Raw genomic sequence first — 72,089 nt, forward strand, 5'->3', positions numbered from 1 at the left:
GACTCTACTCTGAGCTGTGCTACACTGGGGGACATTCATCACTGACCTACATTTTGCAACAATATAAGGGGGTTGGGGGGACCTTTAGGAACAAGCTGCTTGCTCCTCAAATAGAAAACACACATATTTTCTCACCACCAACAGGGCTGTTGCCAGGAAATCACACAGACCCAAAATAAAAAACAGTCCAAAGGAAAACAAACAGACAAGACTCTCAGTCAGTCTCTTGTCCATGGGGCACTGGAGTCAGGGCAGAGCCCTCCCTAGGTGGTCACGGGGTCCAGATAAAACCCTACCCAGAGCCCCTGAAATATGTTTATGCAGGTGAATTGGAAGGCAGGGGACCTGGGAAGATGATGGTTACTGAGTGCCTGTTCTGTGCCAGGCATTGTGCTTGATCCTTCACAGTTCTTGTTTCCTTTCTCTCTATGAAATTGGTATTATTATCATTTCTATTTCACAAACGAAGAAACAGGCTGTGAGGTTAAATAACTTGCAGAGACACGTAGGAAGTGGCAGCACAAATATGAAAAGCTAGATCTGTAGAATATGAAACCGTTTCTCTTCTCGGCAACATATTGCCTGTCCCAAGAAGGTAAGTACACTCCCTGGGAGCTCCTGGTGCCTGGAAATGAAGCTCCTACAAGGGCCACTCCCACAAAGGAAATAACTTGGTGACAGTACAGGTGTAGTGTGATGAAGTATGTATACATGCAGATGCCTCTCTATTTTTTTGTCTGTTTTCTTTTTTTAGAGCTACCTAACAGAGAATGCCCCTTAGTCTCCATAGTCCATCTCAGATCATGGGTTCTCCTAGCAAGTTGAAAAACTCTTAGAGGTCTTAAGCCAGGAGGTATTTTCCTGCTTTGTTCCATTTGAGGCTTGGTTCTGGACAGCAGATGCATGAGGACCTCCTACAGAACCAGTCAACTTAAATACAACCTCTGCAAGACCCAGGACATGTCCTCCTAAACACATCACCCTTCCAGATGGGGCAGCTTATGTGCCCTGAACATAAGGAGGGCACATACGTAAGTCCTACTTAGCACTTGTTCATCTGGCCATGTGGAGCAGGAAACTGGATTTTTTTCCTTCCTTTGGACGAGGCATAGCACACTGATTAATGATGTGAGGGAGAGTGGACCAAGGAGGGCAGTTCTACACATGTTTCTTTTAGGAGCGCCATAGCAGGCATGGGGAAAGAAAGGTGTGCATTGTAAGAAGGAGGCAGCAGGCAGTATTGGACTAATTAGAATTTGCTTAATGCTGGTGAGTGTCGAACATTCCTGCTAATGGCTGTTACTAATGGGAGAAATGGGATCATTTGTTAATTTTACTTACGAAAGTGAGTGTTGAAGGCAGGATGGAGGGAAAAAGGTGAACATGGATCATTTCGGATAAGCCTAATAAAATGTGGAAAAAATTCCTCATGCTTTACTTAAAAAGAGCAAGACACTGATTTGACACTGTCATCAAGCTTCCTGGCCCTCATGAGAAAGGGGCCACCAATCTCCATTTAGCCTGCCTGCTTTTCCAGCCCTTTGGACATATTCCAATTAACCTGTTTCCTTGTTCACCATGCAGATTTTGGGAGGTATGTGTTATTAAAAACAACATGTGAATTTCCTATGTGCTTTTACTTGCATGACCACATTGAAGTTTTACAACACAATCGTTAAGATGTTTATATGTGTTTAATTCCTAATTTACAAATGAGAAGATTGAAGTTAAGAGCCCTAATCTACACAGCATGTAAGTGACAATGTTATATTTCAAGGCTTTCTATTTTATGGAGCATCTTTACATTTGAGACTCCTTCCTCAGGATAATGTTTTTAAATTCTTTTCTAAAGTACAAGTGTTTTACATTTTTTAAAATTCTTTCCCACTCCATCAGAGACATTCTATCCCAGTGTTGGGAGGCCATTCTCTGTTCCCTCTGACTCCATGGCAACCCCTGAATCATGTGGATAATAAGATGAACTGAGTCAAGAGCTATGAGCTTCAAAGAAAACATTCTTCAATGGTTAATTCTGAGTGGCATGCTCTCCTCTCTGGATAACCTTCCCAGAACTTGTACTTTGCATCCTTGACCTACATAGGCAGAATGTTGATGTAAATGGCATCTGGGAAGAGCCTGATACATACATGTGGACCTCTAGTCAATATTTTGGACAAGAGATTTCCACATAACAGTTTTCGGCAAGAGTATTATGCATACACATCATGAATGAAGTCAGTATGAGAAGCTGCTCCTTAAAATCATGCTCTGAGACTTGCAGAGACATGGTTTCATTAGATGGAGCTCATATTTAGAAACTATAAAGACTTAACTGATCCAATTGTTTAGACTGTCCAATTAACAGTGTAGGATTCCTGACTGATCACTGTTAAGATGAGTTTAGAAGACTGGGCCACTGGAGAAGAGGAAGTATGATTAAACAAATAAACTACTGTAAATTTTAGAGGATGCAGCATTGAATTAGGTATTAATTTGCCAAACTTTAAACTATACTACAAGGCTGTGGTTCTTAAAACTGCCTGGTATTGGCACAAGTGCAGAGACACAGACCAGTGGAACAGAACAGAAAATCCAAATATAAAACCATCCTCATATAGCAATCTAATCTTTGACAAAGCAGACAAAAACATACTCTGGGGAAAAGATTCCTTATTTAATAAATGGTGCTGGGAAAACTGGATAGCCACATGTAGAAGACTAAAACAGGAGACACAGCTTTCACCTCTCACAAAAATCAAATCACGGTGGATAACAGACTTAAATTTTAGGTTGGAAACTTAGAATTCTAGAAGAAAATGTAGGAAAGACTCTTACAGACATTGGCCTAGGCAAAGAATTTATGAAGAAGACCCCTAAGGCAATCACAGCAACAAAAATAAATAAATGGGACCTGATCAAATTAAAAAGCTTCTGCACAGCCAAAGAAACAGTCACGAGAGTAAACAGACAACCTACAGAATGGGAAAAAATTTCAGCATACTACACATCAGATAAAGGACTGATAACAAGAATCTATTTAGAACTCAGGAAAAGCAGTAAGAAAAAATCGAACAACCCTATCAAAAAGTGGGCAAAGGACATGAATAGAAATTTTTCAAAAGAAGATGTAAAAATGGCTAACAAACATATGAAAAAGTGTTCAACATCTCTAATCATCAGGGAAATGCAAATCAAAACCACAATGAGATATCACTTAACTCCAGTGAGAATGGCCTTTATCAAAAAGTCTCAAAACAATACATGTTGGCGTGGATGTGGAGAGACAGGAACACTCATACACTGCTGGTGGGACTGTAAACTAGTGCAACCCCTGTGGAAAGCAATGTGGAGATACCTTAAACAGATTCAAGTAGACCTACCATTCGATCCAGCAATCCCATTATTGGGCATCTACCCAGAAGAACAAAAGTCATTCTATAAAAAAGACACCTGCACCCGAATGTTTATAGCAGCACAATTCACAATTGCAAAGATGTGGAAACAACCCAAATGCCCATCAATTCATGAATGGATTAGCAAAATGTGGTATATGTATACCATGGAATATTACTCAGCTATTAGAAATAATGGCGATATGGCATCTCTTTGGTTCTCCTGGAGAGAGTTGGAACCCATTCTATTAAGTGAAGTATCCCAAGAATGGAAAAATAAGCACCACATGTACTCACCAGCAAACTGGTTTCCCTGAGTGCACATTTGGGAATAACACCAATTGGGTATCGGACAGAGGTGGGGGTTGGGGGGAAGGGATGGGTGTATACCTACTTGATGAGTGCCATGTGCACTGCCAGGAGAATGGACACGCTTGAAGTTCTGACTGGGAGGGATGGGGGTGGGGGGAGGGGATGGGTGCATACCTACATGATGAGTGTGATGTGCACTGTCTAGGGAATGGACACACTTGAAGCTCAGACTTGGGGGGATGGGGAGGCATGGGCAATATATATAACCTGAACTTTTGTACCCCCATAAGAAGCTGAAAAAAATATATATATATAAAAAAAACTGTCTTCAAAAAATAAATATATTTAAAAACCACAAAAAAAAAAAAAAGAATCTTGACTCCACCAGTTATCATTTTCTAACTTTGGACAAGGTGTTTTGCTCTACACTGCTTGGTGACTTAAAAAAGTAGCAAATAGGCCGGGTGCAGTGGCTCACGCCTGTAATCCTAGCACCCTGGGAAGACCAGGCAGGAGGATCATTTGAGCTCAGGAGTTTGAAACCAGCCTGAGCAAGAGCGAGACCCCATCTCTACTAAAAAATAAAAAGAAATTAGCTGGACAACTAAAAATATATATAGAAAAAAATTAGCTGGGCATGGTAGTACATGCCTGTAGTCCCAGTTACTTGGGAGGCTGAGGCAGTAGGATTACTTGAGCCCAGGAGTTTGAGGTTGCTGTGAGCTAGGCTGATGCCACAGCACTCTAGCCTGGGCAATAGAGTGAGATTCTGTCTCAAAAATATTAAAAAGTAGCAAAAATTATAAAATATGTAACATGTCTAGCATATGTTCAAACATATTAGTTCTTATTGTCCATATTTTCTCAGCCATGAAGATTTCAAGCCATCCCCATGGCAGCAGCGTTCCAAATAGATAAAGTCAGTCGCTGTAAGCCTTCGAAGCCCTGGACTCTAGAACTCACACAATGTTATTTCCCCAGCAGTATATTGGTTAAAACAAATCACAAGGCAGGCCAGGATTCAAAGAGTGGAAAACAGACTGCATGCAGTTCCTGATGGGAACAGCTGCAAACTATCATGCATGATTCAGACCACCACAGACCCTTACCGTGAACCAGTACTTCGGGCCAAGCTCATTACATGTGCTACCCATGTATTTCTTCCTAAAACCCTCCTATGAGGGTATCATAACTAACCCATTATATAGACACACACACACACACACCCCTCAAAAAACAATAAAAACAAGATTCAGAGATGTTAAGGAACTTGCCTAATATTAAACAAGTGTTTAATAGCAGGGCTAGATTTTAAACTCAGATTTATTTAACTCCCAAACCAACAATGTTATCACAGATGCATTTTTTTAGAGGCCAACCATGAGAGATACTTGTATTTCTACAGATAGGAACTACGAGGGATATATTACTTTATCCTTATATTTAATTTTAGGACTATTCCAAAGACAATATCTTGAATGTGTAAACTCTCTTTTAGGTGTCAAGGTGCTTTTAGTTCCATTCCATGCCCACCTCGACAATCATAGACCTCAGAAAAGTACAGGGGAAATTATACTACTCCTCAAAAGATATCCAAACACATGAATCCCAGAGACTTAGCAACAGGGTCAGACACTTCCCCACATATAACTTTTCCTAGTCTATACTCTTAAAAAACAAAACATGTCTACAAGTGCCCAGACTAGCCCAGTCAGCCCACATTCACTGAAATAGATAGTGCTGGTCACTGATTTGCTAGCCTGGATTTTATTCATTTAGTTTCCTATTTTGAAAGCTCACCCAGACAAAGTCAATTAAATGAGTGTGGTAGACAAAATTCTAAGATGGCCCCTCCAAAGACCCTCATTTCTTTATAATTCCCTACCCTGGAAATACAATGGAGCATCATTTCCATGATTATGTTTTTATTGATATACATATATATAACTTTGAAGGATTGGCCTTTTTTACTCAGCATATTTCTCTGGAGAGTCACCCAGATTATTGTGAGTATCAGCAGTTTGGGTTTTTAGCACTGCAGAATAGTATTCCATGGTAGGATATGTCACAGTTAGTTTAACCATTAGCCTGTTGCAATTTCACTTTAACAAGCTCTCCAGGTAATTCAGATGCACTCTCAAGTTTGAGAATCACTGATCTCTAGACAAAGAGCTTAAACAGACAAGGAAGAAATGCAGCACTTTTTTAGTTTTTCTTCCCACTCACTGACCTAATGGGCCTTCTCAAAGGCATGGGGAAATGACGTTTTTTTTTTTCATCTCCACCACTACTGTTAACATAGTACTCTGTATCCTGCTTAACACTGCTAAGCAAATGCATTTCTTAAGGGATTAATGTATTCATTCAACAAATATTTATGGAGGTAATGCCTAGTAACTATTCTAGGCAACAGGAAAATAGCAGTGGAAAAGATATCCAGCTTCCTGCTCACAAGTAGTTTTTTCACTTGTGAGACAAAGTAGCAAATGTAAGAAGCCATATTTGCTCATTTCTGCCTGCCAGCATAATTTCACAAAGCCCCTGACTCTGTGACAGCATGCAGCTCTTTGGAAGGATGCTTAGAAGACAAAGCAGGATAGAACACATGGCCCCCAATGTCTCTTGCCTGAGTCACTATATGCCTTAAAAGATAAATGACAGGGGGCAAAGGCAATATACGTAACCTAAACTTTTGTGCCCCCATAATATGCTGAAATAAAAAAAAAAAAAAAGACAAATGACCCTATTCCTTGCCTTTTCCTACACATAAGATAATGTCTGATAGGGTTAGTGATTATGCCTCTGCAATCTATAACTAGATGTACCCTTTGATGTGATTTTGCACATGCTGAATCTCCATAACCTGTACGTAAACAGTGAGCTGAAACACTATGTCAGAACAGTCTGACAGAACCTCTTGAAAGACTCCTCCTGGGCTGTAGTCCTCAGTCTATAGTTCTCAGTAAGTCTTCTGAATAAAACTATCTTTAATTCTTAAAAACGTGAATTTATTCTTGAGTCAACACACTCCAGTGGGGCCAGGGGAGGCAACAAAGTCTTATCAAATAAATTCAGGTATAAATAAATGCTATGAATAAAAATAAAGCTGGGTAAGGGTTAAACATGAAGGAAATGAGGGTACCACTTTTGATGGCCCTCAGAGAAGGCATCTCTGAGGAGACGGCATGAGTGCAGAGAGTTAACTGAAGTGAGCAACTAAGCCATGCAAATATGTGGAGCACTGCGGCAGATGGAGCAGCAAGTTTAAAAGTCCTGAGAGGAGAACATGCTTAGCCCGTATACCTGGAGATGCTGAGCAAAGGAGAGAGCTGTTGGAGATGAGATCAGAAAGACACCATAGAAATGATTCTGGATTTCATTTACCTTTGCGTATGTACATTTGGAGATATTAAAGGGTTTTGAGTATGATCAATGCCCATTTATAAAAGATTGCTTTTGTTGTTGTCTCTGTATCTGTCTCTGTAAACATGTACATGGGCAATCAGTTAGCCAGTTACTGCAGCTGTCCAAGTGACAGCTGACAATGATTAGGACAAGGTTAGTACCAGCGTTTACGATGATCAGTGGCTGAATTTTGTATAGAGATAGAGCAAACGTAATCTCTGAACGACTGAATGGAGGGCATGCAAAAAAGAAGAGTTTAACATGACTCTAAAATGTATGTCCTAGAAAATGGGCAAATGAGCTACCATTTATTGAAATCACAAACACTGAGTGGAAAGCAGATTGAAGGGTTGGCATCAGAAGTGCTGATTTGGATATGCCAAGTTAAAGATGCCACTAATCATCCAACTACTTGTTTGAAAATACTAATCATTGTGGAAAGAAAGACTTTTTTACTAAAGAACTTGTACTTTAGCTAAAGAAGAGAGATACTCAGGAAATATTATGTATAATAGCAAAAACTTGAAGATACCCAAACTATTCAATAGTAAGAAAATGCTTGTGCAAATTGTCATGTACATACTCTTTAATAATATGGAGTCATTAAAAATTATGATTACTCAAAGCAAGTAATAACATGGAAAATATTTACATTTAATATTGCACAGGAAAAATCAGGATATTGAATTGTATATACTATATAATTCTAACAATATTTTACAAAGGAAAAAGAGGTTAAACTTGAGACAAATACCTGGAAAAGATTTTGGAAGATTATAATCCTAATAATGACTGTGTTAGGATAGTGAGTTCACAGATGCCTTCTTTTTTCTAACTCTCTAATTTTTACTTAATGACATTATCCTTGAACCTACCTATCTACATATCCATAAACACTTTAAAATAGTGACAAATGTTATTGATGTTCTGACATGTAACTTTTATATCTTTAGACTCAGGAAAGAAAAACTATGAAGGCAATAGAGCCACTTTCTATATTTACTTCTATCTGGTGGCACGGTGAAGAAAAAGATTCTTTGGAGTTTTCTCAGGGTACTAGTGCCTAGTTGTATTACTCAATCTGTGTCCTATATTTTGAAAAGCTCCTGGCTAAAGAGGAGTCAACTAGTGTCTCCAGAAATTTTTAATAATATCACAACTCCCCAAGAAAATAAGAACTAGTGGAAGTATGGCCAAATGGAAGCCAGATCTCAGAAATCACTCTGCCATAACCTTTTTAGCACTGTGAAAGAAATGGGTATGTACCTCTCAGGAACCCCAGCAAGAATCAAAAAGGATTTGCCAAAAATAGATGGAGAATGCCTACTTACACTTGTCCATGGTTGTGGTTCCCTAAAATGTCTGTTAAGTCATTTTATGGAGCTCTTTTTAAAAGTTTTATCAACAACTAGAACTGATGATGATAATTCTATTGAGAGAGATCTGGAAGGCCATTTGACAGCATCATAATAAGGTAGCATATTGGCTTTATTACCAAGGTTAGACTCATGGAGAGAGGAATCCAAGGCAAACTAACGATATAATGCCTATATGGATGTGTAGTTTTCATGCTCAATAACAAGTTAAGAATTAGAAGATAATAAAGGAAAACAATTTAGGAAATCTGAAAAAAATAATTTATTAAATTTCATCTTCAGCTCTCAAAACAATATAGTTCTATATACATCAATTCATAAAATAATTCAAAACACTCATTAGGCTCCTATTCTTCCCTAGTCTTTGTACTATGGGAGAAGACAAATAATTAAAGAATATATTGAATATATGAATGCTGAATTACATGGAGGAGTCATAAAAGGAACTAGAAGCAAAAGCTGATCTTAGGTGTATGCTGGATGGACCAGTCAGAAACCACAGGCTATTTCAATACTTCATACCTGTGAAATCTTCCTTCTGTGTTTCATAGAACACAAGCCATAGCTCTCCTGCTTTTGTTCCAAACTGCCTCTCCAATGCCAGCCCCTTCTCAGCCTGCTCTCCTTGATCTGTCTGTACCACTAAGGCCAGAGTTTAGGAGATAGGAAGAATCATCAACCTGACATTTGATTGTTTACAGATACATATGAACAATAAGTATTTTAAAACTTCTGTCCCTAGAACTAGATTGCAATGGCATTATAATATTTAAAATTTTTCTATTTGAGCACTGTAGTAGAGCTATAGCAAAAATTATAAATAAAAATAATAGCTAATGTTTATGAATCACTTATGAATGCCAGTCTTAAGTACTTCACAATATTTCCACCATCACAGCAACCTTTTGATGTTTATACCATTTTTGTCTCCATTTTATAAAGGAGGAAATTGAGATTTAGAGAAATTAAACAATTTGCCCAGGATCACAGATAGATATGGGGGTTGGGAAACAGAGAGGTAGTCAAACCTAGAGCCTACATGTTAAAGAATATACCACGGAATACTACTCAGCCGTAGAAAAATGGGGAACTAATACCTCTTGTATTATCCTGGATGAAGCTGGAGCCCATTCTTCTAAGTGACATATTACAAGAATGGAAAAACAAACAATACATGTACTCATCATTAAATTGGTACTAATCGATCAAAACTTATGTGCACATGTGGAAGTAACAACATTCATTGGGGATTGAGCAGCTGGGAGGGTAGAGAAGGGGATGGGTAAATTTACCTCCAATTGGGTGAGGTGCATGCTGTCTGGGGGATGGGCAGGCTTATAGCTTTGACTGGTAGGGGTGGGGTGCAAAGGCAATTTATGTGACCAAAGCATTTGCACTCCTGTAATTTCTGAAATAAGTAAGATAAAATAAAATAAAAGTTGATCCTCCAAATACAAAAAAAAAGACAAAAAAAAACAAAGACTCATTGGATAACTGGTTAAAACCACCAAAAACTTCTCTTGATATTCGATCTTTGTTATCGACTCCCAAGAAGAAAGGCCAGAAATCTGCCTCAGTGCTTGACCTGCAATGTTTCACCTGCTCAGGTTGGCATGGCACATGTCTCTCACCTAAAGCTTGGGTGAAGACAAAATCAAAATGGTAAAATGCAGAATATGTTGGACTCTGTAAACCAGAGTTGGGGGCTGCCTTTTATATATTCTTCTCTCTGTGTACATGGGAGGTACAAATGGATGCTAAAAGGGTTATGGATAAGACAAATGCCAGGAAAGTCAGCACAAGTAACATTCTACCAGCCACAGGGAAGAAGCTTTGACAGTGTCTTTCTCAATTGGCTTTGCCATTGTGAAAGAAACACCACTACTGAAGCTAAACTCAAGTCTAAACTACAAGTCTAGAACAAAATCTCAGCTGTCAAAAATAGTCTCCAGATTTGCAGACAGCCCTCCAAAATCTGGTTGGATGTGCAATGATAAATGATTGAGTCCACAAATGAGTTTGGCATTCATTCTGGCAGTACCAGACATAAAGCCACAAATGAGATTGATATGATGAGTGACAGAGTGATGCCTAAAAAGATTTAAAAAGAAGAAAGTAGTAATATTGATATTGCCATATATTAAATATTTGAACAATGTTTAGACATCAATTCCTAAAAACACATACAATGGTTATGAGAGGATATACTCAAATATGAAGAAATATTATTACTTTATTTTATTTAAAGAAAGCATAGTCAGATATTTACAGAGGCAGTTTGTTACTATGGCACCACATATGATGTCATAAATTTGACATTCTAAATGCAAAGCTAGACCAAGCAAGGGAAGGAACAGGAAATGGAGCTGGGGAGACAAAAACCTGCATAACAACAAAAGAATTTCAAGAGTTAAAGAAATGAGTCAAACATCTCTGAAACAGAAAAAGAAGGTGAGTGAATTGAGTGTCCTAGAATCTTGCCACACAGCTTAGGAAATGTAAATATCAGCCCATCATCTACCTCTCTGAAGGCTCTGCAACAACCAAATAATTTCAGATAGTGGCAACATGAAAAGGAAAAGGGAAGGAGGGGAAGTCAAGGAAATGAAGAGAGTGGAAAACAAGGAGATTAAAGAATACAGAATAAGTTAATCTAGTCAGTCGGTATTCATTGAGCATATGCTCATGTGTTAGTGGTAAGAGGTAAAAACACAGTTGCTGTCTCTAAAGGACCTACAGACTACTAGGATGTAATACACAAACAAATGACAAATCAGACTAATATTGGTGACACTTACATCCACAGAAAACTAGAGCTATAGATAATTAGAAAAAAAAAGTTTTCAATTCTATATGCAAAAGAAAAATTTCCATAAGTAACAATCTTCACAGTAATGAGGGATAAAAACTTGCTCTGTGTAAGCAACTTCACATTTAAACCCAAGTCCTGCTGAGCCCTGAAAAATTCTCCCATAGCATTTCCCATAGTATCATTTTTTTAAATGATAAATGCTTTATATCTCAAATCTATGAACCAACATATTTCTATATTAAAAATTGTTCACATAATTCTTGTTTATAAAATATGTGCTATTTTTACTCATGCTCAGAATGGGGAAAAATAATACCTAAAGTTTATATATTTTTTTATATTGGCAAAGAGACGAATTCTATGTTTTATTTATATTTATCTTTTTATTCCCAAACCCAAGATTTCTAATGCCCCTGACATTAAAAATTAATAAACATTCTTTGTTTCCATATTAAGAATGAGACCGGAACGAGGAACTCAAAAGAGAGTCTTGATGGAGAAAAAAGAAAGGATTCTGACAAACCGGGAGTTCGTCTGAACACTCAGGTGAGCTGATCTCTCTAGCGGTGGTGAGAACATTAAAGAGCATAATGGAAAATATTAAGGGACAGGGAATTCTGGGAGAGAAGACTGAGCTGTTGAGATTTGTATTAAGGGATACCTAATGTCTTCACGAGGAGATTAAGGAAAAACTAGGAGAAGCTGGGCCCTGCCTTCCCCTCCAGTCCACACCCACCATGTTCCCGGAGAATATATGGCACAACAGCAGGCTCCTCTGCTCAGCCTATGGGAGGAGAGTGGTCTTTGTTCAAATCAGGGAGGGAAGGGGAGTCTGGCCATTGCATTGACCATTTTCTGCACAATCTTTCAGATGAAGCGTGCAGTCAATCCGAATCACTCGCTGAGATGTTGCCCCGTGCGGGGTCACTCGTCGTGTAGACACTGCCTTTGTGCAGCTTTGGGAACAGTCCTTGGCCCCTGCCGCACATTACATATTTACATTCACATGTGCCTGTTGTGGGAGCAGGGCCAGCAGATCACCACGATCAGGGTGAGCAGAGATCATACTACTGATTTTGGAGGGGAGTCGCAGGCAATCTGGGTGCGGGGAAGGATCTGGGGAATAGAAACACTTTCACTTGCCTCAGGGTAGTTTCCATTCTTCCTTCTTGAAGGAACGCTTAAAGGCCCCATTCACTTACATGCAGCTACCCTAAGCCCCAAGATAAGCCACCAGCTGCGCTCACTTTTACTGTCATAAAAATGGTGCATTTGTCTTTTTAGCATCTGTTAACAGGTTCATCCTTGAGGGAAGAAGTGGGGAAAAGGGAGGAAAAATGGTCAACTCTAGTAAGTTCCATAGAACAGGAGTCACAGGTGAAGAAGTATGAGCTACTCAATATGCTTCTTGGTTTTGGATGTTCTTCCAGGGGGATCCCCACATTTTGATCCAAACAGAAGTTAGGATTGGGCCAGAATTAGAATAGTACGGAGGGCTCAGGTTGAATTGAGAGTCATAGAGACCAGGGATCTCATTGGGTGCTGCTATTTTTAGCCTGACATGGCTCTTCTGTAGGCACATGCATAGAAAGTGTGGGTGGTAGGTTACTACATCCCTGGGTTTCTTCTCTCCTTGACAGGGATCACAAGAATTACTGACAAAGACTGACTCTCGGGGGTACACTGTGCGAAATCAATGGTCCAGAACATCCCGAACCCCATCCATCAAGGCTGCATCAGAAGAGCCAAGAAGCAAGAGCAACAGTGTTAAGGTGGATACAGAGATGAAAGGGAGGAGTAGATGACAGAATAACAATAATAATTGTTAACATTTACTGATGGTTTCTATGTGCCAGGTTCTATTTGTGTACTTTGCATGTTTTAGTTAATTTAGCTTTCGTGAGAACCCCCTTTACCCCATTTTACCACTGAGAAAATGGAAGCACAGAGTAGCTTGCCTAAGGTAGGATTAACACCAGGGGCTCTAGGTCTACAGGCTGCACACTTCCTCCTTCCTTCCTTCATTCAACAAATATTTGTTGACTACCTATGACTCTCAGAAGAGAGGATGGAAAGGTAACCACAAGAGAAAAATTAAAGAGTGTTATATTGTGCGGTGCTTTGGGCTCTTAACTAAGCCTGACCGCATAAGTAAAAAATAAAAAAGAAAAGAAAAAAGAAAAAAAAAAAAGTTAGTTTTGAAATTAAGTTTTTGGATGCAGAGAGAATGATACAGACCCAGCCATTGGGAAAACATGTATTTCTACCCAATTCATCCATCTCTGTCAGGTTTGGCTCAATAATCTAACCAAGAATATCCCTTTTGAGTCACATATGAAACAAACATAAAAACTGAAATAATATATATATGCTTAATAACTTCTTGCCCACTTTGGTAAAGGGGTCCTTTCTCTAGAATGGACCCTTCCGATTCAGGAAGATGACTCTCTGTAATCGTGTTCCCACTGGCACGGGAAGCTCTGAAGGTGATGGGGAGACGCTGAAGTTTCCCCATCTCCTATGGACCTTCTCAGCCACCATTCACTGCATTGTACAGATGGTGAATTGGGAGGCAGACGCTCCCAAGGTGCTATGTGGAGTGTTCTGGTGGGAATGTGGGGCCCACTTTGCTCATCAAGTTAATGGAGGGCACACACGGAGGCAATGGCCAAGGTCCATTACTCAGGCCCTCTGTCCTACCTGGAGGCCTCTGACTGAACAGGTATATATATGGCAAGGAAGGAACAAAACTATGTGCCAGCTGCCTAAGGGTGAGGCGGAGGACCTGTGTCCTATCTATTCAAAACAAACACAACAAAAAAATGTGAGGTGCTGAGGGAAGCTGGGGAAAAATGAAAGCAGACGACAGTCTCTGTGTCTGTTCAACAGAAATACTGAATAGCTGGGGCCTAGAAATGCCACAGTCCCTTTATCCCTATGTAAAGGAGCTGAGATGAAGCAGGATCCATCTAAGGTCTAGCCATGGAACAGGCAGGAGGGGAGAGCTCGTAGGCGGGAACTGGGCAGAGACTGGGGTGCGGGGAGTGAGAACTCCGGCTGGCCTGGAAACGCAGATGCCCCTCTTCTTGCCGCAGCTCCCCAACAGCTCCACGACCTCCCGGACTCCATCCACCTCCCCCAGCCAGCATGACTCTCCGCCGCCGACCGCGCCGCCCTCGGCCCGACAGTCCAAGCCGAACCAGCAGTCCCTGCCGTTCGACTCACGGCCTCCCACGCCCCCGGAGCCCGAGCCCAGCACCCGGCGGCCCAGCACCAAGCCTCAGGAGAATCCCGAGTCCCGGACGCAGAGCATCATGCGGACCTCACAGACGCGGGATTATACGCTTACAGCCCCCATAGAGTGGAAGTCCTACTCCCAGCGCAGGATGTTCTACTCCTCCTCCCCCCAGCTGGAAGCCGACTGTATGTCCCAGCAGCAGCAGGAGGTGGAAACGGAGGAAGAGAAAGACGATGAGGAAGCCTACTGGGAGTCCTTGAAGAAGTTCTACGAGAAGGTCCCGAGCTGCTCGCGCCCCCGGCCGGTGAGGGACCCTGGACGCAGTCCTGGCAGCCCCACAGCCCAGCCTCTCCCAGCCTAGCTCCCATCCGCCGCGTAGGGAAGTCCGTGCCAGCCTCTGCTTCTCCTGCCCCAACCTAGCGCAGTCAATCCCAGCCTCGGCTGACCCAGCATCCCAGTTTTCCAAGCAGCGGCCTGGCCATTTTCTTTCCACCCTACCCTGAGTGAGCCCCACCCCGATTCCTTCTTGTCTGCGTGACTGTCTTCCCATGCGCGCTCCTCTCCGCAGCCCAAACCCAAGCACGCCATCACCATCGCGGTCTCGTCCCGCGCGCTCTTCAACATGGTGGATGCCAGGAAAGTCTACGAGGAAGAGGGCCTGGAGAAGTACATGGAGTATCAGCTCAACAACGAGAACGTCATCCTGACCCCAGGCCCCGCATTCCGCTTCGTCAAGGTACTCTGCAAGCTGTCTTTGGCCCGCCAGGACCCTGGATGGTGAGGGAAGGACCCGGGCCTACCCTGGGAGCTTGTCCAGATTCTCTGATAAGTCCTAGTCCACCGTAGCCATTCTTGCCTCTTTCCAGTTGACCCAGGTTTATGCTTTCACAAAAGTTTCCAGACTGTTGAGGAAGGGACTCCAGCCCATAACCCTTTATTTGGGGTATTGGGCTTTCCTAAATGGAGTCATCACCAGGAGACCTCTAACAGAAGCCTTTGCTCCCTCCCTTCCTAGAAGCAGTAGTAAGAAGCTATAATGAGTTCACAGTCCTGAGCAGTAGAATAAAACACCTTATTAAAATGAGATGAAATTTGCTTTAGCTGTTCTGACCCCATACATAGCATATTAAGAAATCAAGATACTCTTGGCACTTAGGGGCATGATTTTAATAGAGAAAGTAAGGTTCTCTGAACTTACACTGGAATATGGAGCACTTACCACTCTGATCCCCTGAATAACTAATACAAATATTACACACTAGCATCATAAACATGGAAAAACAAGTAACACCTCTTCAAGTTGTGGGTAGAACATACTTATGGGATGTGGTAGAAGCATGAAAGGGAATCACAAACCTAAAGACCTATGTTTAAAAATTCGACAAAACAGTCACTTTGGCAGCACATGTACTAAAATTGGAACAATACAGAGACAATTAGCATGGCCTCTGTGCAAGGATGACATGCAAACTCATGAAGCATTATATATTTTTCACAATAAAAATAATCATTAGATGATCGATAAAACCAGATTTTAAAAATCAAAAACAAACATATACAAAACATGAAAGTTAGCCTCATCCTTCCCTGTATTTATCCCCCAGAGCTTATTCTAGTAAACCAAATGTTGTAACAATTTTCATTGTTACATTACCCATGTAGTCAGTGAACATTAACTGAGGTCCTATGTATGAGAAGCTGAAAATACAAAAATGCATGGCATGACTCGGCCTTAAAGGAGCCATACTCTCTCAGTGAAGAGTCTTCAGATTTTGAATTCGACCCTGATGAGATGCTTTCTCTCCAGCCTCCCAAAGCCCACCTTTCCTGCCCCTCTTTACACACATTCATGTTTGTAACCTGCAGGCACTGCAGCATGTCAATTCTAGACTCCGTGAGCTGTATCCCAATGAACAGGACTTATTTGATATTGTACTGATGACTAATAACCATGCCCAAGTGGGAGTGCGGCTTATAAACAGCGTCAATCACTATGGTAAGTAAAATAAATACCATGTGGAAGACCAGCTCGCAGCTCTGGAGGAGAGAAGCCATGTTATTTTGCTAACTGTGGCCTAACCAATGCAGTGTCTTTGATACTGACACCCCCTTCTGCGCAAGGAATGTTTATTTGCCTATGTCAGAACAAGAGAGGCCATGTTCATTTTTAACTTTAGCGCAGAGTTGGGCCCAAAGCTCTGGACTTAACTTGTCAAGTGTGAATTTCAAAGTCTTAATCCCAGGTCCTGCAATATATTTCTCTGTTTTATGTTTTTTACTTCTGAACTTGACTTCAAGGAGCCGTCAACCCAAAGGCTTTCTCTGTGATCAAACTTCTTGCTCACCACAGATCCGTGTTAAAGGTTTAAAGGTTTTCACCTCTCCTTTCCACTCTTAAAATATGATTGCCCCAGCTGCTCTCTCTCCCCACACATCAAATCCATACTCATGCCCGCAAAATTGTCCTTATTCTTTACATGGAAAATTTGATTGACTTTTCATAGCGTTTCCATCAGTGTGTTGAGTTCTTTAAGAGAAAGTTGCCATTATTCTTCTATTGTGGAATTACCTGTCTTTTTATTTGGGGCAACATTAGCCTATTTTTCAGGTAACATACCCAATCTTGTGGGTATGTCAAGTCAAAATAAGATCTAAATTGGATGTATCTGTAAATAATCAAGATATATTACAAGTTATGAGTTTTGTTTTATATTTTCCTAATTATAAGGCTGTTATTTTACTTAGACATACTTTCTCACGCAGCCCTTGTTCATGGAATAATAATCTTCCATCCACAAGAGTTAGTTACTTCCCTTCTCTGAGTGGTGAAGGCAATTTGTATCTCTCTCTGCTGTGGTCTTTGTTCTATTATAATAAATGTTTTACATGCCAGGCTCCTTAGTGAACTATGATCTCCTTGAGAAGAGGGCTGCTTGTTTTAAGAATCCCTGAGTCCCAGTGTCACCAAATAATTTCTTAGTCATTAAATTAATATTTAAGAATTTGCAGAGTACACTTTTGTGCCATCTATGCTCAATATTGGCTTAAGCAAAAAAGTGAGAATATTTTGTTAATGCTAAAGCAGACACTTCCACCCCAACTGTTGATGGATCCTACCTACTCTCTTGGTCTATACAGATGATAAACAACCTACTAGACTCAATATTCTGCTTTATATCATGTGCAGCTACCCGGTTCATCATATATCTAAAAAGCACTTTGAATAAGTACATACTTTATCATATGCATAGTGTTGTACTTGTGTACATAACTAGTCTCACATTGTTTAACATTTTTTGCTTTTGTAAATAACCCTAAGCTGAGACTTTTCTACATAAATCTTTACCAGAATTTCAGATTATACTCTTAGGATAAATTTCTTTTAAAAAAAGGGAGGGGGGAGGACCGTAGGTCAAATGGTATAAACCTGTTAAAAGCTCTTGATATGTATTGTCAAGTTACTTTCTAGACAGCTTGTGCCAATTTATACTTTCACCCATAGTATATGGGGGTGCCTGTTTTACAAACCTCTCACTAACAGCCAGTGTTTTTTTTTTTATTGGAAAAGCATTTAATAGTATATTAATGTTTAGTCTGCTAATACAATAATAGTGTTAAAAATTTCAAGTCAGAAAAGAGTGAAAATTTCAGATGTTTGATGTTGTTTTAGAAAGTGGATTAAATCCTAGCACTATTTGTTGTTACTATTGTATTGCTACTAAAGAAATGCAGAAATGGCACTTAAAATAGAGCCACATCTTAACAGGCCCTTTCAACAAGTAGCAGGCTATAATTCAAGGGAAAGAGCACTGTTCTGTTGTAGGTAAGAATCAAACACTTGGCTCACGTCTGCCCTATGCATGTGAACCAGTGGGTTAGACAAGTCTTTATGTCTCAATTTCCTTTTCTGTAATGAGTATAATTATACCTATGGTACAGTTGTGAAAGTAAATTGGCATGGTCTATGTGAATATATTAATACTTCATAAACTATAATGCACCAAACATACCTACTATTATATGAAATAGCTGAGAAATTTTTCAATTTGGCATTATGAAAATAATTCTAAAATTTCAATTATTTCTAAAGTAATATTCCTTTAGATTTACAAATGAAATCATTTGGATTTACAAATAAACTCAGTTATTTCTAAGGTTGCTATTATTTGGATTTACATTGTTTTGTCTTTAGTTTCTGCCATAACGAAGTCTTTATTTGCCTGGTAATAGGCTTACTGATTGACCGCTTCTGTCTGACTGGTGGGAAGAGCCCTATTGGCTATTTGAAAGCCTATCTTACCAACTTGTATCTTTCTGCGGACTCTGAAAAAGTACAAGAAGCAATACAAGAAGGTATTAGTCTGATTTCATCTCTCTCGTTAATACAGAGGTTTGCACTAATGGTTACTAACATTGGGTTTCACATGTAGTTATGAAGCTTATGTTCTTAATGGATTTTCTACCAAGGTATATGCACATGTGGCAACTCTTAAGTTTGTTCTTTAGAGCTTTGGCTTTCCTGGAAATGGATACCCTCAGTAATTGTCCTGCCACTCAATTCACATTTTCCCCACCCTGTAGAAACAGAGGCAGTGCTGAGATGCGTGCTGAGATGTGTGCTTGTGAAGAGGAGTGGAGTCATCAGGGTATAGCTAGAGAGGAAACATAGGTCTGGGAGGATTTTTTTTTAAATGGAAGAAACTAAAACTCATGACTCTGAGAAGAGTACTAATTAATCCCCATGATCTGTCAGGTATCGCCTCTGCAACAATGTTTGATGGAGCCAAAGACATGGCTTACTGTGACACCCAGCTCCGTGTGGCTTTTGATGGGGATGCTGTCCTTTTCTCTGATGAGTCTGACCATATTGCCACAAAGCATGGGCTGGACAAATTCTTTCAACACGAATCACTATTTGAGAATAAGCCTCTTGCTCAGGTAAGTACAATGAGCTCTCATTAATTTTGATGTACTTATTTTCTAACATATAAATATAGATATTTGTTCATTGCGATGGCTTTTTAAATTATTTTAAGCTGGTCACTCCCTCTCACTATCTTATCTTTGAAGCTTTCTCTCTTTTATTCATGAATTGTTCACTTTGAAGCATTAGCTACTGACATTTTTAATTTTAACGTTATTTTATCTATCCTTTTGGAAACTCCTCTATGATCTTATGATAATGAGTCCACTCCCTCCAAATTATGAGTAACAGAGGCACTATAGATTGCCAATAAGCCATTTCTACACAACAGGCTCTCAAAAGAGTAAGGTCATTTCCAACAGGTTAGAAAACATTTGTTGAATCTCTCAGTCCTTGATCTCAAACTCAAGAAAAGCATCACTTAATTGATAAAAGCTGCAAAACTGAGAGCTTGAATTGAATCGAATAATAAGCTTCAAACAAGTGCAAACTATGAACACTTAATCAAACTGAAATTAAATATTTAGGTTTTTTGGAATCCATCCATGAACTGAACTGTTAAAATCAAGGTCTAAAATGAACAGAACCTATAACTTCTGAACTAAAAGAAATTTGAAACATCAAAATATTCTCTGATCTGAATCTGACCTGATGGCTCATTTAGTTTTATACTACGAATTTTCCCAAGAAATTTAATTGTCCCTTTTTTTTCAGTTCTTAATGAACTTAAAGTTAAATATTGTCATTTTTGCTTAAATTTATGAGAGTGTGAATAGACTAATTGAAAGTTAAAAAATTTTACTACTTTGCCACCTCGAATTATAGCAAGCAATATTTAAACTATATGTGTATGTATTTAACTTCATATTTCCTTTCTAAACAGCTCCTTTTGAAGCCTTGACCTAGTGTTATGAAGTAGTTTGTTATTTACAAATCTTACTAATTGAGAGGAAAAATCTTTGTTATATTTTATGTTAGTCTACTTTTTAGAAGTTCAGAGCCCATTGTACATTCAGAGGTTTTCACCATTATTTAAATATAGAAGTTCTCAAAAAAAGAACACTTAAACAAACAAAAAGACTTCAAAAAAAGAATTACTTCAGGACAGTGTTAAAGTACCATTTTCTCATCTTAGTTAAATACTCTAAATCTCTTTTAGATTTTGCATTTATCAGTTCTTTTTTCCATGTTTTACCTTGTTATTTTTTCATTTAAACTTTATTGAGGTATTTAATATTTAAGAAGTTGCACGTATTTAATATATGCATTTTGATAAGTTCAGACATATACATATACCCATGATATCATCACTACAAACAAGGTAATAAACTTATCACTTCCAAAAGATTACTTGTCCCCTTGCCTTTTTTTATGTTTTTATTTTATTTTTTGTAGGAAGAAAATTTAGCATGACATCTACCTTCTTAACAAGTTTTTAAATGTACAATACTGTATTTTTATTATATATTAACTATGGGCACTATGTTGTATAACAGATCTCTATAACTTACTCATCTTAGCATAATGTCTTACAGGCCCATCCATGTGGTTGCAAATGGTAGGATTTCTGTCTTCTTAGAGGATGAATAGTATTCCATTGTGTGTGTGCGTGTGTGTATATATATATATATAACATATATATATATATGTTATATATATATATATATATATGTTATATATATATATATATATATACACACATATATATATATATATATATACACACGCACACACACACACCCCACATTTTCTTTCTCCATTCCTCTGTTGATGGACATTTCAGTTATTTCCAAATCTTGGCTATTGTGAATACTGCTGCAGTGAACAGGAGAGTGCAGATATCTCTTTGAGATCCTGATTTCATTTTCTTTGGATATATATTCACAAGTGGGATTGCTGGATCACATGGTAGTTCTATTTTTAATTTTTTGAGGAGCCTCCATTTTGTTTTCCACAGAGGCTGCACCATTTTACATTTTTACCAACAGTATATAAGGGTTCCAAATTCTCCACATCCTCACCAACACTGATCTTTTGGTTTTTTTTTTGATACTAGCCATCCTGACTGGTATAAGGTGATATCTCATTGTGGTTTTGATTTACATTTCTCTGATGATTAGTGATATGGAGTACCTTTTCATATACCTGTTGGCCATTTATATATCTTCTTTACAGAAATGTCTATTCAAGTCCTTTGCCCATTTGTTAACCATAATTTTTATTTTGCTGTTCAGTTGTAAGAATTCCTTACATATTTTGGAAATTAACCCCTTATCAGGTGTATGGTTTGCTAAATATTTTCTCCCATTCTGTCAGTTGCCTTTTCACTCTATGGATTGTTTCCTTTGCTATGCAGAAAGATTTTAGTTTTATGAGTTCCACTTGTCTATTTTTGCTCTTTAAATCACCTTTTTCCCCATTAAACAATTGAAATTATGAAACCCAACCCTAGTTATTGCAGGAATATCCAACTAATTTCTAGTAAGTATGCTTGCTTTTATTATACACTCCCTCTGCCAGTATAAGAAATGCTATTTTTTACATAGCAAGGCTGGCTTTTCCATAAAGGCCAGAAGGCTTTGCCAGGTATGTTCCACTGATGAGAAAGAAGTTATGAGGTATGCCTCCTACCAAAGACATTCAAGGACACTTGGAGTGGAAGTTGTGGTTTCTTCATGATAATGTCCCAATTTTCTCAGATGGAGGAGGTCTGAGAGTCACCAGCAAATGATGCAGCTGGAGAGGATTAATTTGACAACTCTCATTGCAGTTTATAGGCCTCTAATCTCCAGTGTGGTACAGTGACAACGCAACTAATGTCTCCTCATTTGATCTCTCTCTGTCCCCATTCTAGAATAATGGCCCCCAAGTGTGTGTGGGGGAGGTGTTTTAATCAGAGCTGTTGACATGTAATTTACATACAATAAAATTCATAATTTTTAATGATAGTTCTGAGCTTTGAAAAATGTATACAATTGTGAAACCATCACCAAAACAGAAACACTCAACATTTTCATGAAATTGCAAAATTCCCGAATGCCCCATTGTAGTCATCCTAGTCTCCTATATCCAGGCCCTGTCAACCACTCATCTGATGTCTGTCCTTATTGTTTTTTTTTTTGGGGGGGGGGGTCTTTTCCAGATGTCACATAAATGGACTCATACAGGATGCAATCTGACTTCTTTAATTTAGCATAATGTCTTTGATATTCATCCATGTCATTGCATGCATCACTACTTGTTCCTTTTTTATTGCTGAGTAGTATTCTGTTCTATGAATGGACCACATTTTTTTATCCATTTACTTATTGAAGGATATTTAGGTCATGTCTAACCTTTGATATTTACAAATAAAGCCACTTTTTAAAGTTTTCATACAGGGCTCTGTGTAAACATAAGATTTCATTTCATGTCTAAATACCTAGGAGTGGGATTGCTAGATCATGAAGTAATTATATGTTTAACTTGATAAGATACTGTCAAACTATTTCCCAAAATGACTATAATGTTTTGCATTCCTAACAGCAATGTGCCAGAGATTTTGTTGCTTTGTATCCTTGCTAGCATTTGGTGGTAACATGTTATTTTCTTGTATCATGCTGAAGTCAGGGCTTTCAGTATACCTGTCACCAGAATAGTGTAACTGTGCTTAATAGGTAGATTTTTATCCCTCATCCCTCTCCCAATCTCCCCCCTTCTTAGTTTCTGATTTCCATTATATCTCTTTATGACCATATAGATCCCTTTTTTATCTCCCACTTATGAGTGAGAGAGAATGATATGTTTTTCCATATCTACATCCTCTGCAATTTATTTCCTCAGTGTTTTGTAGTTCTCCCTATACAAGTCTTTTACCTCGTTATTTAAATATATTCCTAGGTATTTTACTTTCTTTGTTGCTGTTGTGAAAGGTATTGAGTCTTTGATTTGATTCTCAGCTTCACTGTTCTTGGTGTATATGAAAGCTACTGATATGTGTACATTGATTTTTAACATGAAACTTTACTGAATTCATTCATTAATTCCAGGAGTCTCTTGGTTGAATCTTTGGGGTTTTCTAGATAGAAGATAATATCATCAGCAAAGAGCAATAGTTTGACCTCTTCTTTCCCCATTCCCATACCCTTGATTCCTTCTCTTGTCTGACTGCTCTGGCTAGGACTTCCAGCACTATGTTGAATAGAAGAAAAGTGGTAAATAGTAGGCAAACTTGTCTGGTTCCAGTTCTAAGAGGGAATGCTGTCAGTTTTTCCCCATTCAATATAATGTTGCCTGTGGGTTCATCCTATATGGCTTATATCATTTTTAGTTAAGTCCATCTATGCCTCTTTTGTTAAGCGTTCTTATCATAAAATGGTGAAGACTTTTGTCAAATGCTTTTTTCCCCATTTATTGAGAAGATCATGTGGTCTTTGTTTTTGCTTCTATTATGTGGTGAATTACATTTATAGATTTGCCTATGTTAAAGCACGCTTGCATCTCTGGCATGAAGCCTACTTGGTCATTGTGAATTTTTTTTCTTTTTTATGAGCAGCTGAATTCATTTTGCTGAGATTTTATTCAGAATTTTTGCATCTGTCTTCATAAGGGATATTGGTGTGTAGTTTTCTTTTTTGGTTGTCCTTTCCTGGCTTTAGTATCAAGGTGATACTGGTTTTGTAGAGTAATTTTGGGAAGATTCCTTCCTTCTCAGTGTTATGGAATAATTTCTGCAGTATAGGTACCAGTTCTGCTTTGTAGGTTTCGGAAAACTTGGATGTGAAACCATCTGGACTCAGACATTTCTTGTTGGAAGATTTTCTATTGGTACTTTATTTTCAGTGCTCGATATTGGTGTGTTCAAGAGTTCTATTTCTTCCTGATTGAACCTAAGGAATTTTTGTGTTTCCAATAATTTGTCCATTTCCTACACATTTTCAAGTTTATGAGCACAGATATTTTTATAGCATTCAGAGATGATGTTTTATATTTCTTTGAGTGGTGATTTCTCCTTTTTCATTTATTATTGACCTTATTACACTCCGTTATTTTCTATTTCTGGTTAATCTAGCAAGAGGTCTGTCAATTTTGCTTATCTTTTCAAAGAACCAACTTTTTGTTTCATTAACCTTCTACATAATTCTTTTACCCTCAATTTCATTTAGTTCTGGCCTGATATTTATTATTTCTTTTCTTCTGCTGGGTTTGGGATTGGTTTGCTCTTCCTTTACCAGTTTCTTGAGATGACTCATTAGGTTGTTGATTTGTGACCTTTCTTTCTTTTAAAGGATGTGGGCATTTAAGGATATGAGTTTTCATCTCAGAACTGCTTTTACTGCATCCCACTGATTTTGATAACTTTTGTCCCCATTATCATTTAGTTTAAAAAATCTCTTGATTTCCATCTTTATCTCCTCCTTGACCCAACTGTCATTCAGCAATAAGTTTGCTAGTTTCCATGACTTTGTGTAGAGATGAGTGTTTCTCTTGGAATTGATTTCTAATTTTATCGCACTATGGTCTGAGAAAATACATAGTATAAGTTACATATATTTTTTAAATTTGTTGAGACATGTTTTGTAGCCTAGGATGTGATCCATCTTAGAAAATGTTCCAAGAGCTTATGAGAAGAAAGTATATTCAGTTGTTTTAGGGTAAAATGTACTGTAAATGCCTGTTAGGCCCATTTGTTCTAGAGTTCTGTTTAAATCCATTGTTTCTTTGCTTATTTTTTGTTTGAGGATCTGTCCAGTTCTGTCAGTGGGATGTTGAAGTCCCTGGCTATTACGGCACTGCTGTTTATCATTTTGTTTAAATTGAGTATGATTTGTTTTATGAATCTGGGTGTTCCTCTGTTAGTTCCATAAATATTTAGGATTTTTAAGTCTTCTTGTTGAATTGTTCCCTTCACCATTTTTGTGTTTCTTTACTTTTATTGATTTGAAATCTATATTATATGATATGAGAACAGCTACACCAGCTTTCTTTTGGTTTCCATTTGCATGGAATATTGTTTTCCATCCCTTTCAGTTAAGTCTAAATGAGTCCTTGTGGGTTAAATGGGTTTCCTGGAGACAACAGGTACTTGGCTTGTATATTTTTATCCATTCAGACAGCCTATGTCTCTTGAGTGGGGAGTTCAAGCCATTCATAGTTATTGAAGAAATTGATACATGGTGTCTTATTTCTTCTGTTCATCTTGTTGGGTAGACGCTTATTGTTTTGTTTTATTTCTTGAACCATTGTTGTATCTGGGCTCCAAACTGTAGCTTTGGATGATTTTACACTGTTGTGCTGATCAGTGTATAATGCAGGTCTGAGTACTTACTGCAGGGCAGGTTTGATCTTCAGAAATTCATTCAGTGATTGCGTGTCTGAGAAAATCTTTATTTCTCCCTCATATGAGAAACTTAGTTTTTCAGGATACAAAGTTCTAGGCTGGCCATTATTCTGTTTTAGAAACTGAGCATGGGTCCCCAGTCGCTTCTGGCTTGTAAGGTTTCAGTTGAGAAGTCTGCAGTTAGTCTGATAGTTTTTCCTTTGTCAGTTTCCTGCTATTTTTGCCTTACTGCTTGTAGGAGTGCCTCTTTTGTGTTTACTAATGACTATGTGTTGTGGTGATTGCCTCTTTATGATGACTCTCCCAGGGGTCCTGTGTGCTGCTTCTTTCTGGATATTCAGATTTTTAACAAGGCCAGGGAAATTTTCCTCAATTAGTTTCTCAAATAAATTATCCAACCCTTGTGTATTTTCTTCTTCGCCCTCAGAGATGCCTATAATTGTTATGTTTGGCCCCTTTGCATAATCCCACATTTCTTGTAAGCTTTGTTCATTCCTCTTATTTCTCTGTTCTTTCACTTTGATTAATTTAGTTCCACTGTGTTTTGTAATTCCTTCAATGAATTTTTCATTTCCAGAATTTGTTTGGTTTTTCTTTAATACTTCGATTTCTTTCTTTTCTTTTCTTTTCTTTTTTTTTTTTTTTTTTTTTTTTTTTTTTTTTTTTTTGGTGAGACAGAGTCTCGCTCTGTTGCTGGGCTAGAGTGCCATGGCATCAGCCTAGCTCACAGCAACTTCAAACTCCTGGGCTCCAGCAATCCTTCTGCCTCAGCCTCCCAAGTAGCTTGGACTACAGGCATGTGCCACCATGCCTGGCTAATTTTTTCTATATATTTTTTAGTTTTCCAGCTAATTTTCTTTCTATTTTTAGTAGAGACGGGGTCTTGCTCTTGCTCAGGCTGGTCTCAAACTCCTGAGCTCAAACGATCCACCCACCTCGGCCTCCCAGAGTGCTAGGATTACAGGTGTGAGCCACCATGTCCAGCCAATACTTTGATTTCTTTAGAGAATTTTTCATTATTTCCTGCATTGTTTTTGTGGCTTCTTTGTCTTGGGTTTCTATTTTCTCTTGTATTTCATTGAGCTTTCTTACAGTCCATATTTAAATTCTTCATCTGTCATTTTAACCATTTGGTTTAGGTTGTTATCTTATTGGTAAGGAGTTCTTGATTTCTTTAGGGGGGGTGTACGTTCACTCTGATTTGTCATGTTTCTGGAATTCTTTACGTTATTACTGCTCATCTGGCCTCTTAATTGTGAGCTGGGGACACTAGGGCTAGCTTATGATCTTTGAGCATCCAAAGATCGATTCTTGACTGTGCCAGGGAGAGGAATGCTGGTTCTGAGTTGCCTTTGGCGTGTTTTAGCAGGTTTGATGAACCTCTCAGTTTACCTCTGACCTATTATCTTCTCATCTTCCTAATGGAGGGTATTGAGCTTGGTCCCCCAGCTTAATCTCCAAGCTAGTGGATTGTACTTGTGGGTGTGAATCCGCCATTCCCTAATTGCTTGAGTTGGAAGGCACTATGTTTAGCTATGGGGTTGTTCCCCTTGTCACTGATTGTAGTTTGTATGGAGGAGACAGCTGCCAAGCCAATCTTTTGTGCCCGTGGTAGGCTCTGGTCCCCCATGTGGAGCACTTGAATGCCCCAAGATTTTGGAGCGACCTTGTAGCTCCCAAGGGGTTGCTTGGTCCCTACTCCCACTGAGATGTGGGGAGCAAGACAGATCATGGCTAGAATAGGAGAGCAGGAGGGACTTTGCCAAGCCTCAGCAGGGCTCAGAGGTTGCTTATCTGCCCGCTAGGGGGAGCTACTGATCTGGAGTTCAAGGCAATCTCTCCAAGCCTGGAGAACTGCTCCGGAGGGGAGGGACCAAATCGTGTGATTGCTAAGGCTCCAAGCCAGGCTTTTTCCATCCCTGCCCACTAGCTCAGTTGCTCTGTGGGGTGGAACATATGCCCTCCCTATTTTCTCCCTGGAACTGCACAGCACTCTCTCCTCTGATCAGTCCATGTACATTCACTCTCCGTCCAAGACTGGATCTCGAGCTACCCTACAGTTCATGTGTCTGACCCGCTGGTGTAAGTCTCTGTGTGTCACTGGTGGGTTGGGGGATCTCCAGTTGTGCACCCCTGTTCCACCACTAGATCCCAAGTAGAGGGAGGTAGGCCTCTCTATCCGCAGAGGTCTCCACCAAGGGCACACTCCTGCCGAGGTAGACGTGTTGGCTCACAAGTCTCTTGGAACAAGCTGCACTCCCTATAGTAGTCAGCGGTGGGAGGGATCACCAGTTCAGCCCACATACCTGAGGCATTCAGTTGCCATGGGAACCAGGGGCAAAGCTAATTCAGTTCAAGTACCACAGCCCCAGTGTTTCTCTGGCAGGGTTGGGGTATGGGGCACGCTCACAGACCCAAGCTGGTCCATGCCCTTCCACACCTTCCTATTGGATATGCCTTTGAGTGCTCTCTTGCCACCCAAACCTGGAACCTTGACCTCTCCCCTACGTGTCCCTGCCCTGCTCTCTGTGGCTGTCCTGCGGGTTCAACCAGCAACACAACCCTGTTGCTAAGAAGCAGGCCTCTTGGCACAGAGCACACTAGTGGCCACCATGGTGGGGAGGGACTGTGATCTCCCTGAACCACTCTTGTGTCTAGGGGGCACTGTGTCCTGCCTGCCTGTCCGAGCTGTCAGTGGGCAATCCCATGCATTTACACCACAGTGGCTCCACTCTCTGAGGTGGGTTCAGCTGGAAACCCATCCCCATTGCAGAGAGATAGGCCTCTCAGCACAGAGAACTTTTGCATTTTCTATGGGGTGGCCATGACTATAAGCTGGTCTGAGCAAAAATTACTTTCTGGGATCCCAGGAATGGAGGAGGTGCAGAAGAAGAGGCATCCAGATGCAAGAATGCCAGCTCTGTGGTCCCTCATGGCACTACCCCATGGGATTAGTGCCCTGTGTCCTGCTGCTGGCTAGATGCACTAGGTGGGGGAGGGGAGCCCCTTCACCTTTTCACTGGGCTCCAGGCCTCCCTGAATTTGGTCTGTGCTGCTGATCTCTCTTCTCTATCCTCCTCTCTCTTCGCAGCTTCTCTTGGTGGGGTCCCCAGTCTCCTCTGCTATCTCTACCCATGGTCCACATCCGAGCAATAATTATTCTCCACTCTCCTCAGTCTAACCCTCTACTCTTCTGCGGGGATGGTCTGACAGATCTGGCCAGAGATAATCATTTTACTGAATCAGTTCATGTTTTAGTGTGGAAGCTAGGTCATTGATTTGCTTACATTTCCAATGTAAGCACTTAATGCTATAAATTTTTCTCTAAACACTGCTATCATTGCATCCTACCAATTTTGATAGATGATGATGTTATTGTCATTCGATTCAAAATATATGTTTTTTAATTTCTCTGTGACTTCCTTTTTGACCCATGGGTTATTTAGAAATAGGTTATTTAATTGTCATATATTTCGAGTTTATCCAGATATCTTTCTGTTATTGAGTCCATGCTTAACTCCAGTGTGGTCAGAAAACATATTTCGTATCTCCATTGATTAAATTTGTTGTGTTGTGTTTTATGCCCAGAATATAGTCTATCTTAATGAACATGTCATGTGTAATTGGAAAGAATATTTATTTTGCTGTTGTTAGATCGAGTGTTCTATAAATGTTGATTAGATTATGTAAAATGATTCAGGTCATATTGCTTGGATGCTTGGATTTTTATATTGTCAGTGATTTTCCTGTCTGTTTTATGTACTATTCAGAAGGCAGTGTAGCAGTCTTCAAATCTAGTTAAAGATTTACCTATTTCTCCTTTCAATTTTATCAATTTTGTATCATGTGTTTGGAATCTTGTTGTTAGATACCCACATATTTAGGATTATTATATCTTCTTGATGATAATTCACTAATCTCTTTTCATTTTGTTGATATCACTCCAGCTTTTTTTTTTTTTTTTTTTTGGACTAATGTTTGTATGGTATATTTTTGCTAGACTTTTAACCTATGTCTTTTTATTTAAATTTTCTTTTCTTTCTTTTTTCTTGAGACAGAGTCTCACTCTGTTGCCTGGGCTAGAGTGCTGTGGCATCAGCCTAGCTCACAGCAACCTCAAACTCCTGGGCTCAAGCGATCCTTCTGCCTCAGCCTTCCGAGTAGCTGGGATGACAGGAATGAGCCACCATGCCCGGCTGATTTTTTCTATATATTTTTAGTTGTCCGACTAATTTCTCTCTATTTTTAGTAGAGACGGGGTCTCGCTCTTGCTCAGGCTGGTTTCAAACTCCTGACCTTGAGTGATCCTCCCACCCTGGCCTCCCACAGTGCTAGGATTACAGGCGTGAGCCAACGCACCCAGCCTAAATTTTCTTTATATTTAACTATTTTTTTTGTAGATATCATAGTCAGTGTTGCTTTTTCATAAAATCTGGCAATTCCTGTGTTTTAATTGCTGTTTTTAGGACATTTACATTTAATGTGATCATTTCTTTGGTTGGATTAAAAAATATTATTTTCCCATTTTTTCTATATGTTCCACTAGTTCTTTGTTCCCTTTTATTTTATTTTTTTTTTTTACTTCTAGATTGATTCTGTTTTTCCTAGATTCCATTTTATCTCCACTATTGCCTTATAACTCATTTAAATTTTTTTCAGTAGTTACACTAGTGTTTACAGTGTAAAACTTTAAGTAATCACAGTCTACTGTCAAACAATATTTACTCTACCAAGTCATATGTAGTGTAAGAACCCTGTAACAGTGTACTGCCAAACTCTCCCTCCTGTTTTGTAATATTGTTGTCATATAATTCAATTTTATCTATACTATAAATTCACAATACTGTATAAGTATTTTTGCTTTTGGTAATCAAATCTCTATAGAGTAAATAAGGATGAGACAAAATATATCTTTTATATTCATCTTCATTTTAACCATTTTCAGGGATTTTCCTTTCTGTGTAGATCAGGTATCTCTCTGTTATCATATTCCTTCTGCCATATTTTTTTTTTCTTTTAACATTTCAGGTAGTATAGTTCTGCTGGTACTGAATCTTCTATTTTTATTTGCTTAAAAAGTCTTTCTTTATTTATTTTTGAAGACAATATTTTACTTTTACCATTTCTAGCATTCTGGGTTTGCTGTATTTTTCTTTCAGCACTTTACAGATGCCCTTCTATTGTCTTCTGACTTTTATAGATTCTGATGACAAATGTTTTTAAACTTTTATCTTTGGCCCTCTGTATGTAACGTATCTATTTTTCTCTGGCTGCATTCAAGATTTTCTATATTTCTTTTGGTTTGGGCAGTTTGAATATGAGGTGTGTGTGCCTGTGTGTGTCCCACCGCATTTCAATGTTCTTTTCTTTTTTTCTGTACTCTGTTTTCTCTTTATTTTTTGTTTGCATAATTGACCTATTTTCAAGTTCACTCCTTCTTTCTTTAGCTATGTCGGGTCTACTGATACTTCAGTTAAAGGCATTCTTCATCTCCATACAGTAATTTTTATTTTTAGCATTGCCATTTTAGCATTGCCATATATTTTCAATCTTTGTCAAAATTACCAGTCTGTTGTCCACCTTTAAAGTAGATTTTCAAAGATATTGATCACAGTTAGTTTCAATCTCCTTTTATATTTATGACATCTGGGTGATCACTAAGTCTAGTTCTCTTAATGTCTCTTGAAAATGGCTTGTACTTTTAATTTTGTTCTGTGATCTCATAAATATTTGACTTATTGCCAGGGACTGTGTGTGGTTGTGGAGTCTTTGATAAATAGTCTGGTAATGGGCATGCCTACTCTTCCACGAGCAATTACTGTGGTGGACTAAGTCAATCTAAACAGCAGTTAAACTGGCTGTAGGTTTTGTTTTTGCTATAGTTGTATTCATTGTGCCACAGGATTAAAATTATTTTGGAATTCACCTTGTTCTTAGGGTGCAGGCTAGTTTGTCAGGAGATTTTTCTCAATTTTCCTGTTCCACTTTCTGCATTTTGCCTACTGTGTATCTGTGCCTCATGGAAGGACTCCACGTTCTTATCCCTCCTGAGCTGTTGCTTCATTGTCTCTGCCTGCTCTGTCTCCCTATGATTTAGGGATGAAGATTGCTCCTGGATCCTGCCTTTCCCCAGTGATAGGTGATATCTAATGGTCTGGGTCATGACATTTCTTATCCCTCATCCAGAGCTAGAATAGTTTTCCTTTCCTCTTTCCCTCGTAACAGTGGATCTTGATTCATACCTTGGGAGATAACAGTGTTTGAAGCCCTTCTTCCAGCAGTTTAGGACTTTTGCTCCTTAGGGTATAAGCACCTAGGTGGCATTTTAGTCTTTGACCACAGTGGCAGCTGCTCTCCTCCTCCAAGCCTGTATCACTGAGGAAGGCTTTCTTCTCTCTCTCCTGCCTTCAGTGTTTCTCATAAGTGCCTAGTGGAAGCTCATGGAGAAGCCTGAAAGAGAGTGTGTATTTCTTGTGTCTGTGGATCCCAGGTCTTCTGTGTTTTCTCATTAGTTCACACTTGTCCTTTTTCAATTTGTTTTTAAAAATTACTTGAATTTTTATACTTGCTTGTATGGTATCTGCTATCTCTTTCTTCAGTGCTCTGCCAAAGGTGTGCCAATTCTTGCATTCCAATCTCTCCTTGAAGATGCCTGTTTTTCCTTAGGTTTCATGTTGGTTGTTTGCCCTGTGAGCTCAGTGCTCTGATGGGCTCAAGAAAAGAGAAGATTTTATTTTCATATTATCTGGATTTTTCTTGTTATTGGGGTAGTAATGACAGCCTTTCTAGAATTCTACATCTTAAGCAGATTCCAAATGTTTTAAATGATACAGCTCCTCAAAAAAAGTATTTTTGAGTAACTTTCCATAATATTTCTATATTTTGATACATACTTGAACTACTGTACAAATATATAAATTATAAAGCATACCTAAAAATAGAAGTAAAAGAGAATGAGATGGATACCTTGTTTGAATATGGTGAAATAAACTCAGCTTTTCCCATTTCTTCCCTTGGGAAGTTTGTACCCCCCTAATATTCTGAAAATATAAAATAAAAATTATGGAGAATGAATACAAAAGCTGTGAGTAGAAGAAATTTTGCAATTTTCACAATCGCTGTCATAATAGGAGCACCTATGAAAATGAACAAGATAATAAATCAATTCCAATCAGTAAAGCAATAACAATGTATTAAGGAAAAAAAAAAAAGCAGCAAGGAGAGCCGTGCCCATCTGCGTTTCTTTTTTTTTTTTTTTTTTTTCTTTTCAGCTCATTATGGGGGTACAAAAGTTCAGGCTCTATATATTGCCCATGCCTCCCCATCCCCCCAAGTCTGAGCTTCAAGTGTGTCCATTCCCTAGACAGTGCACATCACACTCATCATGTAGGTGTGCACCCATCCCCTCCCCCCACCCCCATCCCCCCCAGTCAGAACTTCAAGCGTGTCCATTCCCCAGGCAGTGTGCATCGCACTCATCAAGTAGGTATACACCCATCCCTTCCACCCAGCCCCCAACTCTGTCCAATACCCAATTGGTGTTAATCCCAAATGTGCACTCAGGGAAACCAGTTTGCTGGTGAGTACATGTGGTGCTTATTTTTCCATTCTTGGGATACTTCACTTAATAGAATGGGTTCCAACTCTCTCCAGGAGAACCAAAAAGATGCCATATCACCATTATTTCTAATAGCTGAGTAATATTCCATGGTATACATATACCACATTTTGCTAATCCATTCATGAATTGATGGGCATTTGGGTTGTTTCCACATCTTTGCAATTGTGAATTGTGCTGCTGTAAACATTCGGGTGCAGGTGTCTTTTTTATAGAATGACTTTTGTTCTTCTGGGTAGATGCCCAATAATGGGATTGCTGGATCGAATGGTAGGTCTACTTGAATCTGTTTAAGGTATCTCCACATTGCTTTCCACAGGGGTTGCACTAGTGTACAGTCCCACGAGCAGTGTATGAGTGTACCTGTCTCTCCACATCCACGCCAACATGTATTGTTTTGGGACTTTTTGATAAAGGCCATTCTCACTGGAGTTAAGTAATATCTCATTGTGGTTTTGATTTGCATTTCCCTGATGATTAGAGATGTTGAACACTTTTTCATATGTTTGTTAGCCATTTTTATATCTTCTTTTTTTTTTTTTTTTTTTTTTTTTTGAGACAGAGTCTCGCTTTGTTGCCTGGGCTAGAGTGAGTGCCGTGGCGTCAGTCTAGCTCACAGCAACCTCAAACTCCTGGGCTTAAGCGATCCTTCTGCCTCAGCCTCCTGAGTAGCTGGGACTACAGGCATGCGCCACCATGCCTGGCTAATTTTTTGTATATACATATTTTAGTTGTCCATATAATTTCTTTCTATTTTTAGTAGAGACGGGGTCTCGCTCTTGCTCAGGCTGGTCTCGAACTCCTGACCTCGAGCGATCCACCCGCCTCGGCCTCCCAGAGTGCTAGGATTACAGGCGTGAGCCACCGCGCCCGGCCTTATATCTTCTTTTGAAAAATTTCTATTCATGTCCTTTGCCCACTTTTTGATAGGGTTGTTCGATTTTTTTCTTACTGCTTTTCCTGAGTTCTAAGTAGATTCTTGTTATCAGTCCTTTATCTGATGTGTAGTATGGGAAAATTTTTTCCCATTTTGTAGGTTGTCTGTTTACTCTCGTGACTGTTTCTTTGGCTGTGCAGAAGCTTTTTAATTTGATCATGTCCCATTCATTTATTTTTGTTGTTGCTGTGATTGCCTTAAGGGTCTTCTTCATAAATTCTTTGCCTAGGCCAATGTCTGTAAGAGTCTTTCCTACGTTTTCTTCTAGAATTCTAATAGTTTCAGACCTAAGGTTTAAGTCTGTTAACCACAGTGATTTGATTTTTGTGAGAGGTGAGAGCTGTGTGTCCTGTTTTAGTCTTCTACATGTGGCTATCCAGTTTTCCCAGCACCATTTATTAAATAAGGAATCTTTTCCCCAGAGTATGTTTTTGTGAATTCTAGCAAATCCATCTGCGTTTCACAGACAAACTGCAACCAGGGCGGCCGCTGCCAATAGTCACTACAACGACACTGGGGCTGTTGCAAAAAAATGTTACAGCTTTTTTTTCACATATATGTATACTTCTCACCTTTAGAAAGTAAATTTACTTGCTTTTACTGATATATGTAGCCTTAGTGAAAGTGAGACTAAGCAAACGATCACACAACACATCACATTATAGAATACTGGTTGTTTCCATGACAGTAGAGAAGAAGGGAGCCTGTGAATTGTGAAAACAAATCAGTCTTCAGTTAATCCCCTTGACCTTCCCCAGAAACCCACCAACTGTCCCAAGGAAAACCAATCTGATTCAGTATAACTAATAAAAAGAGAACCAGCATTGAACTTATGCAAAGATACAATAAGAAAAAGGCAGACAGATAAAAAACTCTCTCTAGAAAAACTTGATACAGTACAGTTGACGACTGTAAGCAAACATGTCATGACTTTTAAAAACTTAAAGCAAGATCATAAAGTAGAAATGCAGTAATCAAGGAAAAGGCAATCAAATGTGAGATAGGAGAATGCTGTAAATGAGAAGAATTGAAAATAAGATTTTAGAAAAATGACAGAAATAGATAACATGTCAAGAAAACCTAACACTTGCATAAGTGGAATCCCTGAAGAAAAAATATACTGAAATTATATTTAGGGGAAGGGCTGTTGTGGTTAAATACAAAGATACAAATTTATATAAAAATACAAATCAAGAAAACATTCCTAAATTATCAGAAGATTTTAATACATACATTAAATTGTTAAAATATTAAAGATTAAAAGCCCACATTGTGTGAGAGGGAAATAGAATCAGAATGATCATCACTGAGACATGGCCTAGTGAAATTATTGGACTTCAAAATGAAGAAATAATTCTTTGGGCTGATGGCCCACAAGGAACAATCACTATAAGTGCTGGAAGGGTTGGGTGGGAGACCAAGCTGCTGCCCTCAAGCTTCTTAATAGAAAAGACTGTGGAGCGCTACTTACACGATTTCATGGAGAGTAAATATAAACCATGGATTCTATATCCAGGCAAAATTTCATTTAAATACACAGAAAACAGATATGTAGTTGAGAACATACTATATTCTCAGGGATTATTTCCGTAAGATGTTTTTGTGAAAATTAGTACTAGAGAACAAATTTCAGCCAATGTGTGGGTGACTGGAAGTACAAAAGCACAACTGAGAATAGACTGTATTTAACCATACAATTAAAACTAAAACAACTGTACGGATTAAGATGGCAGAAAAGAAAGCAAATATAATGTGTCCTAACAATGTAGAAATTATACAACTAACAAAAAATGAAAAAATATGGGGAAAAGAAGGTCTATGGAAAAGTATGCTGATAGTTTCAGTTACAATGACCAAAGGATGAAATGTAAAGCTGATAAACAGAAATAAAAGAATATTTAATAATGCAAATCTACACACTCAGGAAGATCAAATAAATGACTAAAATTACATGGTGGAGAAGAAATAGAGGATTAGAGAGACATTGAGCAAACATCTTAATTTTATTATTTCTCATGGTAAAGAATAATAGATCTGGGATTAAAGGTTAGACTTATAAAAGTATTCAAAGAAGGAAATAATGCAAATCTTCTTAAATGTCAGAAGAACCACCCATACACACATACAAAGAAGACAGATACAAGCCAATGAACAATCCTTTAGAATCTTTAAACATAGAAAATGCAATAAAAATCACAAGACAAAACCAATCTCAAGTATATTTACAATATAAATAAATGTAAATGGGCTCAAACTCAACTATTTTTTAAAAAATTAAAACTTTCAGATTGGATCACATAGCAAAATCCAATTCTAAACTCTATATAATAGAGAGAGCTAAAGCTAAGTGTTTAGAAAGGTTGAAAAATGAAAGCAAGTGTGAAGATATATGAAGCAACTGTAAATATAAGACATGATTGGATTTAGGCCAAAAACCATTGAACTAGACAAAAGGGTATATACTTCATGATGTTAACACATGCAATTCACAAAAAGCAAATAAAAAGACTAGTGCTTTAGGCAACCAACTAGAGTTTGTTTAGAGTGACCACCTACCCCAGTTTACCATGGATAGATTATGTCTGTTGTCTTGGTTTAATTACTTATAGAGCATTCTTTCACACTTAAAATATCTGGGTTCAAATGATAAATCACATGGTCATCCTAGGTTTATTCCAGGAATGCAAGGACAGTTACATATCAGGAAATATATTCACATAAATACATGGAGTTTTAACATTGTGCTATCAGCCTCATAATACTGCAGGCCATGCTGTAGTATATCCTTTTATAAGCTCTTATAATCCTCTGCTTTTTCAGCACTCACTTTTGGTTCACTGGATCACAGCTCTGATATATGTTCCTTTTACAGGGTCCCTTGAAAGGCTTTCTGGAAGATTTAGGCAGACTGCAAAAGAAGTTTTATGCCAAAAATGAACGGTTACTTTGTCCTATCAGGACCTACCTGATAACAGCAAGGAGTGCAGCCAGTTCAGGTGCCCGTGTGCTGAAGACCCTTCGCCGCTGGGGTCTAGAGATAGACGAAGCTCTTTTCCTTGCTGGAGCTCCCAAAGGTCCCATCTTGGTGAAGATCCGGCCCCACATCTTCTTTGATGACCACATGTTCCACATTGAAGGCGCACAGAAATTAGGCACCGTTGCAGCTCATGTACCTTTTGGCTATGGTCAAAAATTCAGTGCTTAGGGACAGGGAGGAGAAATAAAGCAGTGACAGTCTGATATCACAGAAGCCACTTCTTTTGGCTCTCTAGGGTAATTAGATAGATAATTCAGTAGACTGGATGGACCTCAGAACTTAGCTCCTTTGAAAAGGTTTTCTCTTGACTTTTTGGAAAACATTTTGAACCCTCAAGTTATCTTTAAAGCACTACTTTTTGAGCTGTCAATGCTGTTGAATATCATTACACCTATCTCTGTGTAAGTCATAATGATGATTCTTTAGGATAAGTTAGAACTTGAATGTTTCCATGCTTAAAGGGCTGTTTCAGAAGCTTACTTAGTTTCACAAAACATTGCTTATTTCAGATGATTGTAAATGGAATGAATTGTTACCCATCATCATTCTAGAGTAGTGGTGTTCAAAGGTGGAATGAGTATGATTAAGTACACTCTTGAAAACTGAAATTTGTAATTCTGTTGCCTCTATGACCAGCTTTTTAACCAATGCAAAATGAGAATGCACTCCACCTGCATAAGTGTACCAATTTTGACATTGCTTATTTAGAAATAAATCAGCTGATTGTTCTCACAGGGTAATTTCTAAGAGGAGCTCTAGACAGAACCTCCTGGGAAAGACTCTTTGAAGCTTACATGGTGAGTTAATTGCCCTTGGACCACAAAGCTTCATATTTGAAGTATCTGGCTTTGGGCCTGGCAGGTTGACCCAATGTTTGTATGGGAAAACAAACAAAAAACCTCGGCCATCACTTCAAAATGTGACATGAAGTGTAGTATTTTGGCCCTTCATTGTCATTCTATTTTGATTTTTGTTTCATTTGCAACAAAAATGTATTGGTTATTGACCATAATATTCCATATGTTAGGCATAGTGAGCTGGTTATTTTCACGTTACCTCATTTTCTTATCAAATTAAATGTTTGTGACATAGTATTATTATTACCTTCCTTTTTATCAATGAGGAACCTAATATTCAGAAGGACTAAGTAGCTTGCCTAAGGATGTGGAGCTAATAAGTAGTAAGACTAAGATTCAAATTCAGATCTTCAAAAGCTGTATGATGTCTCTTTCTTCTCTTCCAAATAGAGTTGTAATTAATTGTTGTAATTAATTCCATGGAGGAATTAATTTGGATTAATTAATTTTGGATCCATCAGGAACAGATTAATCATTCCACTAAGTTCCATGCATAGACTACAGTTACACTGCAGGTCCAAGGATTCTTCTCCTCCTGTCCTCATCACACTCTCTCCAGTTCCCTCTATCCTGGCCTCCATCTCTACCCCACCTGTACATACACATTCCACCCCTGGCTCTAGTTGAGAGAAGACCACAACTGAAACACATCTTTTGATTTGTTCTTCAATTAGATGTAAGCCAGCCCAAAATATATCAGTCATGACATGTGATACTTATCAAGTACCTACTGTTCTCTAGGTGTTCTCCTATGTGAGGACCACAAGAGGGACTCAGACATAACCCTATCCTTTAGGAAAGTTAAACCTTAACAATCTGGTAGAGAAAGTCAAATGTGTAAACTCAAATAGCCAACCCTAGGGAGCTGTTTGTCCTCAGTGCCAGTAAAGGTAGATCTCTGTACCAGACAATACACCCTGAGGGCAGGAATGGTGTCCTATTTCTCTGTGGCTCTCACAGGGCATAGGCAGGGCCTGACATATATTAGATGAGGAAGTATATGAATGAGTGGCATCTTCAAGAGTAGTTTTGTCTACAGCTATGAAGTTTGCAGCTTGAAGATGGGTTTCTGTGGCACTAATCCCTGACATTTATGAAGCATTAGACAATCTATAAAGCACTTTGCCCCCCACTGTTAGATACAATAGTCCCATGGGAGGGAGCAGGGATGTATTTGTGAATGGGCCTGCTCAGAAGTCCATGTTTATAATTAGTCCAAGCTACTCCCATTGTGTCAAATAAGATCATTTGAGGATGACTTTTTCTTTAGGGACCAATGCCATAATGGTCTTCTTCAGTGGTTCTCAATGTGTGGTCCCCAGATCAGCAACATCAGCATCACCTGGGAATTTGTTGTAAGTGCATATTCTCAGGCCCCATCCCAGACCTACTGAATAAGAAACCCTGGTACGGGAACCCAGAATTTTTTTTTCTTTGTTTCGTCTCCCCACCCCCTGCCACCAAACCCTATGGTATTTCCAACTGATTCATGTTGCTAAATTCTTAGTCTCACCTATGAAAAAAAGGGTCCTTCCTCGGACTTCAGCTGGGCAGGGACCATTCTCCAGAAGTAAAAGTAAATTTAACTGAGTTTACAAGTCACAGGAGCCCTTAAAGGAGAACACACTAAATGCCCTGAGAAGTGGCATTTGTAACCCAGACTATTGAAAGATTTGTAAACTCAAAGTATTCATCTGGCATTCCCAACGGGAAGGCTGCCATCACTCTGGAATTTCGATGGTCACGAACCCCAATAGCCTGAAATCTGTCGCGGGTACTGAGCCGTCACCTTTGGGCTGGGAGCACGTTCCATCGAGGGCACATGATCTAGAGTGCGCAATTCTCCCAACCAATCAGGTGCCCTGAAACTACAAGTCCCGGCATGCCCAGCGCGCAGCGTTGGGGGCCGACAGGCCGCGCCCCAGAGTTCTTCGCGTGCAGGTGGCAGGCTTGGTTCTGGGAAGGCGGAGGCTCCGGAAGTCCCGCGAAGGGGCCGGTGGGCCCTCGGACCCGAAGCTTATGGCGGTGGCTACCGCGGCGGCACTGCTGGCCGCACTGGGTGGGGCGCTGTGGCTGGCGGCCAGGCGGTTCGTGGGGCCCAGGGTCCAGCGGCTGCACGGAGGTGGGGCCCTTGGCCTCATGCACGGGAAGACCGTGCTGATAACCGGGGCGAACAGCGGCCTGGGCCGCGCCACGGCCGCCGAGCTGCTGCGCTTGGGGGCGCGGGTGATCATGGGCTGCCGGGACCGCGTGCGCGCCGAAGAGGCGGCGGGTCAGCTCCGCCGCGAGCTCCAGGCTGGGGAGTCCGGGCCAGACCCCGGCGCCGGTGGGGCAGGCGAGCTCGTCGTCAGGGAGTTGGACCTCGCCTCGCTGCGCTCAGTACGCGCCTTCTGCCAGGAGATGCTCCAGGTGTGGGTCTCGGGGGTAGGGGCCTGAGCTGCGGAGGAGGAAGAGGGAAGGCCTGGGCCAGGGCGCGGGGTAGGAGGAGCCTGGGGGCCGGGCCGGGGCCGCCCTAGAGTCCAGGGGGTGTGACTGAGACTGAGAAGAGAAAAAACAGCCACTTTGAGGGGCTGTGAAGTCGCTGGCTTGAGAAGGAAAGAGAGCTGAGAGGGCCATCTTATGTCCTCTAAGGATGTTAAGAAAGAATGGGCCCAAGAGGAAAATAATAAATGAATCGGTTTCTGAGCATTTCATTTTGTTATGTGAAGACGTTCCTGGAGGAGATCCTCTGGGCTCTTGAGTTTTTCCTGTGTCAGAAGTGAATGGGCACTAAGCCATGTCTTTTGAGCCCAAGAGCACTGGGGAAAATTGCTAGCCAAGGACCTTAGATCAGTCCTTTCTTTTTCTTCTTCTCCTCTCCACTTTTCTTTCCCTTTCCTTCTCTCTCTCTTTTTTCCTTTTCTGCTGGAGTAGAGTGTAGCTCACTGCCACTGGCGAACTCAATAGCACCATCCTTAACAAGACTTTAGTCTGATTTACAATAGAATGGAGCTTGGAATTCTAGTGTTCATGCTCTAAAGGGGACAGAAAAATAATACTTAGCTTTTATTGAAGGTTCACTGTATGCCAGGAGCTGGGCCAAGCATTTCAGATACTCTTCTCTTTTTTAAATTTTAAATGCAATTAAATGCCCCTGGGTATTGTCCTGAAATCTTCATAGTCACTCTGCATTATTATCCTCATTTTACAACTTGAGGAAACTGAGGCCTAGGTAGACTTAGTATCTCCAGAGCCATTGTTTTTGACCCCTATTCTACGCTCTTGCTCCCTGGCAGTGAGGTGGGAGGATTTCTTTGTGCAGATGGTAAATATTCCACTGAAGTTGATGTTGTCTGTTGAATTGAGGTAGAAGGGTTTTTTGCAGGAGTGACTTGCAAGAGGACATTCATTCAGAAGAGTGAGATTTAAAATTACCTGGCACAGGAAAGATGCCTATTATGAAATGGAGTCTCTTGAGCCTAAAGCAGAGGTTCCCAAACTTTCTCAGTAATTTTTTTATGGTAGCCTTGAGCCAAAAGAATGATTTCCCAGTTTGTTTATTAAGTAATTAGGTCCAAACAACCTAGTAAGTATTTATGTCCTAACAACTTAATAGCTGTTTGAGAAAATAATACACATAAAATTGAAAGAAAAAATATATTTCTTCTTAAATAACCATAATTACTAATGGGAACTGTGTGCCTGTTGGTCACTGCACCAACTTCCCAAACAGACCCTGCCACCCTCATTTCCTGTTCTACTTAAATTTTTAGCGTTGTACTTGTTTTTTAATTTTAGCAACTGTTAACAATGGCTAAAAATTCAACTTCACAAAGAAATTATTTCATCAAAAGAAATACAGCACAATATAATGTTGAAACTGTGAACCACCTGGACCTAGTAGTTTTTGAGATATTGAGCAGAGTACTATTGTGTTTCCTTTGAAAATCTGAAGTACTCCACAGCACCCCCAGGAGTTTGGTATGGTGCTCTAGGGCAACTTGAGTCACAATTTGGGAACAGGTGCAGATCTAGGGAGTTGTTTTTTTTTTATTTTCTTATTGGTAGTATTTCATTATTGTGTAACACAGGTTAAAAAATAAGAAATAATACTCATCTGTGAGAGATTTTGGAAGCATTAAAAGTGGGTCCTTATGGTCTTCATGAAAATGTAGATGGGGCTGGGTGTGCTTCTCATTGGTGATACCTGTGATACTTTGTTACTTTGACCACTTGAGGCAGAAGCAATTAAAAGGTAAGGACACAAAGAGATAAGTAAGTTGTCCTTGCTTCCAAGTATTTACAATTCCTGGCTGACTCTGAAATTCAGTGACTATAATTAGAAGGAAAAAAAAAAAAAAGAAGTGTAGATTTCCCACAGGTTGGTATTCTTGGTATTTATGTCATTTATCTCCTAGAATTTAAAAAATAGTAAATGATAAAGTCTTAAAATAACACAAGGCCAACAAAGAATGATGGCTCAGAAATGATTAATTCAGGAAACCCTTCCAAAGGATTAGTGAAATAGAACACTCCTTTCTTTCCCCCATGGGTGAACTCTTGCCTTCTTTTTGAAGTTGACTATTGGAAAACCTAAAGGTGGTTAGATAGGCCAGAATGAGAAATAGTTAATCCTCTGACAGGCTTTGATAACAGTTGTGAAATTTAACACATTTTTCTTTTCACTTATACTTGGCAGAGGGGCCAGGGAAATTTGAAATTTGACCTCATGTTAATTTAATCGTGGGTCATCACAGTGTCCTTACACCTGGAACACGTTGTGCATTTCTTTTTCTGTGTCCACCAAAAGAGACACAGAGGAGACATGAAAGGGCTAGAGAAGACCAACTTACTTGATTTAAGGAATGAAAAGTCTTCCCTATGAGAACAGTCTAAATTTTAGTACTTTAACCTGGAACAATGCTGAGAGATATGGTCAAAGTACAAAATTCTCACTATATAGATCTCCTAAATCGGGGGCTGCCTGAAGCTTGAAAGAGATGGTTTTTATGCAGAGAAAAAAAATGACTGGATTCTGGCATCATAGTAGAGGTTAAAGGCGTTTGTTGACCTACCTTCACCCATTTGTTTTTTGCTGTTATTATTTATGAATCACTGCATTGTTTCTAATATTTTTATATTACCTGTTTAATGTTGTTGCTTAATCTTCTTTTGATTTATTCATGATGTTCTCTGTAGTCTTAAGTTTGCATTCTTGACCTTTTCTATTGTGCACTGCAATTTTAAGGAAATGACTTGCAATCTCTCCATCCCCTTGGTGCCATTTAACCCTTCAGAGAACACAGAATAAAGCAGTCATAATTTCGCCCCTGGTTGATACCGGTAGCTCTGGGAATAAACAGCGTTCACCTGTCTTCTGCTGTGTATGGTCTCTCTAGCTCACTTTGCCTCTCTAGGTGTGTTTTGAAAATCTAATTAAGAGAAGGGGCCTTGGAGTCACCTCGCTTCTGTGCTTCCATTGGCTTATAGAGTTGTTGGAAGTAGATGTGGTAACATGTGAAAAGCACAAGGATAGGTCCCTATTAAGCTTGCAAATCTTTTTGTTTTTCTCATTTTCTCACTTGTTAGAAGCCCATAGAAGCATTTTATATAATTTTAGTAGTTTAAAAGAATCTTTAAAATTTTTATCATAGGCACTTTTATTATGATTTTGATATGATCTCAGTATTAACATGATAACTCCCAAATTGATATTTTCCTAGTTCAACTGAAATGAAAGGAAGAAATCTGGAATCCTAGGAGTGCCTTGTTCCCAAATTGACTCTATTTCTGTTTCAAGAAAGGTCTTGGTACTGATCAGGTAGTCAATTTTCTAGTGAAATGTCAAAGTGTATGTATTTGTAAATATTGTTATAAAAGCTTAAAACCAGAAATTAAGTCTTAGATTGAGTTTCTACACATCTTGCTGGCAGATTACTGTGGATAAATCTCTCTGCATATCATTTCAGTGAGAAAAAGAAGCTGTTGAGTAAAGATCATGAATATCAGTATTTGAGGAACATTCTGCAAAGGAATCCCTTTCCTCACTAAAAGCAAAATTGCCAATATTTCAAGTAGTTTTCTGATCCATAGGCCAACAACTAAAATTAAATACTTTTAGTCTCAAGTTCTTATTTTTATTAAACCATATTTATCATGAAGAGAAAAAGCAATAAAAGGCCTATTTTCTTACTTCTACCATTCTCTTTTTGACGTTTAAAGGAAGAGCCTAGGCTGGATGTCTTGATCAATAATGCAGGGATCTTCCAGTGCCCTTATACGAAGACTGAAGATGGGTTTGAGATGCAGTTTGGAGTGAACCATCTGGGACACTTCCTACTCACCAATCTTCTCCTTGGACTCCTCAAAAGTTCAGCTCCCAGCAGGATTGTGGTAGTTTCTTCCAAACTTTATAAATATGGAGACATCAACTTCGAAGACCTGAACAGTGAACAAAGCTATGATAAAAGCTTTTGTTATAGTCGGAGCAAACTGGCTAACATTCTTTTCACTAGGGAACTAGCCCGCCGCTTAGAAGGCACAAACGTTACTGTCAACGTATTACATCCTGGTATTACACGGACTAATCTTGGGAGGCACATACACATTCCACTGTTGGTCAGACCACTCTTCAATTTGGTGTCATGGGCTTTTTTCAAAACTCCAGTAGAAGGTGCCCAGACTTCCATTTATTTAGCCTCTTCACCTGAGGTAGAAGGTTTGTCAGGAAGGTACTTTGGGGATTGTAAAGAGGAAGAACTGTTGCCCAAAGCTGTGGATGAGTCTGTTGCAAGAAAACTCTGGGATATCAGTGAAGTCATGGTTGGCATATTAAAATAGAAACAGGGAGTAAAAGAGCTATTTATAAAACTGGGTATCAGTTTTATCTGTGATCAGGAATGGTGTGACTTGAGCCCTTGCCATTAATACTTGAATGAAAAACAATTTTGGTTTTACATTAGCACTGCAAAGAGGTACATACGGATATCTTGAAGTTACTGAAAGGTTATTTTTTGCATAACAAAATTTCAGCAAAAAAAATTATTTAAGTCATATATTAATATATTTGAAAGTCTGCTTTGGGGCCATAATTGAGCTTGACTGTTACTTAGCAAATCCTTTGCTTACTTTTCCTTTTTAAAATTTCATTTCTTTGTATAATTAAAGAATGTATATAATGACAATAAACAGATTTTTCAGAAAAAAAAAAAAAAATGTTACATGTAATAAGTGTAATGAGTAATAAGCATAATGAAAAATATATTTCAAAAATTATATCTGAGCAAGATTGGATGACAAATACTAAAGACTTTGTTAACTTTAAATACTATCTTGAGAGGTTTTTCAAATATTTTAGAGTTTTATGGCCAAAATGTTAAATATTTTTACTGTAATGCTGCATTTTGCGTGAAAATAATATACGTGGTGTGTGCACACAAATCTTACTTAGAATAAATCTACTGATGCAAATTCGTAACTGTGTTGTTCTTTAGAATTTTCACTGAACACAGCCCTTTATCATGTCCTCACTAACCTCTGCTGATCTTGGGCTGCCCAGTCTCTTCTTGCCACCTGTCTTGCACACTGCTCTGAGGCGGTATTTCTAAAACCCAAATCTGTGTCATGCTGTCACAGCCCTACTTGAAAAAGTGTGTTTTCAGCTTTTTTTTTTTTTTTTTTTTTTTAATCTGCAGAATTCTTTCTTCAAAGGAAGTCTTCTGCTCAAATGTAGAAGCTGGATGTGTGAAAGGGATCATAGCTGCTGCAGAGGTGGAGTCCCCAAGGCTATTCCTAAAAGGGCTTTGTAGAATAGAGTAGTTTATAAACTACTTCTATTACTATCTAAAGTTTAAAGACTTCAGTATACATTTGTGACTCTCCATGAGCTGGTGACAGGCTTACCTTATACCCTTAAACTCAGTACGGTCCAATAGAACTTTCTGCAGTGGTGGAAATTCTGTCTGCACTGTCCAGTATGGTGGGTTCTAGACACGTGGTTATTGAGTACTTGAAATACAACCACAAACTGAATTTCTAATCTTATTTACTGTTAATTAAATAGGCACATGTCTAGTGACTAGTATTTTGGCCATCACACCTCTAATCATTCCTTAGGATTACTCAGCCCTGAGTGTAGAATAGTCACCCACTCGTTTGCTTCTGGATCTTTCTTCATGTTGTTCTTTCAGTCTGGATACTCTACTTTTCCTTGTGAGTACAACTTACCCTTTAGGTTCCTCTCTAGTGTGTTCTTTTCCCTAATCCCTGTGGGCAGAGAGAATTCTCTCCTACTTTGGTTTCATTGATACTGGTGGTTTTAGTTTAGTGCACTAGTTATCTCTTCACAGGTCCAGTTAGATTATTAGAATAGGAATTCTCTAAGGAAAAGAGATTTATTAGTTTTCCTCCCTCAAGAGTCGAGTGTAGTGCCTGACAATGTTTGTAAAAATTGAATAAATAATGAGTGAATGGTGTGCATAAAAATAATTGAGCCCAAATAGGAATAGGCATCTGTGTTATTGCATCAAAAGTATCTACTTAATAATTTCAATTATTTGTCTTTCCATCTAATATTGGAAAGAGGAATTATGACACTAAAGGATAGACAACTACACTGAGGTTAATAACTATTTTGGTCAGGGCTAATGCTTAATTGGTTATTTTTAAGACCATTTATAATATCTAGTTACCAGTATCAGTTCTTTTTGAGAATAGCAGGATCTTGGCAGATCATACGGAAGGTCTGTTTTCTGTTAGAGCACTACCTTGTGAATAGGAGAAACACTTACTGTTTGTATCATCACAGGTGTGCCTCTGCAGGTGTAGTGGGTATAGCTGCATCATGTTCTTTGAAACATTGTATTTTTAAAAAGTAATCCTACAAAGAGACCTGCTGAATTTAGAAATATGGGCAGGAAATACACAGAATGCAACTTGGAAAAATGGAAGCTAATAAATCTGTCCTACACCTCAACTTCATTAAAAAGGAGCCCCCTTTTTTCATTTAATACCATCTTTTCTGGCCTCATTTTGATACCTGATGCTTTTCAGGGGATTTGGACCTTCTGTAAGAGTTGAGCCTTTCAGAGTTCTTGTTTGTGGCACCATAATAAAATAGGATATATTAATTTATCTTGATGGAACACTAAAAACTTATCTGGAAACACCAACTATTAAGGCAAAATGAGCTGCCATTTGGAAGATGTCCTTCTCACCACTGGGTCTGATGGAATCAAGGAAAACAGCTCCAGTATGACTAGTTAGATTTTGAAGATTGTTTAAGCCCTTTGCTTCTCTCCCTCTTTCTCCCTTTTGTTGATGCACTTTTAACCATTTCATGGGACAAAGAAGTAAAAGGCAATCCTGTTACCTTGATACTTGCTCTCATCCTCAGCAGTGTGCCAGATAATGGAAAAAGTGAATTGAAAATCCATTTTCCATGCTGGTTCTTGGCTTAATTTTTTAAAAAATTGACTTCTATTTCAAGCATCTTGTTCCAAAAAGGGGTGAGATTGCTGGGCCTTCTGCCTCAACTTCACTCAGAGTAACTATTGTATATAGTGGGGTTCTAAATAGCATTTAATTGGAAAAGGGGTTTCACAGCTTAAACACACCATCACACTGAGTTTGATTAACAGTTCCACTACTTAACCCCCCTGTGACTTTGGCAAGTTACTTAACCTCTCTGAGTTATTGTTTTCTTGGCTGCATTATTGAGCTATAAATGCCTACTTTAAAGGATTGCTCAGTGAATGGAAGTGACAGATAGTTAAAGGATCTAGCAAAGTGCCTGGCACACATGGGCACACATCCATTTCTCCTTCCTCAGTGCACCTAATCATTACTATTAATGGTAATAGTAATTAGTATTAATGATCGGGTGAGTATATATGCTGGGGAAAAAACTCTAAACCAAGGATCAGCAAACTTCATGTAAAAGGTCAGATTGTAAATATTTAAATTTTGGGGGGCCGTGTACAATCTGTATTACATATTCTTACATAGTGGCTTATTTTACAAGCCTTTAAAATTATAAAAACCACTCCTAGCTAGCGCAGGCTATACTGTTGTAATTATATGACTAGCATAGTCTTCCAAACCCAGTGCACTCACTGATTTGTCTTTAAGATATGTATAAGAATAGTTGTCCTGTATGCTATAACTCTTATTGCTCTATAGAGCTGCTATTGTTTTTCCATATTATTTCTAATCTTGTGTGACTATTTGCTTGCAGACCCAGGAAGTCTAGAGAGTATATTTTTAAAATCTATCTCCAGCTACAGATTCTGGTGTGAGGAATAGCAGTTATCTGCCTTCAACTCTTTCCCCTGACAAACCTGCTGGGCCTGGCCAAAGATCTGAGAGAATCTATATTTGAATATTTAATTGATTCCAAATGTCCTAAGGATCACTGAGGAGAGAACATGTTACTAATCACCCTTCAGGAGCTTGGCCCCCACAGACAGCTTCAGATGTTTCACAAACCTCTGGACAATGGGAAGTTGAATTAGTTACAGGTTAACATGGAGGAAGGTAGTTTATTCCTAGAGGAGACTTAAATGTAGTGCTCAGTTTTATGCAGACAATAAGGAAGAGTTTTTACTGAGACAGATATTTAATCAAAGTAACAGTGGAAGCACTTTTAAGCATCCACCATCTAGCAGATTTGCTATAATAACTGATTCTCCATGCTTTTTGAAAAATATACTAATGCTCATAGCATGTGAATCTTCTAGGCTGATATGCTCCCCTCTAGCACACAAACAGCCCTTCTGCTCCCTCCTGAGTTGTGTTCCATTCATTTATTCACTTAACAAATATTTACTGAGTGCCCATTATGTGCCAGGCATTATGCTAGGCTCTTGGGATGCAGGAGGCAACAGGGAAAACACAACTCGTGTGTGCATGTGTCATCTGTGCTTGATATTAGTCATAATGCAGATTGTTAATCATATTACAAACCAATGAAATATGAGTACAAAGAGAATTTCTATAAAAGGTAAGTTGAGTGCTTTGCAAAAATTGAATGCAAAACATTAGAAATTTATTGTTGAATAACGTTTCAAGACAACTGTCAAATACTAAAGATAAATAATCACAAAAATGTAAAAGGAGTCTAAATAGACTTTGCAAGTAACTTTAAACTTTGAGTCCATTTTAAAGACACAAGAGGTGGAAGTCATGGACTATACTATTTGAATACAGGCGTACCTCTGAGATACTGCTGGTTCTGTTCCAGACCACCACAATAAAGCATATATCACAATAAAGTGAGTCACACAAATTTTTTGGTTTCCCAGAGTATAAAAAAAATTATATTTGCACTATACTGTAGTCTATTAGGTGTACAATAGCATTATGTCTAAAAAAAAAACACATATCCTAATTAAAAAATATTCTATTGCTAAAAATGGCTAACAATCATCTGAGCCTTCAGCGAGTCATAATCTTTTTGCTGGTGAAGGGTCTTGCCTCGAAATTATTGGCTGCTGACTTATTAGGATGGTGGTTGCTGAAGGTTGGGGTGGCTGTGGCCATTTCTTGCAGTAAGACAACAATGAATTTGGCCACATCAGTTGACTCTTCCTCTCACGAAAGATTTCTCTGTAGCATGTGATGCTGTTTGATAGCATTTTACCATAGTAAAACTTACTTCAAAGTTGGAGCCAGTCCTCTCAAATCCTGCTACTGCTTTATCAACTCAGTTTATGTACTATTCTAAATCCTGTGTTGTCATTTCAACACTCTTGATAGCATCTTCACCAGGATTAAATTCCATCTCAAGAAACTGCTATCTTTGCTCATCCATAAGAAGCAATTCCTCATCTGTTAAAGTTTATCAAAAGATTGCAACAATTTAGTCACATCCTTAGTCTCCATTTCTAGTTCTCTTGCTATTTCTACCACATCTGCAGTTGCTTCCTCTACTGTAGTTTTGAACTCCTCAAAGTCACCCATGAATGTTGGATTCAATTTTTTCCAAAATTCTGTTAATGTTGATATTTTGACCTTTTCCCAGGAATCACAAATATTCTTAATGGCATCTAGAATGAGGAATACTTTCCAGAAAATTTTCAATTTATTTTGCTCAGATACATCAGAGAAATCCGTAAGTATGGCAGTTATAGCCTTATGAAATGTATTTCTTAACACATCGACTGCCACACTAGGAAAAAAAAAAATTTTTTTCCCTTGGGGCCATGGTGTTTTATGAAAATAGAATGAAAACTTTGAAAACAAAATGATCCTTTCTAATTTAATGAAAAATTTATTTTGTTTTCTATGCATCAGTTATGTGCAATTAAATTGTCAGTATTAATTGTAACAATAAGAACATTAATAAGTAAGATTTTCATGAACTAGCTACAGTTACATATGCTTCATGAGGCCCTGGGCTCAAAACTAGCATGAGTTAAATACAACTCACATGGCAGTTAATGTGTTAAATAATAAGGCATGGAAGTTAAAATTACTTCTTGATCCATGGGCTGCAGAATGTGTTAGCAGGCGCTAAAACATTAATCTCCTGGCACATTTCCATCAGAGCTCTTGGGTGTGACTATGTGCATTGTCATTTAGCAGTAATGTTTTGAAAGGAATGTTTTTTTTCTGAGTAGTAGGTCTCAATTGTGGGCTTAAAAATACTCAGTAAACCATGCTGTCATTCAGGTTTTGTTGTTCCATTTATAGGGCCCAGGCCAAGTAAATTTAGCTTGATTCTTAAGGGCCCTAGGATTCTCAAGATGGCAAATGAGCATTGGTTTCTAATTAAAGTCACCAGATGCATTAGCCCTTAACAAGAGTCAGCCTATTTTTGAAGCTTTGAAGCCAGGCATTGACTTCTCCTCTCTAGCTATAAAAGTCCTAGATGGACTGTTCTTCCAATGGAAGACTGTTTTGTCTACAATATCTGTTGTTTAGTATAGCCACCTTCATCAGTTATCTTAACTAGACCTGGACAACTTGCTGTGGCTTCTATTTAGGTTGGTGCAAAAGTAATTGCAGTTTTAGCATTGTTGAAATTTGCCTTCTGATATTCGAATGCATTCTTAAGTAAATGTGATTATGTTATACATCATTTTAATGCACATTTCTCACTTTATGGTTTTTTTTTTGCTAATGACTTTATTACTTGCTGTTTATTTTATATTTATTTTAGACTATGGAAATGATGTTAGACAAAAAGCAAATTTGAGCAGTTTTATAATTCAAGTTCAAAACAGGTCGTTAAGCAGCAGAGACAACTCACAACTGCAACAACACATTTGGCCCAGGAACTGCTAATGAACATTTGCCTCATCTGCTACATTCACCTGATCTCTCGCCAACATACTACCACTTCTTCAAGCATCTCAACGACTTTTTGCAGAGAAAACGCTTCCACAACCAACAGGGTGCAGAAACTGCTTTCCGAGAGTTTGTGGAATCCCAAAGCACGGATTTTTATGCTACAGAAATAGACAAACTTATTTCTCGTTGGCAACAATGTGTTGATTGTAATTGTTCCTATTTTGATTAGTAAAGATGTGTTTGAGCCTAGTTATAATGATTTAAAATTCACGTCTGAAACCGCAGTTACTTTTGCACCAACCTATATATCAGCACCTGCTGCTTAATTTTGCACTTAAATTCCATGAACCAAACTTTGCTTGCTTCAGACTTTTCTTCTGTGGCTTTCTCACTGCCCTCAGTCTTTATAGAATTGAAGAGAGTTAGGGTTTTGCTCTGGATTAGGCTTTTGTTTAAGGGAATGTTGTGGCTGGTTTCTATGCAGATCAGTAAAACCTTCTCATGTCAGCAGTGAGGCTATTTCACTTGCTTATCATTTGTGTGTTTACTGGAGTTGCACTTTTAATTTCCTTCAAGAACTTTTCCTTTGCATTCACAACTTGGCTGTTTGGTGCAAGGGTCTAGCTTTCAGCCTATCTCAGTTTTCAATATGCCTTCCTCACTGAGCTTAATCATTTCTAACTTTTGATTTAAAGTGGGGAGAGGTTAGACTCTTACTTGAACACTTAGTGGTCATTATCGGCTTGTTAATTGACCTAATTTCAATTTTATGTCTGAGGAAATAGGTGGGGCCCAAGGAGAGGGAGAGAGATGGGGGAATGGCTGATTGGTGGAACAGAGTGCACACATTTATCAATTAAGTTTGCCATCTTACATGGGCATGACTCATGGTGCCACAAAAGAATTACTATAGCAACATCACAGATCACAGATCATAATTATAGATATAATAACAATGAAAAAATTTGAAATAGTGACACAGACATGAAATGAGTAGAAGGTGTTGGAAAAATGGTGCTAATAGACTGGCTCAATGCAGGGTTGCCACAAACCTTCCATTTGTAAAAAATGCAATTATCTGTGAAGCATAATAAAGCAAAGCACAATAAAATGAAGTATGCCTGTATAATGTAAAGTGAAATTCCAAGTAGATCCATGTTCAGAGAACAACAAAGATGCCAATTAACCCCCTAGCCTTATGCCAGAAGATGGGCAAGTGAATAAACATGTTATATATTTTAAGGTCATATAACAATTTTGTGGTTCATATGATTCATCTTTAGAATTTCCTGCTTTAATCAACTTCTTTATGTAACCAATCCATTCCAAATAAGAAGACTTATAAACCAGAGCTATCATTGACATATCAGAAGAGTTTAGAGAGATTAACAATAAATGTATTCTGTGTAATTAATCACATTTTTCCAAAGACTTCCAATCTAAATTTGAAACTTTTTTTTAACACACCAATATATTTAATTGATACTTTGATATATTTGGTCCTGAAGTGTTTTTTCAGTCAGACCTTAAGATGTAGATTTATCATCAACTTTTTTTCTATCTCCTTCATTTGAAAAGCTCCTGCTAATTGTGTTACATAGGTGAGTTCCTGAATATTTAATACAATTATTTTTCAGTATGTCATTTTATCTTTAGAAGTTGCCATGTTGCATTTAATGTATTATATCCTGGTCTGCCCTAAGTTGTGAGTTGTAGAGTCTATTAAAAACAACCACAACAAAAAAGGTTTCTACCGTCCTTTGTAAAATCAGACTTAAGAAAAGTACTTGTGCTTTTCTTTCTTTTCTTTCCTTTGGCATACTCCATGGATCTAGATCATTATCTAGCTATTGGCAGAATGGAATTGGTTCTAAATTATCAATAGGCCCTCCCCAACTTTTTTTCTTTGCTACTATTAGAGTAGTAGGGTCAATGAGTAAGTAGAACTGTAAGTTGTAAACAGATTCAAAAGCTTTTATCTGTGCAGATCTACATACATGTTGGCAGTTTAGGTATAGCTTGAAGTTGTGCACATGGTTTGAGGAAATGCTGAGCACAGAGAAATATATAATCATTATTAGTTTGTGAAAAAAGCAAAGCAAGTTTCTGCCACCAAGCCATGAAAGCACAGGAAATGGCTTCATGTAGTAGGTGTTTGAGTCTAGGCATTCTGTTGACAGAAGCGGGTTCTACCCAGGGGTTTTGTGTTAATGTAATCAAACACTTCAGAGCTGCAGCCTAGCAAGCTCAAGTCCACCCACCTCAGAGTTTATCTTTAGCTCATCTGGAAGAGTTTATTTTAAACATCGAACATTGTTTGCTGCTGTTGAAATGAAAGTGAGAGAGTTACAAGCTTTCTTCCACTGCCATCTGGCAGATTTACTGATGGATCGGGTTCTTTAATCCATGTAACCCCGTGTGTGGGAGCTATTGTCTTTGTGTTGATCATGCAGCTGGCTTGGCTGAACTTTAAAAAACTCACACAAAGCTATCAAGAGCCATCCTATAGATAAATGAAGTTGGGGATGTTGCAAAAGTCACTGAGGCCTTTTTGGAGAAAGCTTGGATGTATATTTTTCATTCTTCTCTGAACACGTATTTTTTCACTGTAGGTTTTTCTTTGTGAATTGGAAAAGAGAAAGATAACTGTATTTGGATATTTTGGATGAAATAACTGAAGCTACAAAAAAGTGCCTATAATAAGAAAAGTATGTAGTGAGGTAGAAAGGAAACGAACAGCATATTTGGGGGTCTGTATCTCATTAATGTAAATATGGGGTATAAGAAGTTACATAAGTGTGCCCTTCTTTTCGATGGAAGTTTGTGTTGCTTTTTCTTTATATATGACACAGGGACATTCAATGATACACTTATTGAACATTTAATCATTAGTTGTAGTATCCTGGGTATAGTACTACACGGAATCTCATGCAGTATGTTACACTAACTTTAATAACTTGCAACCAGCTCCAGGGCACAATGTGGATCGCATCTGCAAATGCATGCATACACCTTCATTAAGAGATTGCATGCAAACAGTACGCAGTGTGCAACATAGGGTATCTTGCGTAAACTTATATTAAGTTTCAGGGGACATAGGAGACAAAAGAAACATAAAATGTCTTGGATATGGTCAATTGGTATTCAGTTTTCTTTCCTACCTACATCTAGAGTGCCCATTTTATCAGTATCTTGCATTGGCTGGGCAGTTGAAAACAAAAACAAAAACCAAAAAACTGCATTGGCTACATCATAGATAAAAACCAGTTTCCACCACTTTAGGGATGCCCCTAAAGTGAGTTGAGGGGAGAATTGAGAAAGAGGCCCTCTTCCTACTGTTTTTGGTTATTTTCTGCTGACGAGAAAGGTCATAGAAGAAGAGTTGCTTTTTATTTTGTTTTGTTTAAATAATAAGAGGTAATTGGGGCAGACTCTACAATGATTCCATGCCCACTCACCTCCTGATATGTGTTGAGAGGAGGCTGCAATGGTCTTGGCATCTGATCCCAGTTTCCTGATCCCTGGATTATAGCATGACACGTGATGCCATGTGTTATAACTTGCATTTTCATTGACAGCCTCCAAGTTTTCCGCCTTCCTGATTGTGGCAGAAGTAGTAGCTTCCCCTATCAGGTCAGTTCTTTAATATTTTTGGAGTCATTTCTGTTTCTATAACCTATCCCATTCTTCCAGTCCTTCGCATTATTTTATAGGTACCTACTTTACTGTTTTCTGTTCCTCTTTCCTTAAAATATCTGGGATGGATTCTGTTTTATATAAAGAAAATAGTCTATGAGGATTACTGAACAGAAAGGAAAAATATAAATTTGTAAATAAAACCACCTTGCAAATGACCAAGCCACGGGATATATAGAAGGCACAGAGACATTGAGTATTATGAAGGGACCTGGGTGGGGTCAGGGAGCCCATGAAAGAGAGACAGCCAGCATGGCATTTCTTTAGTGAAATCACAATTATTTGATGGCTAAGCCTTAGCTTTGAAGACTTAGATGTTTGAATTTGTCAAAATTTCTGTTAATAATGAAAAACCAACAAAAGAACAGCAAACTTTCCTTTTGGTAGCAAAGTGAATCCCAATAAGGAAATCCATCTGGGCAACCAAGTTATAATCAGAATCTTGATTACTTATTATAGATTCAGAGACAGGAAGTGAATTCTCAGACTGAATGTTTGGTGATATTAACAGTAAAATCTGCATTCGGTGAATCCTTAAGCAGGAGATTTATGCTCTGGCTGTATCTCTTTAAGTGGGTCTTATAATTATGTGTTCTGTTTTGCTGACTTTACTGCCTTCTGAGTGACTTTTTAAAATTAAAATATGTGTTTATCATTTAAATCTTGCTAGTCTTTGGTCCAGGAAACATTTTGTCCCTACTGTATCTCACAGAGAAATAGAAGGGGCCAAGTGAACCAGCTGCACACATAGACACAGGTAAGCATAGAGGAAGATATTATTCATAGTTGAACAGACTGACAGTTAAGAAAATATCTATATGAGGAGGTAGATATTCCTATATGAGGAATAGGAGGATGTCTTTTTCTAATATATTTCTGGTGAACGGATTAATTTGTCACAGCTGTTTTCCATTTAGGAAAAATGTATTAAGTACCGGGCTTCCTTCAGCAGGCTGTGTGATTAAGATTGTAGAATGACTTGTGATGGATAATCCTGTGTAAGTGTTTTGGGTGGTGTGAATGGATTAGAAAGGCATTCATAACTGAATCCCTGGCTACCTCAGGAATATTTATTTCTGTTTCTCTGCTGCAAATCAAATCAGAGAAGTAGAGGTAGGTAGGAGGGGATTCAAAGGCTAGGTGTGGGTGCTCGAGTACCAGACCCAGTGCACTGAAGGAAGGAGTCTGTTTGAAACTTCTCTGCATCCTGTTAACATCTGGCATATGGCTGTCATATGTCAATTACTCACAACATATTAGGCTGACATATTAATTAGTTAATTAATAACTTGAAAGCCAAGATGTCTACCACCCTACTGATGGCCAGGGTAGATGGAGCTGATTTAGCTGTTCTGGCAGATGGTCTCCTGTACACCCTAGGAAATGAGTTCCATCTTCACAGGGAGAAGAGGGCCCTCCAGCTTGTGAACCAGGGCCAGGTTCTCCTGCACACCCTTACTCAGTAGTCAAAATGATAAGTATCAAAGAGCCCTTAGGTAAGTGCATCATGATTTTTGACAAATACAGTCAATGGTAATTAGGAATTAGTATCAGGAAAGCTAGAATGTCTACAAAGAAGGCACAAAGGAAAAAGAAAATCCTACCACAAATTCTCCAGGAAGCTTCTGTACAGTTCTCTGCAGACACATATATTCTAGTAAACAGCCTGCCCTCAGCTGATTAGATATGATTTGCTAAAGCCAACACAATTAATTCTGCCATAACCTATATTACTGTGTCCATTAATTAATTTTCAAGCACGTATATATGTATAAAAAACTAAAGAGGGATTATTTTCTTTTTAAAATAATACCACATTCTCACAAATCTCTAAGACCATGGCTCATCAATTATAAGGATAAAATAGGACACATGATTAAACTCACTAGAGAAGTTCTTTCTAGAGTAATAACTACCATTTACCTGACATATTTTACATACATCACCTTTAATCCTTGTAACAACACTGCAAGATATTCTTATTCCTAATTTATAGATAAGAAAATCAGACTTCAGAAAACTTAAGTGACATGCCTAAAGCCTGATGAGCCCAGGATTTGAATCAAAATCTTTCAGAATTTAGAGCCTGTGGCTCCTTTACCATATCAGCAGATACTTCTCGGAGTAAGCTAAAATAGTGTACATAGAAAAATTTGAAATTTCTTCTAAAATTAAAATAATATTAAATATTTAATTTTCATATTTGTAGTTATTATTTACAATGTTTCCCTTTAATGTATTCATTTTCTAGGATAGATATTATTTTAAATAACGTTATTTCTGCCTGATAAGTCAAGTAATGTATTAACATTTTTTTTCACTGACTACTATATTTAATTTCTCTATCAACAAAAGTTAATTGAAAAGGTTTCTGCATAATATTCTCATGTGTAAATTACTTATCAGGTGGTTAAATAATGCAGTGCCCAATCTAGAGTATTGGTTTCCTGCCAGAGGGATATGTATCATCTTTCAGGGGTTTGGGGAACTTGCACAAACAACGAGGATGTCTGAGTTAAATCATAATACAATGATCAAAAGAATAATTTTATAGTTCTTCATAGTAAATGGATTCATTTCTTTTGAAATGCAACAGTTTTAACTCTTCAACATCTGCTGAGAATTCAGAGAGTAGATACATCTTATTAGTGAAAACACACTAATCAAAGACTCTAAACATTTAGAGTAGTTTTCCACTATGCAAATTAATAACACTTGGCATATCAATATTATTTCATGTAAAGTATTCTGAATAAAGTGAGAGGTGACAGAGAAAAGCTTTTCTGTGTTTTCTTTTTCAAAAATATTATTTGAGAGAATGTCAGCTTCTGGACATGACAGGCTAGTAGGTTACATAGACCAATACTTCTTTAAGAACAACTAAAAATTCTGGATGAAATTTAACTATATAGAATAGAAACAGAAGTTAAAGTCTGCACAAAATCTGGGTTTTGATAGACACCCACACAGGTTCCACAATAAGCTAGATTCTGAAAGACTACACACTCAAGGTAAGGGTATGCGTGAATTTGCACTGTTATCCAAGCTATCCCAGCTATCCCATGGAACAGGAGCATTGCCTTAACTCTGAGCAAAAGAAGGAATGTATAAAAGAAAAAAAAGAAAACCTTTCCCTGGAAGGCTGTAAATTAAGCACTGTCCCCGATGCAGAAGTGCAAATGATTTCACCAAAGCAATCCACGAAAGCTTAAACCATCAATTAGGTCTAAAATTGTTAGGGACTGATAGTACCCTAAGTGACCACAGGAAAAAAAAATGCAAATGCTCTTCAGAGGAAGATACCTTTATAAAAGGGCTTGGGTGGCCTCTGTAAATAATTTTTTCAAGGACAATGAGTAGCACTAAAGATACAGGTACAGGTACCGTGAGTGAGAATCAGCAGCACTGATCTAAACATTTCAGATATGGGAATTATCAAACATGGATGATAAAGTCACTGTACTTATTATGTCTAAAGAAATAAACATAAACTTGAAAATTTCAGAAGAGAAAACAAAACTATAAAAGTGACAGACTTGGGAAATAATGCTATCGAATGTCTAAAAATGAAAATTATTATAACTGAAATGAAGATTTAGAGATGAATTTGGCAGCACATTAAACACAACAAAAAAGAGAAGTAATGAACTGAAGGGATGAGTCAGATGAAGTAATCCAGAATGCTGCAAAGAAAGACAAGAAGATTGAAATTTTAAAAGAGAGATTAAGAAATGTGGTGGATAGAATGAAAATGTGTAATACAGTTTTGTCGAAGTTATAGAAAGAAAATAAAGAGAGACTAGGAACAGAGGCAATATTTGAAGACATAATACAGAAGAATTTTCTAGGACTCGTGAAAAAAAAGATTATTATCCATAGCTTCAAAAGCCTAATTCTAAAAGGAATATTAAAAAGGTGTATATTAAAAACTTATGTCCACACACAGATGGACATGCAATCCACAGATGTTCATAACGGCTTTATTCATAATTGCCAAAACTTGGAAGCAACCAAGATTTCTTTCAGTAGGTGAATGGATAAATAAACCATGGTACATCCAAACACTTCTTCAGTACTAACAAGAAATATGCTATCAATCCATGAAAAGACATGGAGGAACTTTAAACACATATTGTTAAATGAAAGAAGCCAATCTGAAAAAGCAAGATCCTATACGATTCCAACTATATGAAATTCTGGAACAGGCAAAACCATGGGGACAGTGAAAAGATTAGTGGTTGCCAGAGGTTGAGGGGAGGGAAGAATGAAGAGGCAGAGCACAGGGGATTTTTAGGTCAGTGAAACTACTCTGTATGATATGAGAATGGTGGATAGCTGTCCATATACACCTGTCAAAACCTATTGAATGTACAACACCAAGGGTGAACCTTATTTTTTTAAAAAAGCATTCGTACCTAGATACATAATAAAGCAACTGCAGAAAACAGAAGACAAAGAGAAGATCTTAAAAGCTACGGAGAAAAAAAGACAGATCATCACTAAAAGAAACAATTGATGAACAATTGCCTCCTCTCCAGCAATTGTACAAGCCAGAATGGAATGAAACTAACTGCCAGCCTAGAATTCTGTACCCAATCAAAATACATGTCAAGAATGAATGTGTTAAACCTTAGGCGTGATACAATCAGAATTCTAGAAGAAAATGTAGGAAAGACTCTTACAGACATTGGCCTAGGCAAAGAATTTATGAAGAAGACCCCCAAGGCAATCACAGCAGCAACAAAAATAAATGAATGGGACATGATTAAACTAAAAAGCTTCTGCACAGCCAAAGAAACAGTCCAGAGAATAAACAGACCACCTACAGAATGGGAAAAAATTTTTGCATACTACACATCAGATAAAGGACTGATAACAAGAATCTATTTAGAACTCAGGAAAATCAGCAAGAAAAAATCAAGCAACCCTATCAAAAAGTGGGCAAAGGACATGAATAGAAATTTTTCAAAAGAAGATATAAAAATGGCTAACAAACATATGAAAAAGTGTTCAACATCTCTAATCATCAGGGAAATGCAAATCAAAACCACAATGAGATATCACTTAACCCCAGTGAGAATGGCCTTTATCAAAAAAACCCAAAACAACACATGTTGGCGTGGGTGTGGAGAGACAGGAACACTAATACACTGCTGGTGGGACTGCAAACTAGTGCGACCCCTGTGGTAAACATTATGGAGGTATCTTAAACAGATTCAAGTAGACCTGCCATTTGACCCAGCAATCTCATTACTGGGCATATACCCAAAGGAAAAAAGGTCATTCTGTAACAAAGACACATGTACCCGAATGTTTATAGCAGCACAATTCACAATAGCAAAGATGTGGAAACAACCCAAATGCCCATCAATACATGATTGGATTAGTAAACTGTGGTATATGTATACCATGGAATATTACTCAGCTATAAGGAATGATGAAGATACGACATCTCTATGGTTCTCCTGGAGAGAGTTGGAACCCATTATATTAAGTGAAGTATCCCAAGAATGGAAAAACAAGCATCATATGTACTCACCAGAAAATTGGTTTCCCTGATCATCACCTAAATACACATCTGGGAACGACACCAATTGGACATCAGACTGAGGTGGGGGGTGGGGGAGGGGATGGGGTATGCCTACACAATGAGTGCATTGCGCACCGTTTGGGGAGTGGTAACACTTGAAGGTGCTGACTCGGGAAAGGGGGGGTGGGGAAAAAATATGAAACTGTTGTTTTTAACTTGCACTGTTCACTTAATAATTTATCATGAATATTTCCCATATTATTTCATATCATTGTACAAGAAATAATGTATACATTATGAGGACATACTGTATCTAACAAGATATACTGTTAGACTCTTTGATTCTGTAAAATTAAATTATTATTAATGATAAAAAAAAAGTTTACTTTATAAAAGCAAAAAAAAAAAAAAAAAAGAATGAATGTGAAAATATTAACAAACTTACCAAAACCGAGAAAACTGGCCACAGTTGAACCACATCAAAGGACATCCTAAATGATTCACTTCAGCCTTAAGTAAAGTAATTCAAACGGAAGTTCTGAGATATATGAAATAATCAAGACCAAAGAAAATATTGAGTAAATATAAAACTGATAATTACATTAGCAAATAAGGATAAAAATAACAATGTGTATGAAATAATGTAAAATGATTGACTTAATATATCTAACAATATTTAGATATAAAGCAGGAAGAGATAAATTGAATTAAAGTGTTCTAAAGGTTTTCTATTGTCCAGGAATAATATAAAAGTAAAGATTGGTATTAAAATGTGTTAAGTCAAGGATACATGATATAATACCGAGTAACCATATTAAAAAGGTATAATCTCCAAACTAATACAGCAGAAAATAATCAGAAAGATAAAAATAATCTTTCTGAAATAAAATAAGAAAGTAAGAAAAAAAAAGATAGCAAGTGTGGGGCACAAAAAAATATGATACATTTAAACGAAAATATACTGTAATATATGTAGTAATAAATGTAAGTAAACACTCCTGTAAAAAAAGATATTATAGACTGTTTTTTTTAAGTTCCAGGTTTATGCTGTTTCAAGAGCTTATCTTGAACCTAAGTATGAAGGTGAGTTCAAAATTGAGAAGGAAAAATGATGCTTTGGGAAAATACTAACCAAATATAAGCTGGTGTAACTATATTAAGACAAACTAGAACTTAAGCCAAAAAGCACCATAGAAAAGAAGGTCACTTCATGATCAGAATAATTCACAAAGAAAATGTAACAGTTTTTTAAAAATTATATGAACATAGTTGTATAAAAATTTAAAATTTAGAGCCTCAAAACATACAATACAAAAAGCAAAAAAAGAGCATATCTCCAAAGGGAATTGGCATATCTGCTGTCATAGTGGATTTTCTTAAACACAGCTTTCTCAGTAATTGATTGAGAAAGCTGACCAAGTATCAGTGAGCCTATAAATTTGAATAATTTGATTAACAAAGTTAATTTAATGTATAGATATAGACCACTGCACTCAACAGCTATAGAATACATCAACTTTCAAGCACATAGAGAAGAATTTCAAAAAGTGACTTTATATTGGAATAGAAAGCAAAGTTCAAAAAATATTGTGGATTTGAGATTACATAGGATGTATTCCTTAGTAACAATTCAGCTAAGATAAACATCAGTAACTAAATGATAATTAGAAATTCTCTTATGTTTTCAAAGAGGGCAATAGACTTCTAAATCATTGATGGATCAAATAAAAAATCAAGATGGAAATTTTAAAATATTTGGAAAAAATAATAATGAAGTGGTAGCCTTGAATGAACATATTAAAAATAGAGAATAACTAGAAATCTATCATTTGTGCATTCATTCATCTCCAGCAGTTAAAAAAGGTACAGCAAAAACTATCTCAAGGAAAGAAAAATAAATAGAATTTAAAAGTAAAATTAAATGAAACGGCTCCTCTATTCATAACACTTCTGTCACCAAATGTGGAGGGTTTATGTTCCCACACCAAGCAGTTTTGCAATTCTCTGCAACCACCGAGTGTGTAATGATTCAGTTCTATTCTGACTCTGACATTATCTACCAGGAATTAGTGTCAGACCTCAAAGATTTAGGGCTCAGTCCCACAAGTCCTCCCCACTTCAGACACCAATTGAATATAGTGGGTCCGCAGGTTACCCGCACTGTGTCCCAGGTTCAATAAATTGCTCACAGACCGTCCCAGCACATGGATGTATTCAGCAACTCAGAAACTCTCTGAACCCCATTGTTTGAATTTTTATGGTGGTTTCATTATATAGGCATGATTGATTAAATCGTTGCCCATTGGAGATTGAGCTCAATCTCCAGTCCCTCTCCCCTCCCTGAAGGTTGGGGAGTAGGACTGCAAGTTCCAATCCCCTAATCACTTGGTTGATTCCTCTGGCAACCTGCCACCATCCTCCAAAAGCCACCTCATTAGCATAAACGCAGGTAGGATTGAAAGGGCCTTATTGCAAATAACAAAAGATGTTCCTCTCACCTCTATTACTCAGGAAGTTACAAGGGTTTTAGAAGATCTGTGCCAGGAACCACAGACAAGGACTAAATATGTATTTCTTATTATCAAAATATCAAAAAAAGGTAAGAGCAGATATAAATGAAATAGAAAACAAATATATAATAGAGAGGATCAACAACATTGATTCTTTGAAAAGGGTTACAAAATTGGCCTACCTTCTGCAGAGGAGGCTCAAATTAACAATATCCCTCACCGCCCTCAATCCCTTTGGAGTCTCCTACATCACTACTCCAGCCAGGCACCCACTGTGCCCATGCCATGAGCTGATGTTAACTCTAGGCCATTCTGTCTACTCGGTTGTTTAGTGCCTCTTTCACAGCAGATGCTGTCTCTGATGGGCATTAAAAAATAAGTCCAAGATCTTTTTACACTGTACACTTTGTAGCAACTATTAAGAAGCCATCTACATGCTTCTTTCCCACTTTCTTGTCCCCAATATTCTTTCTCCATGTCTCTGACCAAACAGCCAAGCCATTTGTCACTGTTCATGAATCCACATATATTCTTGCCTTGACATTTTTCTTTCTACACAAAGCTTGTGATAAGATGTACTGTCATGAGGCCAGAGATTACAGGGAAATCTGGAAGCTTACAAGTTTTGAGTACATTGACCCAATATCCCCATTCCGTGTCTCAAGAAACCACACTTCTGATCCAAGACACTGACCTTGGCATAGCAGGCTTGCCAGGGTTGTGTACTCAGACTTCTCTGGGCTCTTCTACCCTTAAGTCTCATTTCCCACCCCACCCCACCCCTTGGCCCTGGTTGCAAGAGATTAAAGGTTTTTTATATGCTGCCAAAGAATCCCTCTGACTTTCACACTTTTCCTTAAATTAGAGATGAATAACTCCCAGCCTTTCATTCTCTTTTTTCAATGCCTCTATGGCACTCAGTCAAAGCCATCTGATTCCAGGGTCCTTATAATTATATCTTCCCCCAAACTTCTCAAATACCTGAGATATGGCACTTGTCAGTGCGTTTGCTTTCACTAGTATCCCATCCCAACTCACCACCGGTGAGAGTGTTAACAAACTCACTGCTACAGCCATAGAGCAGGCAGGCAGGCTCAGGTTACTTGTCCTCCTCCAAATCCACAAGCTTTTAGGCCTCTCTCTTACCCAACCATCATGAATCCCAGTGAATGTCATCCAATAAATCCTAAGATGAGACCCACCTTCTTCCCAGTTATTTTTATTTTTATTTCTAAAAAGGCTCGTAAAATAAAAGAGGGAATCATTAACTACTGGTAGACCTTCAAGAACTATAAATTAAACTAGAAACGGTGGATGGCTACCCCTAAATCCCATCTTTCTGTACATTAATCCCAGTCAACAGAGGAAAAGACTCTTGTTTGAGAGAACAAGGCTCCAGCCTCTTCTGAGGAGTGGGAAACTTTTTTCAACTGACCACCATCATCTTAAGGGGCTTCCAGAATTGCATAATACCCTAGAATTAAATAAATTACACGTGTGGTTATGAGAAAGTTAAGCACTTATTTATCCACATCATTAGTCATCGGAATTCTCGTAGGGAGGAACAGCCCAGCCCCACAGGTCAGCCACTTCATGTTTCCTTAACACTTCCACTGTTTTTTAAACACCCGCTTCTTGATTTATGACTGTGCTGTGGCCTCAGGCTGGGCCTAATAATGCAGCACGTACCACCCCCATCAGAGTGACACACACATCCCCTCGCACCAATTTAAGTCATCCCATATGTGGGCTCTCGCCTTTTATTCTGCTATCTGGAAGTTCATGAAAACAGGTGACCTGTGTTGCAAGCCAAAGACCTTTACTTCAACATGAAGACTTTCAGCAAACGATTTTTACTTTTCAGCTAACTTCAGCCATTCAATATTCTTGAAGCCTTTTTTTTTTTTTAGCTGCTCCTTATTTTTCTGCAATTGGGCCATTTACTTCCACTGAGAATGCTTCTCCTTTTCTTTGCCTCATGTGAGCAAGAATTATTTTTCGCTTCCATTATAAAATTGCTACTCCACTGATGAGCCCCAGATCACATGCCAGCACCATGGGAAGACTTTCCTATTTCCACCCCCACTGGAGCCCTTAGCACACTAACGCCAGTCGTGGCTATGTTGTGTCTATTTTTAGGTCTGATCCAAGTCTGTCTCTATGCCTGGCACATATTAGGCAACCAGAAAAATATCAACTATTTTGAGGTATCTATGAGTATGAGTATATTCTAGATAATATGCTGGGTGATGGTAATACATTGGTTAATAAGACTTATTTTTTTCCTGTCAAAGTACTCACAGTCTAGCAGATGTAGATAAATACATGCATCCAAAAAAAGCTATACTGCAAAATGATAGAGTCTCTGATAAAGAGCTCAAAGGACAACCAAACTTGGTGGTTGGGGGAGTTTTGGCTAAGCATGTAATTTGAGTTGGCCTGTGAAGCATGGGTTCCCCCAGGGAGAAGGGAGAGAAGTGTTGCAGGCTGTGTGGCAGATGCATGCAGAGGAGGCAGAGACGTGGCCTTGGCATGGCAGGAGATTGGAGACTAATAAGGACCATGAAGAGATGGATGAGATGAGCATCACAGAAGGTCTCAAGGTTATGTGAAGGAATGTAAAGGTGACCTGGACTCTTAGACAGGAGGGAGTCATTGGGACTTTCTTAGCAGATGAATGGCACAGTTAGCCCTGTATTTAGATAGGTGGCTATCACAAGGACAAGGGTACATGAAAGTGGAGACACTGGGGGCAGACAAGCCAGTTAGGAGACTGGTACTCCAGTCCAAGCAAGAGCTAGTCAGGATTTATGCTGGCCTTGCAGGAATTGAGGGGGGGTGATAGCTACTTTAGAAGAATTGATAGATAGCTCAGGAAATTTACTGGGTGTGGGAAGTCAGTAAGAGTGGAGCTTAGGAAGACATTAATGAAAATAATGAGTCTTGGCCATGGGCAGGTAGGCATCCCTTTGGTACCTGCCCCACCCCAAAACAGCTGAAGGAACTCCAGCAACCTCAGGTTGAACCCTTCCCTGGAAGACTTGAGCCAGCTACCAAGGGTCTTCCCAGACACACCAGAGGAGAGACTAGAAAGTGACTGCTGGGGACAAAGGAAGGTGCTGTCTTTCCCAGAGGCAGCACAATGTTTTCCAATCACTTGCTCATTCTTTCATTCCTTTGTTCATCAAACATTTATTAAGCAGCTTCTATGGGACCTCAAGGAACTTGGTGGAGGAAATAGGTAAATAGATGTTACAGGATGAACTGTGTCCCCCCAAAATTCATATGTTGAGGCCCTAACCCCGAACCTCAGAATGTGACTGCATTTGGAAATAGAGCCTTTACAAAGGTAAATAAGTTAAAATGAGGCTATTAGGGTGGACCCTAATGTCATTTGACTTGTGTCTTTCTAAGAAGAGGATACTTGGACACACAAAGAGACACCAGGGATGGATATGATAGAGGAAAGACTGACTGAAGACACAATGAGGAGCCCGGGAGAGAAGCCAAAGAAGGAACCAACCCTGCCGACACCTTGATCTTGGGCTTCTGGCCTCCAGAGCTGTGAGAAAATAAGTTTCTGTTGTTTACACCATCCAGTCTGTGCTATTTAGACATGGCGGTTCTAGCAAATGAATACAATGGATAACTGCAATTTATAGGATAAGAGTTTGGTAGAGTCTAACCCAGGTACCATGGAGCACAAAGAGAATCATAAGCTATTCAGCCTGGGAGATCTAGGGAAGGAAGAAATCCTCAAATGAGGTTTTGAGGGATGAGCAGGAGTTTGCCAAGCAAACATTGAAGGATGACATCCTGGATGGAGCAATTCTTGCTTTCTAGTTCTTGAGTTCCTCTCTCTAAATTAGTCCTCTGGTCCATTCCCAGGGTCCTGTTTGCCTTGGCTGTCTCTCAGCTAGAACAAACTTACAGAAAGAGCACATGGCCTGCTCTTTCTCTTCAGGACACTGCTTCTGCTTGGCCTGCCTCTGCCTGGCTTCACCCTCAAGCAAGCTGCCTTCCTGTGTTTGCAAGACAGCTGCTGACAGCCACTGTCCACATGACCTTGTCAACACAGGCACCTCTGAATGGCCCTTCACTCAGGGCACAGTGACCTAATCTCATAGATCAGCTCTGCTTGGCACACATGCCCATCTGTGCAGCACCATCCCCTGGGAACTGGTGTTTCCTGACTGGCCATCAGCTTGGGTGACAAGAGCAGCCCTCCATCAGTGCCATGAGAACCATGTGAAATAGCTTTAGGAAGGAAGAGTCTCTTACTAGCTGTAGAAGGAAGAGCAGGTAGGCAACAGCCGCAGCTGCTCATTGGAGTACTACTGTTACTCCCATTCAGAGAAAAGAAAACCAGGGGTTACCAAGGAAGTGGCTTGCAAGCATTAATTCATTAATTAAGCCATAATTTACAGAGTACTTACTACATGATAAGCACTACTCTAGGTCCTTGGAATCCATTACTGATCAAAACAAACAAATAAAATCTATCCTATGTAGCCTGAATTCTAGTGAGAGAGGACATCAGTAAAGAATAAAATGAATAAATCAATTATATACTAAGAAGATAATCAGGAAAAAAATGGGAAAGGTTAAGGGGGTGCAGGCAGAGATAGTGGTCGTTTCACAGGATGAGTCTCAAGAAGGTGGCGCATACGCTCAGACGTGAAGGAGGTGAACAAGTTGGCCAGGCCCAGGGAACAGCAGTTCAGGGGCTATGGGTGGGGGCTGCATCTGGTGGTGTTTGTGGACCAGCAGCCAGGAGACAGTGTGGCTAGAGGAGACTGAACGAGGGTGAGCATATGAAGTGAGGCAATAGGAGGTTAACGGGGCCACATTAGGTGATTTGCATCTAGATGAATATTGGCATGGTTAATATTCAGTTTTTACTCTGTGCCAGGCCCCACACTGAGTGATTATACATGTTATTCCATGTATATTCATTTTGGACACTGATGAGTAAGTACAGAGAGATTAATTAACTTGACCTGGGGTCTACAGCTAGTGGAAGCAGAGCTGTGATTGGAACCTGGGTCTGACCAGGTAGTGGGTCTTTCCTTTAGGACTTAGAAGGACCTCAGGCCAACTGTCTGTAGAAGGACTAGTCAGTCCTTCTTGTAAGGACTTGGGTTTCTGTTAAGGGAAGTGGGAGCCATTGCAGGATTTTGAGCAGAGCAGTGATTTGATCTGACTCAGGATCACTCTGACGGCAGGAGTGAGAATAGACTTCTCGTTATTTTCAAGAGGAGAAGAAAACACGCAGTTTCAGTCGGCCCTGGCTCCCTCTGACCTGAGAATCAGAGCTCTTAGACTCTGCCGTACGTGGAAGGCCTGGAGCTTATGAGCCCGGGTACTTTTATTGAAGTCAGCAGTCAGACCCTGAGGGCTTCGCTGGCCCCATGTCCTGATAACTCCCCTCATCCCTCACCCCCTGACCAGATAGAGGGTCTTTCCTAACCAGTTTTTCATGCCCAGAGAATCTTTCGAAAGATCTCCTCGCCCAGCCCAGCCCTGCCCCGCACAGCCCAGCCTAATCTCTGTGCTGATGAGTAGACTTTACGGGCTCGGCTAAGAACCCCATTTGCTTTTCATATGGGTGTTTTTGTTTTGTTTTGTTTTTGTTTTTCTCTAGACTCCTTTATAGCCAAAGGATATTTTTAAATTAATTTCATTGAAAAGGTATCATTATGAAGATTACTTAGATAAATGGCACATTCAAAGGTTCTCCAAGCTTCTCCTTCAAAGTGGAGTTATTTTGTGGGAAAATGAAAACTCCTTCTAATGATTTCTATGTCCGGGTTGGCATAATTATTATTGGTAAAAACGTACTCCTTTTCCTCAGCCACAGCTCTCTATCCTCAGTAGGCAAAATGCCCAGAGAGTGGGGCCAGCCCTCTGCAGGGGCCTGGATCTGGGTTGGGGGTAGGTGGGCCGGGCAGAGGTGAGCAGGGAGAAGTGTGTCTCTGATCCCTGAAGACAGACCATGAGTGGTGTCACCTCAGCTTAGGGGGGGAAAGTGGGAGGTGTCCTCCTCCCTCTGGTGCCTGGTCACTGACACTGTGTGCGGGAAGTTCGGGGGCTTTGGATGGGGGAGCAGCGTGGTGTGTGGCTGAAAGCAAAGGCTCTAGAACTAGACACCTGGGTTGCAATCACAGCTCTGCTTCCACTGGCTGTAGGCCCCAGGTCGAGTTAATTAGTCTCTCTATACTTATCTGATCAGTGTCCAAAATGAATATACATGGAATAACATGTATGAGCACTCAATGTGGGGCCTGGCACAGAGTAAAAACTGAATATTAACCATGTCAATATTCACCTAGATGCAAAAGACCTGACTCATCCCCAGCCCTGTCCCTTCTCAGCTTTATGAACCTGGGCAAGCTACTTCCCTCTTTGAGTCATCTGTGAAATGGGGTTAGAGATTTATAACTGCTGCCATGGGTCAGACCTGTGATCCAGTGGGTTTCAGGGGGAACTTGTGGGAGACAGAACTTGCTGTCAGCCTTGATTTTGGTGAATGCACGAGTTGCCCAACTCTTCGGCAATAAGTAGGATAACATCCCCAACATTTAAGGAGCTTTCACAATGTGCCACACACTGTTCTTAGGACTTTACTTATATTAAACACAAATGCTCCTGGACTTACGACGGGGTTACAAAAGTGTGCACTTTCTACTTATGATATGTCCAACTTACAATGCATTTATCAGGACATAACCCCATAAACTGGTATTACATTCAGACCACAGTAAAGTCAAAAAATTGTAAGTTGAACCATCGTAAGTCAGGCACTGGCTGCAATTTCAGCCTCACAGAAACCACAAGATAAGGTCTGATTATTGTATTAGTTTTACTGCTATATAATAAATTACCCCAAATTGTAGTGGCTTAAAATAACACACGTTTATTATCTCACAGTTTCTTGTGGTTCAGGAATCCAGGATGACTGACCTGAGTCCATCAGCTCAGGATTTCTCACAAGGCTGCAGTCAAGGTGCCAGCCAGCCCACAATCATCTCAATTCTACTGGGGCAGCGTCCCCTCCAAGCTCACTCACTGGACGATGGCACTTCTCAGTTTCTTACTGGAGGCTGGGCAGAATGTGCCCTTAGGTCCTGGCCATATGGACCTCTCAATATGGTGCCTTGCTTCCTCAAGAGAGCAAGCAAGAGAGAGTGAGAGAGACAGCTAGACAGTCTTTTAAAACTTTATCTCAGAAGCGACATCCCAACACTTATACTGTATTCTCAATAGAAAGAAGTCACTGAGTCCTCTTCATGGAGGGAATTACACAAGGGTATGCATACCAAGAGGCAGAGATCCTTGGGGGCATCTTAGAGGCCTTCCTCCTACAAATATGGTCTCCGTTTCACACAAGAAGAAGTTGAAGCACAGAGGGTTTGGAGAACTTGCTCTAGAGTCTCACAGCTAATACGATGGCAGAAGGATATGAATATATGGAATCTGAATCCAGGGTGCCCACTGCTTCCATCGGGATGCTCTCCAGATAGCATGAACTGCACTCTATGGAAGGCAGGCTTCCTTCTTCTTGGGCCATTACCACGGCCAGGGTGCTTGAGTTACACCTAGTCTACTGTGCCAGAGAATAATCTGCCTATCTTGCCTGCCACAACCCAGACTCCAGCTAGCAATAATTCTGGCCCTGCTGGAGCGCAGGGCAGTGCGCTCATTAGGGAAAGTTTGGCCTTTGGAGGATGGACACCCAGCAAAGAAAACATTAAATGCCCAGCTGGTGCCACCTCAGGGCCTTGGCCTTATTCTTGTGCCTGTGGGGAAGCGTCCTCTCCTCTTCTTGGAGCCTCTCCTCATCCAAGCCTTTCCACAACTTCTCCAACCTAGAGCAGACCCTCACTCACCCGTCACTCTCTGCCCTCTTTCCTATTTTTATAGCATTCCTTCTGATTCTCTATTATTGTGCTAGTTTTGTGCTTACTTGATGATGTGTCTGCCTACATGGAAACATAAGCTTCATGGAAATGGGAGTCTGTCTGTCTCATGCACCCCCATGGCCCTAGCACTGCATGTAGAAGGCACTCAATATATACTTGTGGAATACTTGTGGATTGATTGGCCACACAGACAGCAGACTAATGATTACTTGGTATTTGGATTGTGTAAATAATATATTCATAAGGAAGAGACAAAAATGTAATTAAAGAAAGGACCAAAGATGTCAATAGGCATTTCCAGAAGAGGAACCCTGGAATGCAATGAGCTGGAGAACCCCAAATAAGAACATACATGTCCATTTCTATATGACAAGCAAAAACTAAATGGTTTCACAATCAAACATTATCAAAGCTAGTGCTAAACACAAACATTCATTTGCTGCTGGTGAAAATGTAAAGTGGTTCATGTACTTTCAAAAGCAATTTGGCAATATATAATGAAATTAAAAGTGAATCTCCTCTATGGATCTGCAATCCCACTTTCAGAGTATATTGTAGAGTAATTCACAAAGATGTACACAAAAAATGTCCAAGAACATTCATTGCAACATTGTTTTTAATAGTGAAAAATTGGAAAACACCCAAAATCCATCTTTAAATAAATATAATATATTTTATATTGTATATATTTTTATATATATATACATACACACAAACACATATATAAAGTCTATTCAGCTGTTAAAAAGAATGACCCAGATCTAAATATACAAATCTCAGAAACAAATGTTGACTTCCACTTCTGGTTATGATGTAGTAGCTGTAGCACACCACTGAGCTAGCCGAGAACAATAAGAAAAGCAGACAAAATAAAATTTAAAAAATCTTCTTGGAGGTGGCAGAGAGCTATTGAGGCACTCAGGACTTATGAGGCT

General features: G+C 38.9%; 2 protein-coding genes and 1 non-coding gene across 8 annotated transcripts; all 3 read left to right on the forward strand.

Annotated features, from left to right (window-relative positions):
* The first annotated feature begins 10,903 nt into the window (after positions 1–10,903).
* Positions 10,904–37,538, forward strand: NT5C1B (5'-nucleotidase, cytosolic IB). Of its 6 annotated transcripts, none has more exons than XM_069494193.1 (10): positions 10,904–10,936; positions 11,754–11,843; positions 12,169–12,399; positions 12,938–13,069; positions 14,393–14,839; positions 15,104–15,271; positions 16,402–16,531; positions 18,766–18,888; positions 19,289–19,473; positions 37,206–37,538. In XM_069494193.1, the coding sequence occupies exons 1-10, from the start codon at positions 10,904–10,906 to the stop codon at positions 37,536–37,538; spliced, it is 1,872 nt and encodes a 623-aa protein (XP_069350294.1). The 6 variants fall into 6 exon arrangements, with proteins under 6 accessions (XP_069350294.1, XP_069350295.1, XP_069350296.1 ...); XM_069494194.1 differs by having other exon boundaries at positions 12,169–12,348; positions 12,938–13,073; positions 14,391–14,839; XM_069494195.1 differs by having other exon boundaries at positions 12,169–12,348.
* On the forward strand, positions 15,925–16,028 carry LOC138400387 (U6 spliceosomal RNA). Its single transcript, XR_011236281.1, has one exon. It is a non-coding gene; the product is annotated as a U6 spliceosomal RNA (small nuclear RNA).
* Positions 37,539–40,148: 2,610 nt separating the features above from the next.
* Positions 40,149–45,232, forward strand: RDH14 (retinol dehydrogenase 14). Its single transcript, XM_069494199.1, has 2 exons — positions 40,149–40,636; positions 44,429–45,232. Exons 1-2 carry the CDS (start codon positions 40,247–40,249, stop codon positions 45,044–45,046), a joined length of 1,008 nt encoding a protein of 335 aa, XP_069350300.1. The 5' UTR covers positions 40,149–40,246; the 3' UTR covers positions 45,047–45,232.
* Positions 45,233–72,089: the final 26,857 nt, after the last annotated feature.

The sequence above is a fragment of the Eulemur rufifrons genome, chromosome 19 (genome assembly GCF_041146395.1).
Source record: "Eulemur rufifrons isolate Redbay chromosome 19, OSU_ERuf_1, whole genome shotgun sequence".
NCBI lineage: Eukaryota > Metazoa > Chordata > Mammalia > Primates > Lemuridae > Eulemur > Eulemur rufifrons.

Coding starts and splice junctions, on each gene's coding strand:
- NT5C1B (XM_069494193.1), top strand. CDS start 10,904: ATGAGTCAAACATCTCTGAAACAGAAAAAGAAG. Junction 15,272..16,401: donor CCGCATTCCGCTTCGTCAAG/GTACTCTGCAAG, acceptor TGTAACCTGCAG/GCACTGCAGCATGTCAATTC. Junction 19,474..37,205: donor AGAATAAGCCTCTTGCTCAG/GTAAGTACAATG, acceptor TTCCTTTTACAG/GGTCCCTTGAAAGGCTTTCT.
- RDH14 (XM_069494199.1), top strand. CDS start 40,247: ATGGCGGTGGCTACCGCGGCGGCACTGCTGGCCGCACTGGGTGGGGCG. Junction 40,637..44,428: donor TCTGCCAGGAGATGCTCCAG/GTGTGGGTCTCG, acceptor TGACGTTTAAAG/GAAGAGCCTAGGCTGGATGT.